This window comes from Haemaphysalis longicornis, unplaced genomic scaffold, assembly GCF_048455015.1.
Source record: "Haemaphysalis longicornis isolate Haplotype H1 unplaced genomic scaffold, Haemaphysalis longicornis Haplotype H1 scaffold_7, whole genome shotgun sequence".
Lineage (NCBI taxonomy): Eukaryota > Metazoa > Arthropoda > Arachnida > Ixodida > Ixodidae > Haemaphysalis > Haemaphysalis longicornis.
In genome coordinates this window covers 164,738,725-164,810,813 of record NW_027526422.1, presented here as the reverse complement: position 1 = coordinate 164,810,813, position 72,089 = coordinate 164,738,725, and the positions used below count along the sequence as shown (strand labels likewise).

The following is a 72,089-nucleotide window of genomic DNA, read 5'->3' as shown; positions in this document are numbered from 1 at the left end:
CGACTGAGTGCCTACTTCTCCCTGCGCAGCGCGACTAGTATTTAACATCATCCCACAGATGCCTCATATTTGGCACCATAGAGAGCCCTTTTGGCGCAATATTGCCTTTTGGAGCAGGATGGCGCAGGAAACGCAGATTGGCACAGCTTGGCGCAAATCATGAAGCACTTCCACCACTCCAACGCTGTAGTATGACTTTGATGAGGTGTCTCTGATGTAGCAAATCAAAAGAGGTCAATTCGCGGAATGATATGCGCCTAATCTACAAGGAAGAAGAAGGGTGAAAGTATCTGTTCGAACTGCCTTTGAAGGACCCAAAAGAGCATTTTGGGAGGACTTTTTCGATTCCACTTACATTACCTATTGGCACATCAAATTTGGGGTTTGTAAAAACGGATATATATAATTGCATTCAAAATTTTCCTTCTGCTTCAGGTCCTTTGAATTGCAGAAGGATGGTAATTAATGGGTAATTCAAATTTTATTCATAACTAAGTTTTCTTTTACGGTCTCTTTCCGGAAATAATTTAGCATTTTGAGGTCCCCACGTGTTTCAACAACCGATGTAGCCCTGGCAAATCCCCCCTTGCGGGTACGTGCCAAAAGTTTTGAGGGCATCGTCATAATCATCATAATTATCGCCTCAGACTAAGCAAGACGGCACCCTCGCGATGTAGGCCCGAAGACCGCCGCCGACGCTGCTTTTCAAGCCACCAACTGGCTATCAAAGAGACGACTGCCATCCGTCAAGGTGTAGGCCCGACGAATGTTTGCGAGGCTACCGCGAGAAGCCGGTGCACCCGACAAGTGAGCGGTGTTCCGGTGGCGTGGAGCGCGGGCAGCGAGGCCTCGCTGCGGTGCAGGCGTAAGCTCTTCCCTCCCGCCGCTAGCCATCGGCCACGATCACGTTCTTGAACAGCAAGGCACCTGTTCAACGACTCCAGCGACCTGCTTCGTTGCCATACACTACTTTCTCGTAGACTGCAGAGAAGTGCACCTTCGATTCGTCGCTTCAAGACCGTCTCGTCCATTGGGTCAGGAGTTTGCGCGTGACTCTTCCTATCCAACTTCATCCGCAGTCATCCGCACTTGAGTTCTTACGCGTATCCTCCGTTTGTGTGCTTAAGTGCCCCTTCCCGCGTTGTATGCTATCCGGTTAATATATTTGATGTGCGTGTGTAGTCCTGGTTCCTGACGCTCTACGCGGTCCGGCCCAACATTCCTTACATTGGCCTACAAACCGTGTCGTGATTTCAGCAAGCCATACTTAATCACTCTTATAACAGCACTACGCGTGTACTCATATTGGGTATAAGTAAACAACCGGGTGGTATTTGTATATCTTCAGTATTAGTTGCCGTGTTAATCTGTTTGAAACATGTTGTCGCGATTCAAGCAAGACAAGTGGTGTGCACATAGGTTTCCAAGGCGCTTGAGAGCGTAAAACCTAAGGCTCCCACGCAGTAGAAGCCGTGTGCGCTAGAAGTCACTTTGCTTCATATGGTGTTACCGAATTGGTTCGGTTATATGGCCCACTTCCTAGTCTTTCAATGTTCTTTGCTTCCCAATGGCATTCATTGTATACTGATCGGGAATTGCAATTTATTTTCATCACGGCAATGATTTCGCTGATTTTATTACACTGTCGGCTGTTGACAGAAATGTTTTTATTTGCTACTCTTTTTGCAGGAACATCCTTACAAGATGTCCTGAATTAACAATGTCCCGTCAAAAAGCAATGCGAGCGTCATTGAGCACCGGCCATTAAAATGGGATATTGAACCTTATTGAAAGGGGCCAGAAGACAAAATACACAATTCACGAATATTGTCCCGAAACGTTTGGAGATGATCGACGACGGAGACAAAGCGACATTACAAGCAATGCACATGAAAGGCAGTCGAGCAATGGGCCGGAGCCACGACAGTCACGCTTTAGGTGCTTGTTGGACAGAGAGATGAAGCAGGACAGGGTCTGATGCTGAAGAAGAAGTAGCATTTGGCAACTGAAAGATTTAACGTTTGGTAACTCACCCAACTCCCATGCAGCTACGGGAGACGTTTGTAACAAAAAATACGAAACAAATATTTAAGAACGTTCAGATTTCAGGCTGCAGTGACGTAACATGGTTCGGAGTGACTTAATAGAGGTCATCACTAAAACATAGTTATAAGTAGGTTTGGTGAAGGGTATCATTGGAGTGATGTGACCAAATAGAACATTTCGTATCAATGGAATGCCCCATGTGTGTTTCTTGGCGACGGATTTTTGACATTGGCCAAAAACCACAAACGAGGTGCCGAGACGTCCTAAGTAAATCACCGGAAATTCTTTGAGGGGCCGGCACTGGTTTATGTGCGTTCTTTATTATCTGTATTTGTTTAAAATAGGCAGCACATTTATCAGCAAACAACTGTATTTAATAAACCACACTTCTATTTCGTCTTTGTGGCCCTATAAGGGCTACTTTTTGTTTTCACCGAAATATTTATCTTTGCAAATGCCTGGTTCATACTCCACTACTTTTTGCTTTTATAACTCAGACTACTGCTGTGGGACTATTACTCTGGCCACACGCTCTCCCAGAGTTTAAGCTGCGCGAATAATTAAAATGGTGGTTCCTCAAAAGTACCGGTATATTCACCCTGAAAGGTCGCGTAATGAATTCGACGCCAATGTCAGAACGCCCCAAGTAGTGATGGTGAGCAAAACGCTTTTAAAGCCATTGCGAACGCATGGCAGGCACATGCGGTGACGATATTTAGGTTGCTAGATAATATGAACCCTAAGCAAAGTCGGCGCCAATGAAAGGAGTTTGGGCAGTTGGAATGGTAAAAAGGCTACTGCTAGGTGTAGCGGTGGAATCATTTAGATAGTGTTTACACGCACAAGGCGCAATTTTTTTAGAACTGTTGGATAATTAAAATGCAAAATTTTTCCCATCTTGTAGGAGGCTTTACGGTTTCCCCGGGAAAAGAATTTGTCGCTTTGCTGCTCAGGTCTTTAAGAGAACAGGTGATTAAAAATACCTGAACGAGGCGGACGCAATAACTCCTGTTAACACCCATTTTATCAATCAGGTGGCCCGATTGTTTACTCTAAAAGCAAAAAATGGGCGATTGCGGAATAGTCAAGAGACGTCGTGACAGAGTAAGTACATACCCCCAGGCGGTATGTGGCGTATTGAAATCCCCCGTGACAAGGAGTGCGTGGGGACTGGCCTCGTGTTTTGCTAAGGAGATTAATTGGTCGAATGAGTGGTGGACTGATCTGGGAGAGCTATAAAGGTTTAGTACGTAGTGTTTGATATCACCACGTTGCGGAGGGTATACCACCACTAAATCGTGAGGGATCGCGATGCTCTCAAATTGTATACGTTCTGCCGACACGTTGCGATGCACCAAAACGGCAGTGGTTAGATCGTGCGTTCCTTGATAGGCCTTGTAGCCCGCAAGCGAGACTTTTGTAGCTGCTTCCTGAAGAGTGATTATAATGGGGGGAGTTTCTTGGGCCTGTAAGAAGGTCTTTAAGGAGCATGGCTTATTACGATACCCCCTACAGTTCCACTGCCAGACCCGGAGAGTATCCGTTTTACATTTCTTCGGTGAGTGCATCGCAATCCGGGAGAGGTGTCCCAGAGGGAGTAAGAGCGTTTACTGCGGCGAATAGTTCGCGGACGGTTGACCGCATTTCTGTGCGCCATGACTCAATGTTGCCTTGAATAGTGCCTATATTGGCGAGGAGGTTCTGGTGGAGGCAGATGTTTTCAGCCTGTTGCGCCGCAAGGGCTTGAGTACATTTGCTCTCGACTTGAGCGATCTGGTCTTTCAATGCAGCGTCAATTTTACCAGAGACGGTTGAAATGCGCTTAACCATTCCCTTTGTTACTTCAAAGAGATATTTTGCTTACGGTAAATCAATGGAATATTCATGAACGGCGGTTGGTTGAGTTTTGTTGGTGAAGCACATGCGTGGAAAATTTTTTTTTATAAAACCAAAGGAAACTCAAACACTGTGTTAGACAATCTCACTTCTCTGTTACTGCCGCCCCCGGCGGAGTCGACGGGATCGGCGGTATAGACCGAGAAATGACATGTCATGAGTTGGAGTGAGCTTCTTTTAGATGCGACGCTCGGAGCATCTCTTGTCGGCGGCCGTGTCCTTCCTGCGTGCGTCCGTTGTTGTCCGCGGCGTGCGTCCGTTGTCCGCAGCCACTCTCCCGCTCTCCTCTCCGATAGCGAACACTCTCTCGCGAGGGGCATTGGATTGGATTCGATTGGATTCGATTGGATTGGATTGGCTTGGCTTTGCTTGGCTTTGATTGAATTGGATTGGATTAAAGTGGATTGTGTTGGATTGTGTTGCGTCATAGCCGCGGCAGACGCACTGGCGCCGGCGCGTGCCCAGGTGAGAGCGTGTGCGGCCCAGCGCGCTCTCACTCCTCCGGTGGGCGGCGCTGCGCGCAGTGGTGCGCATGTGCAGTACTCTCACCGCGGTTGCCTCTCCTTCGGGTGCGCTGGGCATATATAGTGCCTAGAATATAACCGGTGTACTGCTCTTCGGCGGCCTTTCGGTCGACGGTTGCTCTCCGCTTGTGCTTGAACCCCCTCAGCGTCGCATCACACCAGGGTTCCCGCGAGGGGAGGTGGGCGTAATTTTTAATTTTTATGACTCCTAGTGCTTGGCCAAGGCGCACACACGGCCACTACCCATGTCCCGGGTGGAGCGCACAGCGGCGCTATAGGTCGCGTGATGCTATCACGTGGATTCAGCGAGAACCCCGGGGGTAAACCCGCCCAAGTGCTCTGTGAGTGCTCCTTCGGTCTCTCCCGTCTCCGCGTGGGCTGGTAGCTCAATCGGTAAGACAACGGGCTCTCGCTCCGTATCTCAAGTATTTCTAGGTTCGATTTCTCGCCGTGCCAGTAACTTATTTCATTCATTCGCGGTAGTTTTCAGTTAATATCAATGGTCGCGAACGAACCCTTTGGGGGGGTAGAGGTAAAAAGCTTCGCTTTGAAAATTAAAGTACAATAGCGCTAGACAGCGTTTGAAGTAGGCATGCAAAAGCAAAAAGGAAAATATGAGAGCAGGAGGAAACTTCTCGAAGGAAATTGTGATGACGATGAGAAACAGAGGACGCAATTGTCATATTGTGGGGATACAGGGGCAAAGTGAACATGCTAACTACTAAAGGCGGTTAGTTGCACCACTGTAGGCCGACTAGAGGCCGTAGGTAATCAAGGTGTCGTTAATAGCGCATGTGTAATAGGACAAATGGCTGAGCCTCTGACCCTAGTAAAATACACGAGGAAATGACGCAATGGGAGAAACATTTTGACGAACGTAACAAGAGAACAAAATGCACCCATTGGGCACCTTCATGCTGTCGATGTTCTCGCTATTGATATAGAATGTGAAGCCGCTATCTGAGTGGCGACTGTAAGCATCGTCCCCCGCCCCTCCCCCCCCCACCGCCAAAAAAGAAAACCTGGAGAAGATGAACGAATGCCTGCTGAGGAGAAAATGGAAGAGAACACAAACTTCCGCACGGCTGTCAAAGAGGCGAGGAGGGCTCTGTGTAGCTTAAACCACCACCGCACGACCCCACCGCACTGTTACGGCACAATGATGCATCTGATGACGAAGACAATCTCGCACCAAAAGATAACATCATCGCCACCGGCACACAACAAAATACTCACCTTGCCGAAATTATCCTTGAAAAATTCAAGACGGCACGCCTCATAGTGCAGGTGTTTCTTACGTAAGTGAAACTCGCGTGGCAGAACTCTCGCCAGTAGGGTCATTGACTACGGACGAGACAGAGGAGCTCTTCTGGAAGATGCCACATACCTCCAGATATAAGGTGCTGTTGGCGCACTCCTTGGCCGAAGTCTGGTGTGATTCCTTTCAGACAAGATTCCCTTCATCCATGCTGTGTTTGCGGATGACAGTTGGCTCATCCCTAAAATTATTCAGGGTAACTTTCCATACTTTCAAACAATCGTTCGCCTGCTTCGCAACACTTAACACATAATTCCAATTGTAGAAGGGATGTGTAACAGAAATGCGGTCTGCCGTGCTTTCACATTACTCGGAGTCGGCGGCTGCCATTATTCTACGGTTCCGTGGGCCTCTCCTTACTACCTATATCACTAAGAAATCCGAAAGTTTTAGGCTGGAAAAATTTTCGATGGATCATTGTGTGGCATCTCTGAAAATAATTAAAGAATTCATTACTTAAAGTAATATTGTAGCGTGCCTGTTCGACTGAAAATTATTCTTTAGCTTAAGATGCCGTTATATTGAAGGAAAGAATTGACAGGTTCCACATCAACGAACCACCTCGTGTGCGTGACGCCAATAGGCAAGGTTCAACCACCTGATTGGCTAAAATACTCCTCTTGCCTGATTTTCAAGCTTGCCTAATGTCTTAAAAATGAATGCAACTTGTGTGGGCGTGGTGCTACTTCAAGCAATGCAACGGGTGACGCATGGGATTTGTGCGAGTAGTCGATGAGCAATTAGGAGGTATTGGTGGACTGTGTGAAGAAGTGTATTCACAAATAACAGGATATCTGGTGCAGGAATTTGCGGCAGCTGGATCAGCGTACTCTACCTTTACTTCATTATTCAAAGGCTGGGTGGGCTCTGCCTTCTTCTGGCCATCAGTGAGCACGCATGCAAAGCAGTTTTATCTCAGGGTCCGATGCTGTGCATAAGTAGCAGCTAGTACAGGTGTTTTTTGTAAGATGTGTTGGCTGGAATCCTTGCGTGTAACAGAGAGCAACGTCCTGTCATTTCAAGCATTCATGAACGTCCCCGACCAGAAATGAACGCCTCTGGACTTCGTTCAGCGTATGGTGTTTATAATGAATGTCACCTCAGCACCGCTATTGTGCAATTGATACGAGGAAGCAAACACGTTATAGGGACCGGGCGGCCGTTGTATGGCACCACCGTCGTTTCACCGAACAGCGCCGCCCGTGGCGAACCGCTCGTCGGTGGAATGCCAGTGGCGGTCAGCCCAGCGTAGTTGTGCATGGCTTTCTGTCATTTTTCTGCGTTGCGGCTTGCAAAGCGAACGTAATCCCAGGTGCATTTTTCAGATCGGTAAATCTTGATCGTGGTTGTGACATTTACGAGGCATGCCATGTGTGTTATTTACGCCCATACTCAGTATTTACAAATAGCAGACGACGCTCAATGCGCCAAGCTTGAAGTCAAGCTGGAAGTGAAAGTTCATTGCTTCATGCAATTTTTTCATGCCTGCATGCAGTTTTCCGAATCGAAGAGTATATTCCCGCGAAATGCTCCCACAAAGCCGGTGTGTGCAACCGATCTAGGAATGCTGCGGTGAAGGCCTTTGGCAGTTGATGACAAAACGGCGCCGACGTCGTGCACAAGCGAAAGACAAAGTTGGAGGGTGTCTTCGAAGATTTACCTCAAAACAGAAATTGTGACGGATGAAGCTTCCGTATCTTCATTACCTACGGCTGAAACGTGTTTAATTTCACAGAAATGCTCTTACTACAGTCATCGTGAATCCTTGATATAATAAATACCGCATGATAGTACGCATTATATTAAAATTTTATTGTTTGTCGTGGAGAAGCATTACTTTACAGAATTACAATGGTTTCTGGCTAGTTGGTAAATGGTTTTTCAAAAACTAATTCCTGCGTGACTGAAGGACGCAAGACAGGAGGGTGCCCGGAACCAGTACTCAGCTTCAGAACTGAATGCTGCGGTCGGTTTACAATCTGCCACCTACGCTTGAAAAATCATGCACACCTCCGTCTGACGACGATGATGGTTTATCGCAAAGCTCTTTCGTATGGGTTTCCTTGGTTGCCTTCTGGTTTTAAACATGGCTAGTTAAGCGTCGAATTTGACCAGCACGCAGTTTGGTCTTTTGGTCGCAGCGTCTTTGGCTTTGACCATTTCCCATTCGATTTCGCACGAAGAACGCTTTGTGTTCAACCATCATAATCATTAGATGATTTTGCTGTTTAATTTTGAACTTCCATGCCTCCTCTCCAAATCTAAACTTTTTCCAGTGTGTCGAAAATGTGTCTGTGGTGGAGGACTCGGGCTCATGCACCCATATTTGAGGCAACTACTCGCGCGTTTTTGGTGTCTTCACCAGACATTACACGATTTTTAGGTACTCTGTAAAGAATACTTACGCATTAAAAAACACCGGCTGACGTTAACACTGCCACATTTTTTAACTATTGGTGTCAGCCTTTATTCTACGCAGGGGGTAAAACGGGAAGCGGAGGAGGGATGGTTTTTAGCTTGGGCTGTTGAGTTGGTGAATAACTTTGGCTGTTGATAAAATGACCACCAGAAACGTGGGTTTTCCACTTCGGCGTTCAGGCTCCCATGCTGTCACAGTGTCGCTCACCAAAACCGAAGGTACAAAGCTCACGGTTACAGAAAGTGTAAAATATCGCAATATTTCTACGGCTACACGGTAATCCATCTCGTATGCAGGTGCCTTTCTATTTAAAGGACACGTATCGAGGTATCCCAGCGCTAAGGCTGGCGTGGAAACCGTAGTCATTGAAACCAGTGAAGATAATTTAAAGTGGTAGAAATGAATTCTAATATAGCTAATAGTTTGATTCCTACGCAGATCGCGCGGAGCCAGGCGCAGAGCGCTGCAAAAGCGCTCGTGTTAATGTAGCCCTTCCCCAACCTTACAAGTATCCAATAAGTTTGCGTAGCTGTGAGTGCATTTAAGAAGAAAATAATACTAATAATAGTAGTTTTATTCGTACTCAGAATGGGTGGAGCCAAGCGCAGATCGCTGCAAAAAGCGCTTATGCCATTGCAGCCGATACCCAACTTTAGACGCGTCCGACAAGTTTACGTAGTCATTACTGCATCTAAGTACCTAACACATCTGTTTAGACTTCGTTTAATCTCACATGTCTGCTCACAACGCCACCAAAACATACAAAGCACCGAAGCAAACACGACAAAAACAACGGGAGGCTGTGTAGTCCAATGCACCGGCTCATTCCACTGACGAGGGGAGCGCCGAGTGGTGGCGCCACCCGTCCAGCTGCCCGGTCCCTATAGGGGTGGCGGCTAGGATACGAAACTTACAAATCAGCCAGGTCGCCACAACGGCCCGTAATGCGTCGTATCTGCGCACGTGTCCAGCAGTGCGTACACCCGTGGCTTCTTTCGTCTTCCCTTTAACAGTAGTGTTGAGTAGAAACTGAAAGTGACATAACCAATGCAAGATCAAAATAAAATTACTTTACTTGCTGAGTTGTCGTAGTACATTCGAGAAAAAAACTGATATTGGAAAATATTTTATACTAAATTCATAACTTGTTTAAATCGTGACTGCATCGATCCTTAACCACATGAAGCGTTACCAGGGCTAGGGCGATGACGGCACTTGTACGGTTGCACTTCAGCGCTCAGTTTTCGAAGCGCAACATGGTTCACTGCCTGGTGCTGGCAAGGTTAACTGGGTGGCCGGCGTTTCTTCCATCTGGTTCATTGATTTCCGAACATGCTGTCACAATGTCTAATCATCAATTTTTGCTCTTACGAATGGCTTGCTGCGCTGTTTCGCGCTGCAGGAACCAGAGGGGAGACATGCGGCACACCGAAATATTCAAGCAATTTTGTTTTGTTTCACCTACAAAGCAAAGGCTAGAACTGTACTTAAAAATTGGAGCTGTTGCTACAGTGACAGCTGCCTGGCTGGAGAAAATTCACATCACAGAGACGATATCGGTAGTGGGGCGACTCTTCACCGGAACTGTGGCACACTGATGTTTCCGTGTAAGGACGATGCCGCAAGACACACTCCGTCACATGCCTATTGTATTCTGAAGTTATTAAAAAGTGCACTATTTAGTCCAGACAGTGTACTTTATGGAACAAGCGAACCATGTTTAGCCACCACGTTTCACTTCGGCTAATTTGACTGCATTGTGGTGACCATGATGCACAGACCCACTCCTTGTGAGCTTCAGACAATTTATTCGCCTTCAACTGCTCCCCAACGGCAGCGTTTCATCTGTCTTCGATGTCTGCTTCGCCTGTACTCGAAACGCTTTAAAACCACTGGTGACAATTTCGTCCCAACAAGACAGCAGGTGTTCGCAACCACACTTAATTTGAAACACTAGATACATCCAGTGATCGTCCGGTAAACGGTTTGCGCTATCACTCACCTTTATTGGAGCGCACAGTTTTAGAATGAACGCGCACTCGACGCAGCGGAACCAGAGCACTAGCCCAGCGGTGACAGTCATGGTTTCCCAAAATCTAAAAAAAAGCGCACAGCAGGCTTGGGTGGCACGGCAAATGCAGCTTCTTGTTCCACACGCAACCATCACAGACACGTTTCAGTAGTTTGGGGTGGAGAAAATTTCGGAACTTATGTCGGTGTCCCTTAGAGGCGCCTCAAAACAAGAAAATGCAGCGCACAAAGGTGAGACCAGTCGACGCGAGGCAAACCACATTTTGCGTCGGGAGTGGTGCGGCGGCATGCAAACATACCCTCGTAATCAGCGTGGTGGGGCAGGTAACACAGGCGAGCGACGGAGCGGCCAGCGTGTAAACTACATATTTCCGCAGCAAGCTACCCCTGTTCACATCAACGCAAACTTCACCAGTAGTGGTAATTTTGTTTTTGTTGCGCTGAATTGGCAGGCGCGGTGCTGCGAGTGCCGCAGTGTGTCCAAATCAAAATTTCGCAGACCCCGAACTCCTTAAATGATCGCCACAAAAAAGGAGACTTGGAGGGTTTTGGAATTTACCATCCCAAGAAATGCACAACCCACGCGCTCTAACATAAGCCCCTAACACGCAAAATCGACTGTATAGAAAATTGAAAAAAAGGAAGTTGGAAAATGATTGGTCGTACCATACGGGATAGGTTTTTCAGTCCTAAATTACAGATGCTCAGGATCCACATAACTACCTGGTAAACTAGTTTATCTCGCTGTAAAGTCTTTGCTTCTCATAAGGGAAGTAACAAACTTTAAAAAATGTTGTGTTTAATGACCATTGTTGCAGGTAGGTGTAAATTAGAATAATCAGACCATGCCGGTAACAAACGAAACATACCATGCACTCGTGTTAAGAAAGTACCAATCTCAGTAGCATAAACATCGTAGCAGTCTGTGGGAGCACGTCAAGGGCGTAGACAAAAGCATTGTAACTCAGCAATAAAGCACGGTGACAAGGGTATCGGCATTTAGCAATTGCAAATTTCCGCGAATAATTTCGCAGTGTGTTGCGTTAACCAAACAAAACGCCAACTGGGTAAATCATTGCATCTTTTACGGCACATAACAGTAACTTTAGGTTTTCTTATTATTTGCTATATAAGAAGCTTAGATTTTTAAAGTTTACAAATATAACACCCTAACTGCGCATAGTTTAAATTTCTGGCACTCGATTTCAACGAGTAAAAAGCAGCAGATGTCAGGGTAATTTTGTGCAATAGTATTTCTTTATGTTTCAGTGTAACTGATCGTAGTATTAATGGGCGTGTGTTTATTTAGCCCCGATTTCATGCTTCCCAGATCCACTTTTGTTTTCTTTTGATACCTGCCTTGTTCTCCAGCGTTGTTTGTGCAGGAGAGACGGAGGTGGTCTGTTTCTTTCATTTCTGCAAGTTATAGACGGTGTATAACAATTACGATGTAATAAAAGTGTAATTGCTAGTGCATTATAATTCCACTGGGTGAAGAAAATAAATGCTGTCAACGCGGGGCATGATTTTTCTTGTGGGGCAGGAGAGGAACAGTGAACGAAGGAGTGATGATACTGATGTCACAGATCAAGGTTGTGCTGTAGTCCTTGCAAGGCTGTACAAAAAAAAGAGGTAAGGGGAGGGTCATTGTGTCGATGTTCGTAATAAGCAACGGCAGATATTTTTTTCTGTTTCAACGTCAGTGCCGCCGCTGCAATATGTTGAATGTGGCACAGAGAAATCCCATCGTAAATGCGTTCATTTTTGGTTGTATGCTGTTGCATTTATTTTTCATGTTCCATTCGTAAAACAACATTCTGATACAGAATTGAAAAAATCCCTCGATGCCTGTTTTTTTACCATAGAATGCGAAGCGTTCATTCAAAGACTGCGTACATTTAAAAAAGCTGTGTTACTTCACAATTATTTACGAGAACATATTCTTAGGTAAATTTAATTTCGTAGTAGAAATCGATGCCTTTGTAGAAATTTTATTTTGAGGAATACAAAGGGCATTTTGTAGCCTTCCCTTTTGGTATACACAGACACCGAAATTAACCTTGTGAGGCACTCGAAGAACTAATGTAGTGCAGAGTGGTTTTTGCACATTAGGCACGTTTTCTGCAATTTCGCACCTTCTACAAGCTTATTTGCGTGTTTTCTTTCATTACCCAAACAATTAGGTGTTGTGATAAATACCCTAGTCGGCAATAAACACCAATAAAAACCCTTTTCGGCTATTGTTGCACCCTTTTAAACGGTGGTTTACACCCTGTATGTTGGAGCACCCTTATGTTGGGGTGCTAAATTGGCTAAATGCTGGAGCTAAATGCCGGATGCTAAATGCCGGAGCTAAATTTGGGTGCTTAAAAGGTGAAAACAGGATGTAAAATACTGAATGCACCCTTTCAGCTTAGTTTAGTGCAGCAAAAAATTCTGATTCGGCTGGTCTCTAGAGTCAAGAAAGCATTTTACTAAATCATCATCGATAAGAACATAATTAGGGTCCTCACAGACTTTTCGTGCTCAGCAGCCAGGCGTGCTTTGTTTGCTCTAGTAGATGGAAAGATATATGTGAAGAAACGAAAGTTGTCATTGTTGCTGACACGTTTCTCGTTCTGAGCGCGTTTCTGGGAAACAAAGGACCCGGGAGGAATTTTTTAATCCATTTTGACTTCCCCCATTTTTCCGCCTTCTCCTCCGCAGATGGATATTCCTGGCACCCAAACGTGCAACGTGTGCTTTTGCAGTTTGGCTGTAAACACAGCCCGTTGTTGTTGTCGTAGCCAGGGAATGCGTGCAGCTACAGGAGCAGGTGGCGAATGTTTTTCGTCGTTTGTTAATATTTTTGTAAACGTGGTTTGTGAAAACAGGCGTCTTCAACAAACTAAACTGTGCTGTATACGCGGAAAGGCATGTGATGTTGAGTCCCACTTCTACAGAAAGCATTTAAGCACGTAGCAAGTTTATTTGGGTAAACTGACCGTACGAGCAACTGAAATTAAAGTCAGCGGAAACGTAACTTGTATTTATGCTGATGGTTTCTGCTTGCTTCTTGCATTCCAACAATACAACGGCCCCCTTGTGCAACAGCATCACCACTTAATCTTGCAAGTTTGGAAGCAGGACCCAGGCTAATATCTACCTTTAAGTGGTCACCGCCAGTGAGATCAAACCATGCCCACCCCATCCAAGGGGAAGAGGACTTCAGACTTCCATCCTCCAGCGTACCTTAAAGACCGCTGTTGGCTCATACCAGTTGTTGCAGCTTCGGTAATGTTTTTGATCGCCATTATCAGTTCGAGCAAAGGATATCTGTTTGTACTTTACATGGACCACTACGTCGTCGACCATGCAACTGCGTCGTGGGTCGAAAGCACTTTCCTCGTCACCTCAGCCCTCGTAGGTACGTGCTGCTTCACTTGTTTTTTTATAACAGGGCGTAAAGCTACTTCCATCCACCAAACCATTCCTCACTCTCACTAATGCGAAAAATAGTGCAACTATTTATGGTTTAAATCACGTATTACGGTACACACTGGCGCTGATGGTGGCCCAGAAAAAAAACATTTGCGTGTTCTTATTATGTCCCCGCGGGGTTGGACGCCCAGCTTTCGCTTTGCTCTCTATTTTGCAGCCCTCCTCGCGTTGTGCCTCTGTAAGTTTCCCTACCCTTGTTCGCTCTCCCTAGCGGCTTCCTCCGTTTGGACGCGACATCTGTCATTAAACATTACAAGCTGCGCGCAGTCACACGACTAGGGTTCGCGTGCAAATTCTGGATACCGGTGCCCGGGCGCGATTAGCGGCGCGGGTAATCACACACCCCCATGTACCTTATGGTCGCTTATTAGGATAATAACGTTATTATTCTCATTTTTTGATGTCCCCTTGGCTGCTGGCCATCCACTATCAGCCGTGCTTTTGATGCGTCTGCGGAAATACGTCTTCGCTGCGACTCGGAAGCTGGGACTAGGGGCGCTATTCTCGAATACATAAATTTACATTGAATTCGCCATATTTTTTACGTAAGCAACACGTAATCAATCAGTGACGTAATGCACGTATAACTATGACGACATGCAATGTAATTTGACGCTTAGCTTACGAAGATCACAACTGCGCTATAAAATATTGCCCATAAATGATGAGGTAATTGTTATAAAGTATAACATTAGGACCGAGGCTTCGGTTTGCGAAACAAACACATTTCTTTGGGTTAAAAGTGCCGTCAACGTCATAAGACTATCAAGTAATGTTGATCAAAAAGCGAGGGAAAAACGTGTTTTGCCCTAAAGAACATCACACAATGTTGTTTACCGTACATATTTATTTCTTTTAATCGCTTCTAGTAACATTGTTGAGCTCTCTGCTTCAATGCAAGCTTTTTTACGTTATCACCTTTCCTGCCGTCACAGCCGCCATGCTATCATCTGCTGGTATGACACAAGTATATTTCGTGATCACAGAAAAAGACGGCCGTGACCCTCGGTTGTAGGCGTAGCGTTTGGATGTCCTTACGGACAGCCAAACGCTACGCCTGATGGCGGGGAAGCAGACCGATGCAGCCCATTACGCGTTCGTCAAGCTCGAACTCAATCAGCACAGTAATAAATAAAACAGCCAGTTTTCCTTGTTATTTTCTTCTTAAATCCTGTCATGTGACCCGCCGGCTTACTAGGAGAAGTGTGGACTAATGTCATCCTTGGGTTCTTTGTAATGGAGAGGTTCATACTGCCCTCTCATGTTACTGTTACGGCAAACGATTATATTGCAGCATCTCCCGTGGTAGTGTGAACTTCCCGCCAGGTACATAGTGGTGTACCTTCCCGTTTGTCCGTTAGGCGGTGCTCGAAAGCAAGGAAGAGGACGAGGAGTGCGCGCCGAACGAAGGGAAAGAGGAAGAAGACCGTGGAATGGTTGAGGCTAGCCAGAGCTCGTTTCTTGTGGGCACAAGTTCGCCTTGTCTAATAAACCCAGTTTGGCTTTTTTATTGTAACCATCGTTACAAAAGTGGTGGAGGTGCGGGGTACATGATACCCCAATCATCCAGGCCTGTCCACGTCGAAGTGTCGCCCGTACACCAGCGGACCAGCCGTCGCCTACTCGGACTGCCGGCGGAGTGCGGCCTTCTACCTGATCGGGCAACCAAGAAGATTGTAGGCAACACCGCCACTGTGAGCACGAACATGACTGACGCCCCTCTCCAGTACGTGGTGCAACAGCCGCGTACACCAAAAGTCTTCTACGGCGAGCCTTATGAAGACGTGGAAGACTGGCTGGACCACTTCGAACGGGTCGCCACGTTCAACGGCTGGGACAATAACCATAAGCGGCGACAGGTATATCTTGAGGAAGGTGCGCGAACGTGGTTTGAAAACCATGAATCCACACTTTCGTCGTGGGAGGAGTTTCGTCAGCGCTTACTAGCCAATTTCATGAGCAGCGACCACAAAGAAAAGGCCGAGGCTGCCCTTCAAGCACGAAATCAGTGCCAGAACGAGAGTGTTACCATGTACACCGAGGATATGGTCCGTGTTTGTAGGCGCGCAGATCCCGCCATGACGGACGAGAAGAAGGTACGGCACCTCATGCGTGGCGTCAAGCAGGACATCTTCGCCGGGCTGATGCGCAATCCCCCAAGAACGGTTGCCGAATTCGTCAGTGAGGCAACGACAATTGAAGGCGCGCTTCAGCGTAGAGCGAAGCGGTACTGCCAAACCGAAGCCATGGTCTCCAATGCAAGCTGCATGACAGGGTTGGAGAACTGCCTCGATTTGCGGGAACTGGTGAGGAAAATCGTGCGAGAGGAGCTCCAGGCATTCCGCCAGCAGCAGTCTTCGGCACCGACGGTGTCTATCGCCGAAATGATACGCGAAGAAGTCCGGCAAGCGGTGGGTATCCCTGAGCCAACAGAGGAGCCACAGCTGGAGGAACCAAAATTCTCATACGCAGCTGCTCTTCAGCAATACCACCACCGCTCGCCGCCGACCGTCGCCACCCCTGCGCCGACACCACCGCTCAACCCCAGGCCTCGCAGAAGCCTGCCGTATCAACCGGAAACACAACCTCGGAAAAGTGATCTGTGGCGCACTCCTGACCGCAGACCACTCTGTTTCCACTGTGGAGAAGAAGGACATGTCTACCGCGCATGCCCCTATCGCCGTATCGGCTTGCGAGGATTTGCGCCAAATACTCCGCGTCCAAGGAATGGTGAGCGCCCGCAAGAGATTGAATACTACCTCGCCGACCGCCTAAACGTTTTCGCACCACGACGCCCAGAGTCCCGTTCGCCATCGCCCATGCAACGCCGATCCTCGAGTCCACGCTTCGCCCCCAGGTCTTCTGACCGTCCATCGCGCAGCTTTGAAATCCGGGGAAACTATACTCAGCGGCCCCGGGAGGTGAGGCCGCTGGCGTCGACTTTTACGAAGAACCTCCACTGCGACGACGACGAGTAGGGCGAGAGGCATGCGACCAGGCGGAGACGGGGAGCTGTGCCACCCAACATGTAGCGTGCGATGTCTTGGTGGAAATCGATGGGCGCGAGATGACGGCGCTGGCGGACACTGGGGCGGACCATTCCGTCATAAGTAAGCCTTTCGCCACCACACTGAAGAAGGTGCTGACGCCTTGGACTGGCCTCCAGATTCGCACAGCCGGAGGTCATCTGATTAGTCCTGTGGGTATGTGCACTGCTCGAATTAAAATCAAAGGGTTCACATACATCGGCACCTTCGTCGTCCTACCCGAATGCTCAAAAGACTTAATCCTTGGGATGGACTTTTTACAAGCAAATGGTGCAGTTATTGACCTGCAGAAATCGACGATCAGATTTTCCACGAAGCGAGCCATCGAAAAAAACATTGAACACCGACGCGACACGGCTCTGCGCCTCATCGACGAAGACGGCGTCACACTTCCCGCTCGCACAAGTGTATTCGTCAACGTCATGAACGATACATTTTAGGACTACGAAGGGATAGCCGAAGGCAACATGCGGTTACTTCTGGACAAAGGTATCTGCATCGCGAGAGGATTTGTAAAGCTCGAAAATGGGTGCACGCCCGTCTTGCTTACAAATTTTTCCAACGAGCGCCGACATCTCGCGAAAGATACCGCCATTGCATTCATCGAAGAGGTCGCCAACGTAACGCATCTGACCACACTAGGCACGACAGCGGCAGATTCTCATACGCAGGGCGTCATTCCGCCTGTCGAAGTTAACAAGAACCTTTCCGCCACACAGAAGGAGGCTTTAGTGAGTCTCGTGCAGGAATTTTCTGACTGCTTCGCCACGACGTCCAAAGTCCGCCAGACTCATGTGACGAAGCACCGCATCCTAACAGACGAATCCGCCCGACCTGTTCGCCAGCACCCTTACAGAGTGTCTCCGAAGGAGCGTGAAGCAATAAAACAGCAAGTCAAAGAAATGCTAAGCGATGATGTCATCCAGCCTTGGAAGAGCGCATGGGCCTCTCCCGTCGTACTTGTGCGAAAAAAGACAACACGCTTCGCTTCTGCGTTGACTGCCGCCGATTAAACAGTATGACCAAACGCGATGTTTATCCGCTCCCAAGGATTGACGACACGTTGGACCGGTTGCGCGATGCCAAATTCTTCTCGTCCCTAGATCTGAAATCGGGGTATTGGCAGATCGAAGTCGACGAGCGCGACCGCGAAAAGACGGCATTCGTGACACCAGACGGTCTCTACGAATTCAAGGTTCTAGCCTTCGGCCTATGCTCTGCGCCGGCTACATTCCAGCGCATGATGGATACTGTCCTCGCTGGGCTGAAATGTCAGACCTGTCTTATGTACCTGGACGACGTGGTCGTTTTCTCCAGTTCATTTGACGAGCACTTGTCACGGCTCAGAAGTGTCCTGGAGGCTATTCGCTCTGCAGATTTGACCATCAACCCAGAAAAGTGTCATCTGGGGTTTGAAGAGCTCAAATTTCTTGGGCATATTGTAAGTGCTGCTTTGGTTAGTCCGGATCCCGAGAAAACGACTGCCGTCGCGTCATTTCCACGCCCAAACGACAAGAAGGCTTTGCGACGCTTTCTGGGCCTCTGTGCCTATTACAGACGATTTGTAGAGGGATTTTCAAATATCGCCGAGCCACTGACCCGACTTATGAAAGAAGATGTGCCGTTCTCCTGGGGCAACGACCAACAACAGGCCTTCGAAACATTGCGTAGACGCCTACAAAGTGCTCCAGTTCTAGCCCACTTCGATGACGCCGCCGACACGGAAATCCGCACGGATGCCAGCAATGTGGGAATTGGCGCTATTCTTGTACAGTGGCAAGCTGGGGTGAAAAAGGTTGTAGCTTACGCTAGTCGCACCCTTTCCAAAGCGGAAAGGAATTATTCAGCGACAGAGAAAGAATGCCTTGCTGTCATCTGGGCCATCAGCAATTTCCGTCCATACCTGTATGGTAGGCCATTCAGAGCGGTCAGCGACCACCATGCCCTCTGCTGGCTCGCGAACCTCAAGGACTCTTCTGGACGGCTTGCTCAATGGAGTTTAAGGCTACAAGAGTACGACGTTACGGTTGTGTACAAGTCGGGCAGCAAGCAGAGTGATGCTGATTGTTTGTCCCGGGCACCGATTTCCACCGTTTCCCCTGAAGCCGAGGAGGAGGACTTCCCCTTTGTCGGGATGATCCAAGCTGCAGATATGGCTACCCGCCAACTGGCCGACGTGGAGCTCAGACCACTCATTGAATACCTGCGGGATAAAAACGCTGGGCCTCCCCGTGCTTTTCTTAGAGGCATCAACTCGTTCTGCCTGCGCGACAACGTACTTTACAAGCGAAATTACGATCAGAGTAAAGAGAAATTTCTTCTTGTCGTACTGGCAGAATTACGCACGGACATTTTACAAGCATGCCATGACGAGCCTGCAGCTGGGCATCTAGGGGTCACTCGCACATTCGCAAGAATACATAAGAAGTATTACTGGCCAAACCTCTTAGCCTCGGTGCAACAGTACGTGAAGACCTGTCGGGACTGCCAGCGCCGGAAGACGCCACCCGTAAAACCTGCAGGGCTACTTCACCCACTAGACCCTCCTGACGCACCGTTTAAGCAAATCGGCATGGATCTACTGGGCCCCTTCCCCAAGTCAGCCTCAGGGAACGAGTGGATCATTGTGGCAACGGATTACTTAACCCGATATGCAGAGACGCACGCTCTTCCTCGGGGAACCGCTGCCGAGGTAGCGAAGTTCTTTCTTCACAAACTTGTCCTCAGACATGGAGCGCCCGCTGTAGTACTGACTGACCGGGGGACGGCTTTCACATCTGACTTAATGCGTGAAGTACTGCGCTTGACGCACAGTACTCACCGCAAGACTACTGCTTACCACCCCCAAACAAACGGCCTCACGGAAAGACTTAATAGAACCTTGGCTGACATGTTGTCTATGTACATCGACCTCAACCACAAGACATGGGATGAAATTCTCCCTTATGCCACTTTCGCTTATAATACAGCCATGCAGGAAACCACCCGGTTCACACCATTTGAGCTTGTTTTTGGCCGCCCAGTGACGACAACCCTCCACGCAATACTCCCTGTGGATAACGACGTGGTAGCCGGCTCTGATGTTGACGAATTCACGCAAACCGCTGAAGAAGCTCGTCAGCTTGCAAGATTTCGCATCCGCAGGCGACAAGAAATCGACGCCCGGCAATATAACCTGAGACGACGGAATGTGGACTATCGTCCCGGCGACCTTGTTTGGGTATGGACGCCTATCCGCCGCCGTGGACTGTCGGAGAAGCTGCTTCGCCGCTACTTCGGTCCCTACAAGGTTATCCGACGTATCTCCGATCTGAACTACGAGGTGTTACCTGAGAGCAACTCCAACGTTTCTTCTCGACGTCGACCGAGCTCTGAAGTTGTGCACGTGGTGCGCCTAAAGCCATATTACGAGCGGCCATTGGACACCCCCGTTTGACCTACTGTGCTTCTACTTTTTTTTCCCCGGTTACCGCTGCCCTCTTGCTGCCTTGTGTTTCGTCTGATTGTTATTTTGTTTTGCGTATTCCTTTCTTTTCGTTGCCCCTTCGCGTACGCGTTCTAGTGGCATCGGGTCGATGCCACCCCGGAGGGGGGAGCAATGCAGCATCTCCCGTGGTAGTGTGAACTTCCCGCCAGGTACATAGTGGTGTACCTTCCCGTTTGTCCGTTAGGCGGTGCTCGAAAGCAAGGAAGAGGACGAGGAGTGCGCGCCGAACGAAGGGAAAGAGGAAGAAGACCGCGGAACGGTTGAGGCTAGCCAGAGCTCGTTTCTTGTGGGCACAAGTTCGCCTTGTCTAATAAACCCAGTTTGGCTTTTTTATTGTAACCATCGTTACAATATGCTCTCTTATTGACAAATAAAAAAAAAACAAAATACGGGACGTTGTTCTGATACGTCGTTATCGCTGAATTGGAAATAGACAAAACTGCTATTTCTTTTGCTAGAAGACAGTTTTACATTGCGCGCCATGCGGAACTGCACCTGATGCAATTTCAATAAGATTTCACGACGCCAAAGGTCGGTAAGAATGTTTGTCCTATTTCACAGCAACAGCAGCCGCTATTTTCAAGCTCTTACATACCATCACGTCGTTTTACGCAGCTGAAGTTGCGGATGCGTCGCGTAGTCGTTCCCGCCAACTATTGAAATTACGTCACACCATCTCAACCAATCATATAGAGGTAGTGACATACAAGCCGCATCGTTGTTGAAAAGCAAAGACTGGCCTACATTGTCATGCCATGTGTATTTCGTCTAGTTTTTCACTGCCGGTCAAAAAAACTTCACTTTCAATAAAGAGAAAGAAGGCAAACTTTTGAAGTTGCGCAAATAAACGTCATGAAACGTCAAAAGGACGACACGACACACGACCGCTTTGTCAACCACATGCATGTGACCAAAATTGAAAGTGAATAGGAAAACAATTTCGGCAAATTCACAGCTCACTGTGAATTCGATACGTCGAGAATAGGGCCGAGACAGCTATATGCCAGAACTAGTCAAAATCAGGAATATGGCGCAGCGACAACCAGGGTCCTATTTTCGACTGCATATATTCACAGTGAATTGGCCATATTTTAACACGAAAGTGTTTTATGCCGGTATATGCTGAATATCCCTGGAGGGAACCGGCACACCTCTCGGGCAGCAGGGGAAGAGGAGGAGGAAGTGGACGCGGGGAGACACGCGAGGCGAGCGAGCGAGGAAAAGAAGAGAATAAAGCAGTGTTCGTTGAGATCCCATGCACTAAGACGCGGATGTCGTTCTCTCTTCACGTTATATGATTTCTGGCGCCGAGAACCCGGGAGAAGGCCGACATCTGTCTGCGCTGAACATGAAGAAGTTGCGCCGTCGTCGGGGTGTTTTTCGCGGTGACGCTACACGTGTTTTGGCTTCGGCCAACGAGCTCCTACAAGATACCGATTCGGACGCCTCGGACTTACAAGCAGCCATCGAAGACCTCGAGGAAAAGGATGCCGTCTTGAGCGAGCTGGGCGCGAAGATTGATGAACTTCTTGACGATCAGGAGTACGAAGACAAGATAGTAGGTGCGTTATAGTACCACAACAAAATTCGCCACGCGATCACCAAGCTTCGGTTCATGCTGAAGACCAAGAGTGTCACACCTACAGACGTCGGCCAGCCAGGAGTGTTCCCACCGAGCGCCCGATCACGTGGCACTTCTGCTGGCATTAACGGCGAATTCGACCAGGAATCCGCGGCTCACGGCAGCTTCCGCTCTTCTACTCAGAGGGTTGCCTTGCCGAAGCTTCAGATTCCCGTCTTCTCCGGCGTGCTTCGTGAGTGGCAAGGTTTTTGGGAGCACTTCCAGGCGACTATTCACACCCTTCCGGAACTGCCTAATATAGAAAAATTTCAGTATTTGAAGACGTACCTGAGCGGGGACGCCAAGAGGCCAGTTAAGTGGATACGCCTTACCGAAAGCAATTACGAGGTCGCGATCAAGGTGCTGACAGATTGTTTTGGCCGATCGGATGTTCTCGTGGATGACCAGATTGCTAGCCTTCTCATCATTGCCCCCATCGAAAGCTCGGCGCAGGTCTCGCGGCTTCGTGACCTATATGAACAGACCCTGTTTAGGACAAGTTGCCTCGAGAGCCTGGGCGTTCCTGCACCGGAGTACGCAGTAATCCTCCATCGCGTCCTCATGCGCTGACTGCCTGAGGATCTGGCAGTGCTATACAGGCAACGCATGAAGGAGGCTGCAGCCGATGACTCCACTCCCACAAGGCTACCAGGCGACGAGGTCAAACGAGTACTGCGGTTCCTGCATATTCAGGTGGAGAGCAGGAAGGAAAGCAAGGTGACGCAGAAAAGAGCCACTTCAACGCGGCATCGGTGGAGCGGCAAGCGTGCGCTAACGTCTTTCCTGAGCTTCCATCCGCCCTGGCTTTGGCTACCGGCTCATCGTCATCAGAGCCGCGAGCATGTCCACTCTGCGAGGCGCCAAATCACGAAACCGAGGATTGCCAAGCTAAGCTGTCGGGAGAAGAGAAGCGACGAAGAATTGGAAGGAAGCGTTGTTGCTTCCGATTCGGCAAGCCAGGGCACTGGGCATGCAGCTGCTGCCTTCCCACGTGGCTTTGGTGTCGCCATTGTGCGCGACGCCACTTGTCGGTTCTCTGCGACGTGTGGACGCGGCCTAACTCAGGGGTCCCCGCACCACCAGCACCTTTTGGGAGCATGAATCGGCAAACGGCGACTCCTCAAGAAGAGCCGGTCACAACTGATTCTGCTAGTGGTAATTTCACGCCGTCTGTCTTACTACAAACGGCTACGGTATGGGCATGTGGCACTGCTGACCGTGTCCTGGTCCGCCTTCTTTTTGACACCGGCAGCCAGTCAACGTTTGTGCGCAGCGACTTGGCGAACAAGCTAGAGCTTCCATCCACCGGCGTTGAGGACGTTACGGTATTCGCGTTCGGCGACTCTCAGCGTTCGCGTCGGTACAGCTGCCGGAAATTGAACGTCACGCTGACTGGTCGTTTCGAGTCGAAAGAAGTAGCCCTCGATGCTCTGGAGGTTCCGGAGGTATGCACTGTAAGAAGTTCACCTATGGAACCTGCTCTAGTTTCCATACTCCGTAGCCGAAACTTGGTCATCGCGGACGAGCCTCAAGATTGCAAGAATCAGAGGCCCACTATTAGCATCTTAGTGGGCTCTGACAATTACTGGAAGCTGGTCACAGGACGTATCGAACGTTTAACGGACAGCATGTGTGCCGTGGACACAGTTTTTGGTTGGGTCATCCAGGGAACATACTCTAAAAGAGCTCGGCGCAGGCGACCCGATTCCAACGTCAGCGCCAAGACCCCCGTGATGGGCGATCCCGGCAAGAAGAAGCCCGTGCTGGCCGAGCGCGTGCTGGGCACCTTGAAGTGGTTCAACGTCAAGAATGGCTACGGCTTCATCAACCGCAATGACACCCACGAGGACATCTTTGTGCACCATACTGCCATCACGCGCAACAACCCGCAGAAGATCATGCGCAGCGTCGGCGAGGGAGAAACGGTGGAGTTCGACGTCGTCGTCGGCGAGAAGGGCCGCAAAGCGGCCAACGTTACCGGGCCTGACGGCGAGCCCGTGCAAGGAAGCCCCTACGCGGCCGACCGGCGCCGCATTCAACCCCGCTTTTACACGTGGCGCGCGCTACGACGCCGTGTATCTGGGCCCCGTGACGACGGCGACGGGTACGTTACTGCGGACTCGCAGCGGCTGCAGCGGCCACTGCAGTCGCCCCCGCCTCCTGGACGCCGCTTCCGTCCCTGGCGCTACATCTCCATCGCATTTCCTCGTCGGGAAACGTTTTGTATGTCTGCCGTCGACAACTGATCATCTCATGCACAGCATCACGGCCAACGACCTCAGACGACGACTCAACCAACGAGGTCAATTCGTCAGCCAGCTATGGAAGCGATGGAGAAAAGAGTACTTGCTGCTTCTTCGCTCTCCTCATGATGCTCTACCAGCTTTTCCCTCCCGGCTGCAAGTTGGCGACGTTGTCATCGTGCAGTACAACGCTTTTATGTGAAAAGTCGGGCGCATCATCGAGGCATTGCCGGGAAGAGACGGAACAAGCAGGTATTTCCGACTGCGGCTTCCAGGCGGTTAGGAAATCCGGGGTGCCGTCAAGCGGCTTTACCTCTTGGAAGCCGATGCACCCAGCGGGGGGGGCGGGAATATGTTGAATCTCTCTGGCGGGAACCAGCACACCTCTCGGGCAGCAGAGGAAGAGGAAGAGGAGGTGGACGCGGGGAGACGCGCGAGGCGAGCGAGCGAGGAAAAGAAGAGAATAAATCAGTGTTCGTTGAGATCCCATGCACTAAGACGCGGATGTCGTTCTCTCTTCACGTTATAGTATGCACCAAGATCTGACTGACGTCGTACCTGTCACGGAAATATCATTCCCAGACAAATGCCGCTGCGCCAGGATTTGAGCCTGGTGCTCCGTCGACGCAACGGGAGGTGCCAGTCGCTCTACCGACTCCGCTACGAACGGAAGCGCACTTAGCAGTGTGAACTCGCCATATATCTTACCTATAACCCCCTGTATTTCGATGGTGCTGCCATCTACGAGAAGTGAAGCTAAGTAGTCAATAACAATTCTAATGGGCGCCGACAGATGGCGGCAGCTCAGCTCGTCCCAACGCAACCGTCTGCTGTACACCCCACGGAGCAGGGCTCAGTGGTCGCGAAATCGACGTGCCACCTGAGTTTTGCTCGCTAAGCACACCCACAAGACAGCCCCACAAATCATGCTCTTTTGCTGCAGTGGACAATGAGTTCACCAAACAATTCGATAGCAACCCGTTTGGTTTAGTTCGCATGGTTTTCAAGCGCGTGTGGTTTCATTCGGGTTTCCGCAGTGCTCCGGTGCGTGCAATGAAGTGTCCAATGTTGATAAGTCTGACGGTTCCATACCGCCGAAATGTAAATAGCGATGTACAAGTTTATATCGACGCAGACTAAACATTCAACTGATTCTGTGAAGGCACATCTAGCTTTCGTGATTTACCGGTTTTTATCAAAGAGCGATCAACTACATTTTTTTGCGTGAGCACAACGTAGCACTCAGTGACGTTGTGCACATATAGCAATGACAATTTTCAGTGTAATTCGACGCTTGACTCCCACAGATCAGAACAAACCTCACAAAATTGCTCAAAAGGTATAAATACACTTGGCATGTATTGTTCTTGTTGTTGTAGTTCTTTATTAGTCGAGGGAAGGCCACGCTGCGAAAATAGGGGTAGGGAAAGGAGGGGAAGGGCGGAGTAGCCCAGTTAAAAAGATGATGCGTCCATGAAGACGGCACAGGGGTTCCCTTCAGACCACCGTGGTCAGGCTAAGGTGAAGATGTACCATTAGGGGATTTTCACGACCGGAGTAGGCCCAAGTCCACACTAATCTTGAAAGATCACTCTACGCCGAACAACACAAGGGCTCTGATAAAATTTGGATCTTCGAATGGAGGATCATCTTCTGAGGCATCGGGAGGCATAGCATTCGTGAAAATAGGCCGGTACAGTGAAAACGTGGAGAAGCGCCAGATTAGGTGGTCAAGGGTGGCGAATACCGTCATCCTTGCAGTGGGGACTGTAAGGAGCTGCAGACCCCGTTGGGTAAGTCTATTTTCTAGTGATGTGGGGTGTGAGAGCTGCGTTGGCCATAGCTTTGGTGACAAATACTCCCACAGAGTGAGGAATCGGTGGAGCCAGAGCCAGGTAGCCAGGAGGGGTAACGGAAGAACGACGGAACTACCCGCCGCGGTGGCTCAGTGGCTAAGGCGTTGCGCTGCTGAGCACGAGGTCGCGGGTTCGATTCCCAGCCGCGGCGGCCGCTTTTCTGATGGAGGCGAAAAGCGAAAACGCCCGTCTGTTCGAGATTTCGGCGGACGTTAAAGATCCCCAGGTGGTCAAAATAATCCGGAGCCCTCCACTACGGCGCGCCTCATCGTCTGCGTTGCGTCGGCGCGTTAAACCCCACAATCAATCAATCAATCAATCAAGAACGACGGACCTTCCGTGCCTGGCGTGCGTGATCAAGTTGAAGGCGAGGGCAGGGGAAGGAGGGCGACGCGTTATCAACCAGGGGAGGTGTACTATCAACACGCTCCCGTGCTGCATCATGTGCAGCCTGGTTGCCTCCATCGGAATCCGACTCACAAGAAGAACTTAGCGGTGGTTTACTGGGCCATGCTTCGTACGATCCCCGGACGTCCGAGGCATACTCGCATTGACGCTCTTCAACGTGCTGCCCCGGTCCCTTCAATGCAGGAGCGCCTTGCGGAAGCTGTACAACATCGGTTTCGGTGGACATTAACGCAACAGGGGACTGCACTCTTTGCGTGGGACGAACGTGTACCTCCAGTACTTCCAGCGGCCTCACAACCCCCTCCCCCTTGGTTAAGCCCGCCTGTTACAGTTGCCCACGAACAAACCAGAATTCCGCGCTTCCGTCGTACTGCCCGCGAAAGGGCCCTTCAGCGCGTCCTCGCAGCGAAATTGCCGGACGAGGTCGATATTTTTACGGATGCTAGCCCATATGCTGCTAGCCCTTCCCATATGGTTCTAGCCTGGCGCTCCCAAGCTCAACCGGACCTGGACGGCTCCCTCACACGTCACGCTTTTAACTCGTCCCCCCTGGAAGCGGAACTCCAGAGCATCCGTATCGCACTGGATAATTTGGCCTTCACCATTGCAAACCCGACCCCTCCACGCATCGGCATTCTCACAGACTTTCACCAAGCCCTCCAAGAGCTGCGCAAGCCCTTCACCGATCGTCCAACAGTGCACCGAATCCAACATATGACCGCCGTGCTGGCACGTAATGGGATTACTACCCGTTTTGCATGTAATAAAAAAATTAGGACGGCAGCTGAGGCTGGCAACAGAAACAAATCAAAATTGGCGTCAACAACAGAAGTCAAAATTGGCGTCAACACCACAATTGGATCAAGTAATGCTGATCCAAAAGCGAGCCAAAGCGGGATGTTGATCGGAAAAACATCACACAATCTTTTTTACTATGTCTGTTTATTTCTTTGAATATCTTGTAGTGACGTCGTTGAGTTCTCTGCTACAATACAAATTTTGTTGCGTTATCAACTTCGCTGCCGTCACCGCTGCCACGCAAGCGTTCGCGGCGATGTTACAAGTTAATGGCGTGATCACAGAAGAAGACAGCCGTCACCATCGGTTGTATGATGCGTAAGAGCAGTGAAACGATACGCCTGATAATAGCGGAGCATGCCGATGCCGCCACTTAACCTCGACCTCAATCAGCGTCGTAATGAATAAAAAGTCAGTTTTTTTATATTTTTCTCTTCAGTTTGATCATGCCACCCGGCATCTTACTCTGAGGAGCATGGACAAATGCCATGCTTTGGGGTATATGCAATGGAAAGGCTTGTACAACCATGTTATCTTACTGTTACGCGAAACAAATATTTGCTGTATTATTGGCAAACATTGAAACAAAATACCGGATGCTTTTTTTGTGCGCTATTGTCACTGACTTGGAAACAGTCAAAAAAATTATTTTTTTTCTCTCGGAAGCAGTCTTAAACCGCGTGTCGCGCGAAACTGCGCCTGCTTCAAATTCACGGGGATTTCACGGTACTGACGGTCGGTGAAATTCTTTGCTCTATGTCACCACCAAAGTCGCCATTTGCAAGCTGTTGCGTACAATCACGTCACTTTTACGAAGGCTGAAGTTGCCAGTGTTTCGCGTTCCCGCGAAATGTTTATATGAGGTAACGCCTTCTCATCCAATCAGAGAGAGTGCATGGCCTACAGGCTGTATTATCGCTGAACAGAAATTACAGGCTATGGTGTCGTGTACGCTGCATTTCGTCGATTTTTTCTATGCCGGTCAAGAATTATAGAATATCGGGGTGGTGGCCTGAGACACCTGAGTCCCTTTAAGCGAGGTATGCTTTGGGTATACGCGATCATGCATGTGAGGTAGGGTCTTGATCCTGTGAAAGAGTGTGAGGGAAATGCGGGAAACGAATATCATCAGAACGTTGCGGCAGGCTTAGTGACAGTCTGGTGGAATGCTGGCACTGCCGCTGGTACCTAAAGCTGTCTTTTCAGTGTTTGTGGTGTTGATATTTGCGATCGTGCGGATGTAGAAGGTAGACTTGGAGGTGGAACGCCACCAAATTGGGCTGTCGTCGGTGGAACTGGGCTTCACGATAGCGTGTACAGTGTTCGAATGGTATGAGTCCTGCTTCTGTAGGAGACAAAAGCACCTTAACCATCATTTTAGGTTGTACTAAGGGATTGTTATCTGTGGGGAAGAGATATCTTCATATACAGTAGAATCTCGATAAACGGAAATCGCTTAAACGGAACTGCTGCTTAAACGGAACAGTTGCCTGGAATTTGGTTGGTTTTGTTTTCAGATTACGTAAGAAAACTCTCGGTAATCGGAACTAAAACTTCCACATCACCGTGTCAACAGAACCAGAAATGGAACTTCTTGGGAAATCTACTGGCATGAGAATGAGCTTTTTACCGTTCCGGCTGTTTTGTTTTTGTTTTTTGTTTCTTCCTTCGTGCTTTTGTAGCCTTGTTGGGCTCGTAAGCCTCATGTCGTAAGCGGTTAGCCGTGTTAGCGCACCAAATGCAACATCGCAGTTCTTGGTTTAGTCGTTCGGTCCCGATTCTAGACGCTGAGGCTGCAGGGCTCACCTCCTGTCGCCTCGTTCGTGCCATCATTGTGCTATTCGTCCTTCATCACCACGTTGCCGTCTTCTAAGTTCGGTGGCCCGTAAGCACTCGCAATGTTGAGGCCTCTATCCTCGTTGAAGATGCAGTTGCAAGGACTCAAACAAAAATAATGGACGCATTTTAAAGTGTACAGCGACTCCTTGTTGCAAAATCAACTTTGTGAATGCTGTGCCTACGCTTCTTGCAGTTTTCTTGCTTTCTGAAAACTATCAGCTACAGTCACTTTCTGGTGGTTAGAGTTCCATGAAATGCCCTTAGAAGTGTGTACGCACATACATTTGCACCTTAGAGCATCTCCGTCAGTAAACGGAACTCATGTTAAACGAAACTAATTTTTCCGGACCCTTGAAGTTCCGTTTATAGAGAGTCTACTGTAGAGTCCAATATGGCAAAAATGCGTTGTGGTGCGTCGAGTGAATTTGAAACGGAGCAGCCGAGAGGGTGGAGTTGGCACAGTTTGGGAACCTGAGGCGAAGATGACGTGGCTGTCTGACTTTCTGAGCTTGTGGGAGCTCCAAGACTGAATTGTCGTGGCCCAGTTTGATCAGTCCCGTAGTATTGGGATATCGGTGGCATCCAAGAGCAATTAAGATGCTTTAAGATTCCGTACTTGGGTTTTGTAGTATTCTTTGCGCTCCTAAGCACTTCGCCACGCCTGTTTTGAGATATGCTTTGTGTAATACGTCCACTGTGCAGCGTCACCTTGCACGGTAAGCGAGTAAGGGTTTCCTCCGGCTTTGGAGTCCTAAAGAGAGTGGGGAGTTTAGATTCGAGGCGCCATGTTAATGTAGGGTGGGGAGGATTTGAAACCTCTAAATGATTCAGGAAAGTTTTGTGCGAACGGTGTCGAGCAGCTGTTTCGGGGAATGCTGGTAATTGTTTCCAAGTCGTTGGATTTGGTGATGCGTTCTCGTTTTCCATTTTGAACGCAACAGCTGGCGAAGGTACTCCGAGAACGCTTGGTGCTTATAAGCTCTATTGTTGGTAGAAAAAGATCACCAGCTTTGGGCTATCAAGAAATAGGCATACTCTGCTACATGTTGAATAGGCTCTGTAATTCTTCTCTTGAGGTATCGGGTATCTTTTCGAGTTTTCTGATGGCTGACGAAACCTGGTAGAACTACACACAGAGACGCCAGGTGGAAGTCTCCTGAGGTCTTTTGCAAGTGTGCAAGAACGGTCTTGGTATGTTTCTGCACCAATTGATGAACTCGGACGTTGACAGTTTGATGTATGCGTCAGTAGAAGGAAGTGAATGACCGCCTTTGCAGAAAAATGTCCAGTCTACGAGCGTTGATTGTCCGATGTGCTGTTAAAAGGGTATAGGCTGCGGTAATGTGTGGACAGAGGTCCAGTTACTGCTTCTAATAGTGTTGATAAGCGTGCCCAATAAAGAACACAACGCAGTAGAGTCGGATGGATGAACTGGAAAAACGGTGTACAATACAATCTTGCGTCAGGTTAATTACTGTCGTTGTTTCCATTCCTTCTTAAAAATACCCATGAATTGTGAGGGACAAGAGCGTCGCCGAGCGAAAGCAGAGGGTTTGAGTAAGCTGTCTGTGCATTCAGTAGAATTTCGATGTGCAGTAAACGTCTAGGATAAATAACTTGGTTTACCAAGTCATACAAATATGATTTCAACAAGAGTATTGTCGACCAGAGAGGAAATACATGTTGGATGGAAAGTTTTTGAGCTCACTCAGGGAAGTATAGGGATCGGGCTATACCAAACAGAGCGTAAATTCGTCATTTCGGTTTGGGGTTGTACATTTCTTAGCACGATGATATTCGGTAGGGAAGGCGATTAGTTGGTTGCTGTGAGCGACTTGTGCTTTCTTACTATTGAAAGACGGGCAGTTTTATTTTTAGGTGGTTTCCGTTGGCCTCCGTTTCCTCAGCGTGCAGGGAGCCGGTACCGGACACGTGTGCATTGTAAACAGCGGAGATGTTTTTGTTGGCCTGTGGGTGATCACGTGTATAGTTTTCTTATTCGAGCACAAAATAGCGAGGGGCGAAACTAGGAAAATAGAAATAGGGAGTAGACGGTGCCTCTGTTCGTTTTGTTGTGTGTCAGTAGTGCGGCAACTACATGTTGTTCAGCCATGGAGATGATTTGAGTTGTGACTTTCCCGTGTATCATTTAGGTACACGAGCAGCTTATTCACCCGACGGACGCCCCACCTGCATGTAAAAAGATACAGCCCGGAGTCTAGTCCTATCTTGGTGAAGAGCACTGCCAATACTAGGTTGCGTAGCGGTGGCGTATCTTGGTGTGTGGAAGAGGGGCGGCGAATAATGAGTTCCTGCGTGAAGGCAAACTGCAGCGCCGAATTCGAAGTTCGCCGAAGGAGCGGACAAAGAAGGTCAATTACTGCCGCAGAGCCTCGCTTTCACCGCGGTCACCTTATCTTGGCTCCGAGGAGTTCTACCCGGAAGTTATTTTTGGTCGTGTTTGGTTGGTTGCCTTCCGCACTACCGCCAACTCGTACCTTTACCCTACTGTAGGAGCGCGTCTTCGGCACCGCCTCTTTAATTTCGCGCCTAAGGTACAGGTTTAAAGCTTCGACACTCTGGCAGCTACTTCTTCACTCGAGGACTGTGAGGCGTTTTGCTGACAGGAATGCACACATAAAAAACGTACACTTTCACAAGAAGACGAGAAGTGTCGTATTTTTACCTGTGTCAGTATCTGTGAGCATTGCAAGCGCAAGTTCCCTCCAAAAGCGTTTTGCACCAACTAGCGTGGCGTGAAGCTTGGCTGTGAGTGGCAGCTGTACGAGAGACTGTGGTCTCTCTCCATGCATACAGAGAAGCTGCAGAGGCTTCTCCGATAGTGATAAATGGAGATGTTTTACTAAGCCGAACTTTGCCAAAAATGAGCGACCTGCTCTGAACATTTTACCGAGGCAGTTCATCGAGAAATGCGAGGTGCCGTCCGTAAAATCTAGGATTCACATTTATGAGCCACCCAAGCTATAGGTAGATTTTGAGCTTGATGATTACATTGGAAGGCTTGGGGACAACTGTGTACAGGTTAACATCCCGGATATTTAGGCGGGAAGTGTCCGCGCCGTGCTCGCTCAAAAAATTTCTGTACACAAGGAGCACAGGAGGTTTAGATTAGGCGTTTGAGGCGCGCAAAGTCATACTTCTCATCGTACCCTTCGCCCTGCAGAAAGTACTTCAAAACAAACGGGTGTCTGAACGACTGGGCTCCTGACCGCCAATGCAGTTTGTTGGAGACCAACACATACACATCTTTGCTAACGGTATGCAGAATTTCAGTTTTCCAATGAAGTGCGCGCGACTGTCGTTAGTATTCCGAGTGATTCCAAGTATGATATCGTGGTCCGATTGAGGCAAGAAAGAAGCGTTCTGTTCACGACTGTTTCTTGCTGCTAAACAGTTGTGCATGCTCGGCGAGAGCATGATAGGCTCCGTTCTTGGTTTTCAATTCGTACCGCCTGTGTATGTCATTTTTCTTATGTATATTGACTTGCCGTTTGCTGCAACGCCTTCACATACTATTGTTAAACGTTTTTGTTGAGGCGATTAACTTTTAATGATGAAGCTTGTGTAGCAGCGTCTTCGATTTCTCGCTGCTCAGGGTCACATCCTAGCTGCACAAAACACGAGAAAGAGCGTCACTTTTGCCGAGCACGTCGACAAATCTACCCATTTCGTCTTGCTGGCTGTGCCCGCAGTTTGCTGATCTATTATTTCTACTCCGCAGTCAAAAGCATGAAATGAGGAACATGGTAGTCGTGACGTATTATGGTAAAATCGTTCCTTTTGTCACCCTGTCTTGTGCGAATATTTGGCCTGTATCGGACCAGAGAAGACCGTAGAGACCCGTTGTGCGAGGGGGATTCAATCGAAGTAAAGGGCAGAAAACTACTCCTGTAATATTTTTAAAATGAATAATAAATGTGTCAGCCGATCACGCACGTTTGTGTAGAATATTCAAAGGGACACAGGCGTCCACCAGCACGTTGGTTTACAATGAATGTCTGGACCTTCCCATAGATATTTTAGCGTTGTTTCGATGCGGAAAGACATCCTAATTGCTGAAAAATAGCTGATCAAACTGTGATTACACGTGCCGCCAATTGCGACTGCAGCCGCTGTTTGTGTCGCGATAAACTGGAAGCAAGCGAGGCAGCGGTTATGTTAGCGGCACAGAAGAAACCGAAAAGAACCTTGCCAAGTAACAAGCGGTTTGGTAAGTTTTTGGTCTAATCATTCATGCTTTCTTGAACTCACACGTCTTTGGCGGCTCCGGAACTCTAGGTAAATTGTGCCTTCATGGGTACCGCGATTCGTATTGACGCTTTGTTGAAGAAAAAGATATCGTTCTTTTCAGGCACCGCGAAAGTTGGTATCGATCCGACCGTTCATGCGCAGTGCGCACGCTTTATCGGAAAGGGGGGCTACGTCCCCAAGCATGGACGAGTATTGCCATCCTGCGGTAGCTCCATCGGTAGCCTGAGGAAACAAAAGCTTAGGAGAGGCCCTGACGTCACTTCTACAGCAGCCGAAAATGGCGTCTTGGTCAGCCGCCATTTTTTGCTTGTATTTTGCGCGAGAGCACTACCTCCTCCGCCGTCTCTCGCTCCACTGTCGTGTGCTTCGTCTTTGCCCATCGATCATTGGCTACCGGCTGGGCCGCGCAGTGACGCCGTGCATCGGTGGGCCAGCCTTCGGCGCCATTGCTAGGACGTGGTTGCCGTCAGCCTACCATGGCCGTGAAAAAATTACGTAACTTCTTCCACACTACTCCCAATGAGCCGGTGGCCAGCAGGGCCTCTCCTAGCCACGACACACGTTGCGCCCGGTTGGTTATTTGAGTACTTTCTGTGCGATTTGCGCGTTATAGCCAGTGGCGGCGGCACCTGCATTACGTTTTCGCATTTTTCTTCCTTAATTTTTAAGAAGCTACGTGTAAGAGGGGCATATTTGTGTTCTTGGTGGGCTATTCTATCAATATAGAGCAACTTGTAAGTTAGCTTCAGTGTCCCTTTACAAGCGGGAGCTGTCCATTTACCTCTTTTTTTTCAAGTAAAGCGCATGGCCGAATTTATAAGGAACAAATTTACAAAAGAGGGCCAGTAGTAGGATAGCTCCGGGGGCCAGTGGAGTTGACAAGAATATAAATGCAGGTATTCATAATTTAAGTAGGTTTTGGCGAAAAACACATGAAGGGAGGCCTGCGTATTTTAAATAAGCGAGTTTGACCTGCCGCGGTGGCTCAGTAGCTAAGGCGTTGCACTGTTGAGAACAAGGTCGCGGGTTCGATTCCCGGCCGCGGTGGCTGCTTTTCTGATGGAGGCGAAAAGCAAAAACGCCCACGTGCACGAGAATTCGGCGCACGTTAAAGATCCCCAGGTGGCCAAAGTTAATATAGATCCCTCCACTACGGCGTGCCTCATCGCCTGCATTGCATCGGCACGTTAAATCCTCCAATCAATCAATAAATCAATCAACGAATCAATCAATAAATCAATCAATGAATCGATCAGGCAATCAATCAAATAATTAATTAATCAATCAATCAATCAATCAATCAATCAAAAAAGCAAGATTGGCGTCCTTCTTCCGCCAGTATGATAGTGCGTGGTGTTTTATTATTTCGCAGAAGTTGCATTCAATTTCATAACCCGTCAAGAACTGCAAAAAAATACCGGCCAAACTATTCCGTCAAAGCGTCAGGGTTGTTTGGAAAAAAGTGTGAGCTTCCATCTTCCAAAAATATAAAGAAATGGGAGAATCGCATATGACACAAAAAAGCTCAAATCCGTATTGCTGCTTCAAACAAACTAACGCCGACTTACAAATCACGTGGAAAGTTTATAACGCGTGGGAATTTGGCAAACGTTTTCTCGCTATTGTCAAGTAGAGATAAGGAGAAACACGTGCAAATGGTACTGCATAGCAAATTAGAAGTGTGGTGCCCGTTTATTTTCCCCCGGCCACGCTGGCTCAGGGGTTAAGCCCAGAGAGTTTCTTGTAATCTATACTAGAGAGGAATCTGACGCCACCGTCCATGCTGCTCACATCACGGCCGTCTGTGCAGTTACGGACCGCCGCAACATCATGCGTTCGCCTTAGTTACATATTTGGCTTTGATTGAAACGTTCTAGTGAGCACCAATTTAAACAAAGTGGAACAAAAACGCGAAGAATAGTGTGCAATTATGTCAGGGGGAAAATAAAACAGGTAGTTTTATAACTAAAGAAAACAGAACTAAAGCGTATTTTTACCGGAAGGGTTGTGCTTGCTATTCTACAGGCCAAGTTGATTGTTACGAACAATTTTATGATTGGAAGGGGGGAACTCATTAGAGACTAATGTCATTATTTTACTATTATTTCAACTATTAGCTTGTTTGGAGGGTTTGGAAAGTTTTTTGAGCGTGCTTATGAAAACTTCGCCTTCGTGGTGAAGCGGCGTCGAACACGGCTACCACAAAACACGGCTACCACAGACCAGGGAGGATTTCGGATCCTCGTAGCTCGTATACGTGTTAATGCATAGTGAAAAAGGAAATACCAAAATCCCTTTAAGAATCTAATCTACTGTTGTCATGCCAACCCCAGCCAAAATTGGGTGTCTTCCCATAAACACCCACGACTACATGGATTACCAGGCGCAGGTTCCCCTCTAGTATACTTATTAAAAAACTTGCTGAGCACGAGGTCGCGGGTTCGATTCCCGGCCGCGGCGGCCGCTTTTCTGATGGAGGCGAAAAGCAAAAACGCCCGTGTGTACGAGATTTCGGCGCACGATAAAGATCCCCAGGTGGTCAAAATTAATCCGGAGCTCTCCACTACGGCGCGCCTCATCGCCTGCGTCGCGTCGGCGCGTTAAACCCTACAATCAATCACTTATTAAGAAACTCTATGGTTAAGCCGTTGTGCTGTGGCTCCCAAGGACGCAGCCATGATTCGCGGCCGCGGCAGGCGTTTTTAAGATGGAGGGAGAATCCAAAGCCGCCACAGCGTCGAGTTTTCTGCCCCTGTTAAAAAACCTTAGTTGTCAAAATTAATCCAGGACCCTCCACTACGGCGACTCTCGAGCCCATGTGCAGCTTAGGCATATTCAGCCACACAATCAATAATTAAAATCATGTTTATTTCATGCTCGTGGCTAAAATGTCACTGGCGGCGTGTGCCCAGCACTTGTCTGTTATGGCACAGGCCCAGCCCTGTCGCTCTTAAGATAAGTCCGTATTAAATTGTATTGGAAATTGTTTCAGCAGCAGTAAGCATGATAATCAGCTAATCCTAGACAACTAGGAAACATAAGAATATCCAGGTGAACCTTAGCTCACTCGACGTATATCGTGGCGCAGCCGAGCTAAGCCACTGCTAATTTTTTTGCAGGCTTCGGACAGGCTCTTATCCAGACCAAGGTTTCTGTATTCTGGCTCACCATGCTCTCGGTGGCTACGGTTTCCGCAGGCATTGTCGGCGGCGCCTACTGCCCAAACATGGTGTGCATGAGCGTCGCAATCGGAGGAGTCTACGGTGAGAATTACACAGTATAGCGTCGGTATCACGCCATTATATGAGAAAGATGCACGTGTGTTTATATTTTGTCGGGGATTGACAGCTTTCACATCGCAAATTCAGAACACAGTTATGCACACCACTTCTGTGAGGGAGCTGTGCGCTGAAGCTACAATTAGGATAGCCAACGACACGAAAGACGCGCAGGCATTAAAAATCTGTAAAAAAAAAACTGGTGCTGTGGGCTCGTATAAAACCGCAGCTGTCCGTCGTCACTCATGAAGGTACTTTCACGGGTACTTTCACAAATAAGAAAAACCTCGATGTTGTGCTCCAGTTTCCAAAGAAAGTCTTCTTTTTTGGTATTTTGGGATGTGATATGAAACGTCAGGCGCAATGCCCGCGTCACCATTTTAGCGCGAGTGCGGTTGATAAGCCATTAGCAAACCATAGAATTAGGTAGCAGCTGGTAGTGTAAAACTAACTGCATTTAAGGGGAAAAATGGCAAGGAATTTGTATGTCCCGATATAAGCAACACATCCCTGAAAGTGTTCTGTATAGGGCTTGTGCAGGCGGCCACAAATGAGACTAGCCCGTTAAGCAAAGCGGAAGAACTATAGGCGCGAAGCCTTTCGGCCCATCGCCCGCTGTCGAGATGCTGAGTGGTGATGCTTGTCATTCGCCAGTCAATACATAAACAGTTTTCTAGATTTCACCTGCTGCTATTAGTTTCTCTCGACAGTACCAGCCGAAGGTGCCTCGCCTAACCTCGCAAACCAGCAGCTCGATTCCTGGCAGCTTGCGGTATAAGCTGTACTCGTAGCTCCTGTCACCTGGTTAGCCACGAGGCTACGACTAACCCGTGGGTGTGGCGCTATGAGCACGTGACGTGAACAAACGTGTGGTGTATCGGCTCCGACGATTTTCGGCTGGGGCCACGGCCAAAATCAACCTACTAAGGCAAAACTGGAATCGAACGATCCGGAACATTGAGCGGAACAACTGGATAATAAAGTCGTCCAGGTGGGACCATTTTCTACGAATTTCAGCAGATTTTTGACCGACTACGTGGCAGCCACCGCGGCGACGCCGACGGCCGGCCGGGCGAAGTCGGCCTTCCGAGGAAAAACCGGCAACTTCCACGCTGCAATCACGTGGTTACGAGCCTGCATTGATGGCTTGGACCTCGGCCCCAACCACCGGTCACCCAACGTCTACGGTTTTTCCGAAAATTCGGAGTCAAGCTTTACTGCAAGCGGCTGAACGCCGGTCCCAGGACAAAGGCAAGATGACGGCGTCCGACGTCGCCCCGGCCATCGGCTGGTCGGTCGGAAACGTGAACGCTACCCCCGACGCGCACCACGGGAAGCAAGGGAAAGCTGTTCACGAAGTGGAAGCCGTGCCCAATGCCCAAACCCCTCCCGAAGACTACGTTATAGTCATCAAGCCCAGGCAACGTGTTTCTCTTCACGAGGCGTTGACGGAAACCGGCCACGGCACCACCATCTCTTCGTAACTCGGGCAGGAACGGCCCCACGCCATCTCCGTTCTGCCATCACGAGACCAAAACATCATAATCGTGCACACGCCGGACATCGAGGTGGCCGACCGGCTCATCGTGGACTTTGCTGTAAATACCGATAAGGGATCGGTCCCGCTCCATGGTTACCTGAGGCGAGACGGCGGCAAAACGTGCTGCGGAGTGATCTTGGTCCGTAACACGGATACTACGAAAACTTTTCAACATCGAGTGTGCTGGCGTGCCGGCACCATCGTAGAAATCCGAAAATTCGGAACACCAAACAAGGCACGCGTCACCTTCGCGGGTAAGAGGAAGCCCCGTTCTGTGCGTTGACAACATGGTTGTGTCTGTGCAAACCTATTACAAAACTATCCCGGGCTGCATCCAGTGTGGGGTCGTCGGGCATCGAGCGGATGCATGTCCACACCTGCAGTCGAACACGTGTGGACTCTGTAAACTCCAAGCTCCGCTAGTGGATGGGGTGCGGGCCCCTCACAACTGTGTTGCCCGGTGTTCTGTGTGCGGTGGCGCCCATGTCACCAACTCTCGCGTCTGTGTGGCAAAATTCCGCAAACCCAAGATAGCCGCCAAAACTGGCGCGGAAAAGAAAATAACGCCCAAGAAAAAAGCCACCATCTTGGGCCACGCCACGACAAGCCTCGCCGAGAAACCTGTAACATCGAAAAGCCACCTACTGGAGGTGATGGAAAACGACTGTCGACGGCGTCACCACCACACGGCGGCCTGGAGAAACGAACTGCGGAGACGTGCGGTGAGACCAGGCCCTGGGTCAACGCCGTCAAAAACGGACGCCGGGTGAGCGGTTCGGGCGGGGCTGGCTGCTTCCCCCTTCTTCCTTCTCACTCCCCTCCCAAGGGCGCGGAGCTCCGAGCAAGATCAAATTGCAGCACTCAAGGCCCTAAACGAGATGCTGCTAAAGAAAATAACGAATTGAAATGCAAAATAAACCAGTCTCCTTCTCCCACCTCCCCTCCCGCGGCTGTGGTAATGGAAAGTGAGCTCGTGGCGCCGAAAGCGGCAACAAGCGCGGAGGCTGCATTCGAGGCCTGTTTCGACGCCCAATTCTGGGCCATCCACGCTCGATTCGACGCCATGGCAAACCAAATCTTACTGATGGTCCACGCCATCTCTAAATTGCAAGAGAAAATCCCCACGATGATTGCCCAACTAATTGCGCATTCCTTGCGCCCTTCGCGCAGGACTGGCGGTCCCTATAAGGACGTATCCGGCCGCCCTGTCAAAGCTTCTAGACGCCTCACAGAGGCAGATGATGATGACAGCTGCTTGCTCTCCAGTATAGAGGACACCCCTCTCCCCGCGAGTGCTGGCTCCGGAGCAGCGTTGCTACGATCCCGCATCAACCTAACTGACCATGGCGAGCAGCCCTAAGATCAGGTCTCCCGAAGAACCAATTCGACCACCCCTGTTCAAATTGTCCAGTGGAACTGTCGAGGCTTCCCCTCCCGCGCAAAGGGGGCGAATGTCCGACTTTTCCTTTCAACTCTCAACTCGCTTCCGCGGGAGTTGCCCTCCAGGAGCCAGGGAGCGGCGCCACCCTTACAAACTACATCAATTTCCAACAGGACCCCTCTTCCTGCGTATTCCTGCATAAAAATTATAAAGTTAATTTAGTCGACTTGGAACCTCAAACTGAATATTCGTATGTGGTGCTGACACTTCTTTCGTTCAAGAAACAAGATGTACCAATCCACATACTCAACGTCTACTGTTCCCCCCGAATAAAAAATGTAACGTTCGCATCACTCTTGAGCCGCGCTCTAAAGGCTGCGGGGAAAGAGCCCCTGGTGATTGTGGGCGATTTCAACGCCCACAATACTCTCTGGGGGTACGTGCGTGAGGAGAAGCGGGGACGCAAGCTAGCGGAACTTGCGCCTGACTCTCCACACCGACCCTGCATATCCAACGCGGGCGGGTAACTGCGTGACCCAGGATAAGTGTCCGGATCTTCCCTTTACCAAACATAATACACGCGCAGAATGGGCCAACTGCGAGGAAACCCTCGGTAGTGACCCCTGCCTTATCAATGCCACCGTAAGGACTAAACCATTGGCACGGCCCTACGCACAAGCTTGGCTCCCCGACTGGAATAAGTGCCGGCAAAGTTACATCCATTTGGCCTCTATTCACGAACAAGGATACTACGTATGGGCACAAGGATTGGTTACACACCTTCGTTTGGTGGAGAATAAAATTGAACTCTCATAGGCTACGCCGGAGGTGGACAACCACCTTCTGCATATCTGGGAGGCGCGGCACAGCCTTTCCCCTCGATGGCGCCACCAAAAACATAATAGAAAGCTTAAAATTCGTATCGATGAGCTCACCCAGCGAGCGGCAGAGTACGCAGCCCAACTCAACGACTCAAACTGGGTGGACCGCTGTAAAACGGCGGTTCTATAAATGTTTAGCCGGATTACGTGGCAACTTTTCCGCGCCCTCATTGACCCTACTCAAACCCGCTCCGAGACACAAAATTATTTTCAATGAGCTATTCATAGCTTCGACGGAGATACCTCAAAATTAGCGTGCAAACTACTTGACCAGTATCTTTGCACTCAACAGGGCCCTCGAGGGCCCGCGTACTCATATGCAGGTTCCGAGAACGCGGAGTTGGATCAGCTGTTTCAGCTGCATGACCTGAAGGTGGCCCTAGCTAAAATGAACGGAGAAACGGCACCGGGCCAGGACAAGGCAACTGCGGAACTGCTTGCCAATCTTACGAAGCCCGCCTATGAGATCCTCCTCGCTTTCATCAACTCGATCTGGCTTGGTGAGGCACCCCTCTCAGTCGAATGGAAGATCGGCCTGGTAAGTTTCATTCCCAAAGCCGGCAAAGCCATAAACAGAGACAACCTCCGCCCCATCACCCTCACGTCTTGTGCGGGAAAGCTGATGGAGACCATGGTGCGGAACAGGCTGTCTCGGTTTCTGGAAAATAAAAATGCATTCGCAGACCTCATGTTCGGTTTCTGCCGCCACCGGTCCGCGCAGGATGTTCTGCTTCAACTAGACCGAAACATTCTCAACCCTGTCGAGTACCCCCTCAACGATAAGGCAATACTCGCCCTAGACTTGAAGGGGGCTTTCGACAACGTCACACAAGATTATCATCCTGCAACATCCTCCCAGACCGACTGTGGACAAAACACCTTTCGGTATATCAAGCCATTTCTCTTGGATTGTCAATCTTTCAACCGAGTACAAGATGAAGAACACGGCCCCTATCAGCTGGAAACGAGGGGAACCCCACAGGGCGTGGTCCTCTCGCCGTTACTTTTCAATCTGGCTATCATGAAACTTCCGGCTCAGCTGGCGAAGGTCGAAGGCGTCCAGCATGCGCTGTACGCCGACGAGATTACCACATGTGCCAAACAAGGATCGGTTGGAGACATGAGGGCAACCTGCAGCAAGCGGCGGCAATTGTAGATGCCTACGCCCGCCGCTGCGGCCTTCAATTCTCCACGTCCAAATCCGCATTTCTGCACATTCGCCCGTCGCCTAAGTGCAACACCACAATGGAACTCTCCCTGGCCAGCGGCCCAATACCCGAACACGATGAGATTAGAGTACTTGGCCTCTTGATCCACAAACATTGACGAGTAGACACAACAATAGCCAAACTGCGTGAGGGTGGGGCCCAGGTTGCCCGGATCATCCGCCGGGTTTCCAACTAACGCGAGGTATAACGGTGCAAAGACGCGTTGCCGCTGGAGCATGCATTCGTTATCAGTCGAGTCCTCTGCTCGACTCCTTACCTCCACCTGCGCAAGTTTCACGAGAACGTTTCAAGTGATTCTCAGAAAGATATACAAGCGTGCCCTCGACGTCCTGATAAACACGTCAAGACAGCGCCGATGGGCCTGGGGATGGTAAACATTTCGCGGAGCTCTGGGAGGCACACTTGAATAATCAATATACAATACTTTCAAAGACGCCGTCGGGACACCGCCTATTAGCCCGACTACACATCCACCACACAACACTAACGGAACAGCGCGTACGCATCCCCGAAGTCTGGTGATACGCCCTGCACGTGCGCCCTCTTCCGGCCAACATGATACGTGACGAGCACAGTGGCAGGCGCTTGGCGCGGTCGGAGGCACTGGCCCACCGCTATCTGAACAAACAGAATCTTTTACGTGGACGCTTCCGGCCCACACCTGGGGGTGGTACATGGCCGCCGTTGTCCACCGAAACGTCGTGGTGAATGGCCTAACATTCAGAACTCAACACATAACACATGCGTAGGAAGTCGCCATCGCGCTAGCAGCCGCAGACCAGGAGTCGCGAGTCATCATTACCGAATCACGAGGGGCCTGCAGAAACATTGAACAGGGGCCCATTCCTCACTTTGCGTATCGCATCCTTCAAAGTAGTGACTATCTCGGGGCCTCCGCGTCTCTAACGATCGTATGGGCTCCTGCTCACATGGGCCTCGAAGGCATCAAAACGGCCGACGCCGCTGAACGCGCGCTCACTTTCCAGGCAAGGTCTTCAGATCCTTCCGTAATGAATCCCGAGCCCAAACCGGACATCACTTTTCGAGAAATTACTAAATTATACCTATTTGGCCCCGAAATTTATCCTAAGCCATGTAAGGGCCTTACAAAGGCACAGGAACGCACCCTCCTCCGTCTTTACACCAAAACACTGCTGTGCCCGGCAGTTTTAAAACACTTTGATCCTGCCTATACAGGACAATGCCCGTACCATGTGGAGAAGTCTTCCGACATCTTCCACGTGGTGTGGGCATGTCAATCAACTCCGAACCTCGCCCCAAAACCCAACCCCATCTGGGAGGACTGGGAGGCAGCCCGGCTCGGCTGCTCCGACTTGCCGATCCAGAAGGCCCTGGTCGACCAAGCCCGAGCCGCGGCGATAGCCAATGGGCTTCTGTAATGGGAAGTCCATCTAGTGATTGTGACAGGTGGCGCCCTCTGGGCCACCTCAAACATCTTCCCTGTATATATCAGCAATAAAGTTTTTCAGACAGACTGTGGCTTCCGACCTACACGGTTCTCCAAGGTGAACCGTTGGTGCCCTGGCTACTAATCGTGCTACCAGGTTTGGGGACCACAGCAACAATCGTGTAAGGCCATGCCCCTGCATGAAATTTATAGTTTCGGAAGTTAACATTTTTACCTTCTATATAAGTGTAAACAGCCATTTCACAAGGCGATGGTACGCCCAATGTGATGATTGAAAGATATTTTCAAAAACCGGAAACGATAAGGAGTTAAGACCATTAAAAATTATCAAAACGAACTAACAAATGCAAACGTGTGTGATACACAACCGCAACAAGGCGGACAGAAAACAAATCAGAAAAAAGAAACCTAAATAGGCATTTGAAAAATTATAAATAGAAATCTTTGTAACACCATTCTTGCCCACAAAACCGCATAATTGGCGGAGTTTGCACGTCCACTGGTTTTAAAAATTAAAATAAATGTACCTGGTTTGTCGAAAGAAAAAGAGCTTAGATACAAGAGAAGCGACGCAGTGATGCTTGGTATTTGCTTTCTTTTCAGTCACGTACCAACCCGGGACCACTCAGTCTTGCGTATAGGTTAATCGTGTGGATTATCTCCAGAGCCATTCTACGGAAGCGCCAACCAAATGATAATAACAGAGCTTCTGATGCAAATATTATCTTCAAGAAGCGCAATCGTAGCACGGCTTCTACACATCCTGTACGCTGCGATCCGCTGCCAAAAATTGTCCCGCTCGCTCGGACGCAAAAGACGCCGCCTAGTTCAAGCAAAACAAGGCTCTGGCGCCTAACTCGAGAATGTTGACATGCAGAGAATCACTACAGAAAGACAGGCCTGCGGATTTAGCTATCTCGACAGGATGCGCTGGTCCGGAACATGTCGATAGTTTTCACGCACTGGCCGCTTATTTGGTTTTATTTTTTGGCCGCCTGTACTTACAGCAAACCATAACAATTCTTCCTATGCAAGATATAACACATCGTATTATCCTGGAAGTCATTTAAATGTTGTAAGAATAGTCTTAACTCTCGTGCCTTAAGTACGAACACGCGCAGAAATACACAAACAGCTCTGGGTACAAGTGTCGCCGCTTGTGGACAAACCATATCTTTTTCTCTAACTTTATGTGGAGCACCGTATATGTGTGTCGAATTATACTGTTGAAAACGTATAAGGTGTATTGAAAATATTTAGCTGAGGCTACCGTAGCGCATACATGTCTCGTACTACCTTACTAACCGTAATACAAAAATTGAAATAATGCAACCGTTGGGAATTTATGCTTGGCGAGTGAACAAGTGTAAAGTGTTAATGAAGGTTTATACAGTTAGAGTGACCTTTTCTGTGGTTATCTTCCTTACTCCAGGTGCGGGGTATGGTGCCACCCTGATCAGCTTCGGACTGTACACCATGCTGTACTTCGAGAAGTACAAGGCGACAGCGACGGGGCTAAATTTTGCGGCCTTGGCGGTTGCCGGACTCGTCACACCAGCCTTTATGCCTCTCCTAGTTTATCGTTACGGCCTGCAGGGGGCACTGCTTTTAAGCGGAGCTATCACGATGCAAGCAGTTCCGCTCGTAATGCTAATAAAGCAACCACATCCCTTCCGGTTTTGGTGCCACCTCCAAGGTACAGTGCCGGAGTCAGGCAGTACAAGAAACCCGAAAGAGCTACAGCCGATGAGTTCCACTGAAAAACCGCAGTACCAGCATTTGCCGGTACCACATGCCGTGTCACCAGTACGCCAGCCTCGGCCATCCGCTGGTATAGTTGGTATTTCTTGGAACAGCGTAGCGGAACTGGTAGTTATCCCTGAATTTTATGTCCTCATTATTGTATACCTGGTCAACGGTTGGGTCACCACGAGCCAGGGGACTACGGTCGTCGACTATGGACGCGACAAAGGAGCTTCGCTGGAAAGTGCGAACTACCTCCAGACATATGTTGCCGTTGGTGAAATTCTGGGCAGGACTTTGGTTCCATTCCTTTCAGATAAGGTTCCCTTTGGCCATTCTTTATTTGCGGCTGCGGGACTGGGTTTGTCATCCTTAGCACTCTTTGGAATGACCTTTATTGAATCGTTCGTGTGCTTCGCTACTTTTAACGCGGTGTTCGGCGTGTGTCAAGGATACGTGATGTCCGCGCGGCCCATCCTCATCACGGATTACCTTGGCCTCCACCGAATACCTGTGTTTGCAGGGTTCGTGGGCCTTTTCCGGCTCCCCATTTCACTTGGAAACCCGACCATTGTTGGTGAGCAAATTTTTGCTTGTCACTGTCCAAAACCACTACAAATTGCGAAGCTAAGCCATTCCTAAGACTACACGCTACGCTGAATGTGGCACGAACAAATATATTGTCCGGCCAATGTACACTGTAAAGATGTTAGGATAGCTAGTGTACTGTATGCTTTCTAACAATGAAATTACTCTACGTGCAATGTTTTCTCCATCAATAGAGTTTTCAGACTCGCCAAAGGGATACAACTTTGCAAAAGCCTAGCCCGATACAAGTCTGTGCGTCTACGCAGTTTTCTGCATTTCTCCGGCTACACCGTGCAATGCAGACGTACAATTTCTGCTCCCACAACGCGAGCGTGCCAGTAGCCGGAATGAAACCACGTGTGCAGAAGAGGAAAGCGGTAGAGATACAGCAGAGGGTGCACATGTGTTGCGGCAACAACGTCACCTGATAGCTGTGCTCTTCAGAGCCAAACTCAAGCCCCATGACTGAACTGTGCACGTTCACCGGGCTCGTGCAGTCTCGCGTCTTTATTGACTGTTATCCACAGAGACACACACTCCACGCAACTCCAAGACAAGACGGCACAACAAAAGGCAAACTAGTGGAACCCTTTGGCTGATTGCTACGCACGCGTACAATATAGTATGGGGAAATGGTTAGTTAGGTGCCGTATTTTTTCTTGGCAGTCCAAGTCGGGTCAGGCAAAGAATGGGACGCACGCAAACGTAAGGCAACGTACATGTATAACTAACACCGGAGTGACTAACTCGGCCCCCTAGATGGTTGCGCCCATGAGGGTCGCAGGTCACAACATTCATCAGAATGCTTGGTTGATTATCTCGCATTACGAGCAGTACGACGCATTGAAGGCACGACAGGCTTAACAGATAGCGAGCTGCCGATTCTCGCCGATCCTGCGTGCCGTATTTGCCATTGCTTCTTTGGCTTTTCTTCATTTCCTTCTGACGCCACTGCACCGGTTAGCGCTGCATTGGGTGCCAATTTTTCTGCTTTATACGTGTTTTCACGGTTAGCCGTCGTTGTTATTTTGTAATTTTTTAGCCAATTGGACTTAGTCAGTCCAACATGAGGAAAATGCACACTATCTGTCGGCTCAATGCTGTGCAGAAATGAGTGTTTGTTAACGCAAAATTGTTACTTGGCTACGTGAGCGAAAGAACGTACCCGGCTGCCTTCCACCAAACGCAATTCCCCCCTGATATACCCCCAGCAATTTCCACAGCTGCAAAATAACTCTCTCCTAACCGATTTCATCGGGCTCCCCGCATTTCAATGTGCGCGTACGTCAAAAGAATAAAACTCCAATCTTCAGCGCGTTCTATTCTTTATCATGTGTAAGAAAGAATAAAAAGAAAGTACTTGACCCGCAGTGCGTAATGCAGTGTATCAGAAAAGAAAGGAGGAAGATGCAGTCACTTCGTGGTCAATATCCCTTGGTTTATGAGGCGTTTGATAGCACGAGTATACAACACAAAAAAAGGTGTGCATCAGAAATTTTTCGCGCAGATTTGGTTAGCATACAGCTTCTGTGGTGGAAGTGTCGCAGCAGCATGGATAGTGGTTTTGGAAAAAAGTAGCTCCAGTGACTCTGATGTCGAGGTTGTAGGCTATTGTCGACATCGTCAGGAGGTTCGGTGACAAACCTAGCTGCAATAAATGCTTTCGCGAAAGAATATGCTAAAAGATCCTCCGCAACTTTATTCTATTTACTGTCCGTGAACATATTCGCGATCGTATTTGTTGCGTACAGCTGAGCTAGACTGGCAGGCGCTTGGCAAAGCAATTTCTTTTCACCAGGCTCCAATGGCTTCCGCATCGCGGCACTGGCTCAAAAATATAACTTGAACTTAATGGCGGTTATCACTGCACGTATTGACAAGGAGCGGTGGCCATGCCAACTTTGCCATTTATTAGGCTTGTAATCTACCCCGAGGGAGCTCCCACGCACTGCGGTGTAAATACAGGGAAAACACCGCAGCCACTGAAAACGTTTGCGTGGATCAGTGCTCCATTCGCCGGAAAAACAATCTGTTTTCGCGCAAAAATGACTGGGTCTCCACACACAGAATTGCGCAGTTGGAAATGCTGTCTAAAAGTTCAAGACTTCCTTATGATCTCTGGTGCGTTCATAGATCGCATTTACGTAAAAATAAGGCTTGTCTGTCTAATGCGAAAGTCGATAGGGCTTTTGAATGTTTTATTGCACGGAAATGACTTAAATTCGGGAATTCTAGTGACGCAGACTGATATGGTACGAGTGTGGTTTCCTTGTACACATTGGAGTTTGAATAGCTAACAATCGAATCTTGACTGAACCCTAAATTCTCGGTGCTGCCTGGTATTAATGATACTCTTCGGCACGATCTGTATTGATTGGTACAACCGTTACATTTAGTACGAGCAGTCGCAGGTCGCACTGCGATTTTTTGGAGTAGATTCAACACCACCTGACGGTGCTCACCGTTCTTAAAGAGCCGCTTTTCGGCACGCTGACTCCAATTATCGTCGTCTGCAGTGGGAAGGTAGCTATCTATAAAGCCGGTTCTGTTTCAAGGTAATGTTATTTTCTAACATTGACGATGGCATCAGAGTGTATCCGGCCGACATGTAGAGAATCAGGCTCATGTGGTGAATACCCATAATCTGGCTCGTTTACACAGCCGAATAAAACAGCTGCGGCAGCCGCTTTGTTATTACGGTAGCCTCAAAGCTCTCAAAGAGGAACAAGGGTTCTTCTCAGAACTCCTAAAGCTTTGCTCACTGATGGCACTTCACGCGAACAAATCACTGGAAAAAAGTCTAATTAACAAAATTGGATTTCATATGATGATGATAGGTTCCCACAAAGACACAGCAGGTGCCTCAAAAGAAAAAGAAGGCTTCCGTGTTAGAAATTAAACCTGGGTCACTCGCATCATAAAACCAATGTCTATCTGGTTGCGCCATACTGGCACGGTCGAAAGAGTTTAGATTTCGGACTTTGAATTTCACTCCGGTTGCAAGGGAGAATGTTCCGCGTTTTAACCATGGTTCTCTAAAAATACAGGATTCTATTTCTTGTGGGTGATTGGTGCTTGTACCAGTACATCAGAGCCTTTACAGTTCATGCGAGATGGCGATGTTTCACGAAATGGGGCCGATCACCCTAAAAGCATATTGCTGTAGGCTTCATTCAAAATGGGGATACGGTTCTTGAGGTGAAAGTTGTAGAATTACGAGGTCAGCAGAAACCCCACGACTTGTCTCGAGTAGCGCACGGTGAACCCGTTCACCAGGCGTGGAAGAAGCTGGTCCGGTCAGCCGCCGAAGATACGCGGCGGCCTAATCCCTCAGAGCTCAAGGCAACTGAGGAACATACTGGCCTTTTACTTCTCGTTCTGCCTTTGTTCGCCCACTTGCAGAATCTCGCAGAGAAAAGGCTGATTGGTGCCCGCTAACTCCTGTTGGCCATGATCACACTTTTTCTATTGGGTCGTGGGGGCAAAAGGTGGCAAAAGACACGAAGGTATACAGAAACCGGGCACCACTCACAACTCTTGTTTGTGTATTTTTTTCCGTGTCTTCTTGCATCTTGTAAAGTTGAGCTTAGACCACCTGTCCCAGATATTTGTTTCGCTGCGTGCTCGTACTCGTGCGTACACTGCCAATCCAATGCTTGTTAACCAGAAACAAGGCTGGTACACTGCGTGAAGTATATTTGAGAGCGAATATCAATATCTTTCACTGTAATGCGCCGTGCATATGTTCTTTATGCCCGCATGGGTATTGAAACCACCCATTTGTACTCACATGTCTATAGCCACAGTGTCCGTTTGGTGGCGTGCCTACGCCGAGTGCATAGTTCTGGCGCCCACGGGACGTTGAAGCCATTGCCGGGCACGCCAGCGCTGGTAGTGACACGGCCAACGTTTGGAAAGTGCTGTCGCGCCCGGCTCGATCAGCAGGGTATGCTCGCGCCTGGAAGCGGCCGCCGTAACATTGGTGACAACACCCTGAACGGGTACTGACAGCCCCAGCGTTATCTCCCACTGTACCACGCAGTTGTCGCTGAGCACCATGATCTAATGGGCCGCTAGGATAGCGCAGTGATTGTTAGGTAAAGGCCACCTGTATTCGTTACGTGGGCTGCTCAAAGCCCCTGTCATTGCACGATAGGATGTAACTGGTGCTCTCCGACTTGGTTCATTTAAGCAGAATCCTCACGGGCTTTGAAGCACATATACCCTGCGGGTAATTCTGCCTACCGAGGGGGTTCAGGCAACTGCCTCGTGAAAACATTACGCCACAGAACATTGCGTGAGGAATAAGAGGCTTTACTGAAGCAGTGGGAACGAAATATAAAGGACGCAGAAGTACAATCACCAGCGCACATCACCAAAGCACTGCAATGTCCGGAGGCTTACGGCAAGACGGGACGGACGGCTGATCGCTTGCTGCCGCGCGGGCTCCTTGAAGGTGGCTGGCGGTGGCTTGTCTCTCCTGGCTTGCAGCGCTCCCGGCCCGCGACTCCCCTAGCTAACAAGCACCGCTGCCCTTATCTAGCGTGCACAAAACGTGCCACGCCCCTTTCCATCACACAGTCTTTCCGCCGTGCGTTCACAGATTGCAGGAGAGGTGGCGCGCGGAAATTCGAATGCAGCAACGCGACCGCTCAGAGAGGAGAATTCCTACAACCCACATCTAAGCGCGCCTCAGATGCCGCGACAAGGTTTGCGAACTTATCAATATCTCTGGTGGTACTGTCACCACATAATGCAGTCGCCGTGGAGTGACTTATCGCGACGTAGTCAGTATTCAGGACTCCGGATACTCAGGTGCAACAAAGCAAGGCACGACGAATGTCGTGGCGCAGTAGACGCTTGTGAAGATCTCGGTTACCTTCTCGCGATAACCACACTTGTCGACTAGCACGGCAACAAATTCTTCGACACGCTAGACAAAAGAGGTGCAGTATTCTTTGAAAAGGTAAAGCTGCCCTGCCTCGTCGGTGATTCACCCCAACATTGCTAGATGTGCGCGGATAATAATTAATAAGGAAGCTAGGTGGCACAAGAACAGAGGCACAAGCCTAGCTCGCTTTTGGGGCTCGAGTGTGGCTTTTCATCAGCGAATCAATCGTGTCACGGAATCACTGGCTCTACCACTGCATTCCGTTCGCAAATGGGGAACCGAAGAGGAGCATTTACCACAATGATGCTTTCTACTTTCTCGGTTTCTTTTCATAGTAGATAACGCTCTCGCTCTGGTAGCTGGGGCAGTGCTGCCACTGTCTGTGGCAAGTAGGTGCACAGAAGTTTCAGCGGGATGACAACGATGCTGATGAAGGAGCCAAAGCGTGTCAGCTAGGTTTCTTGTAGTGGCGTTGTGAGAAGCGCATGGCTCTACTCAAATAAATGAATCAGAAAACTAGAGGGAAAATAACAGGAAATCGAAAAGCGTGTGGAAGGTAGGTAGGCAGAGCTGTAATTTTGCCAAAAACTCCCGAGCCGGAGCCATGCACCGCAGTTACCCACATAGCGGAAGCTATGAATGACAACCGCTACACCTATGCGCTGAAAGATGGGTAGAACTAGCGGGCTGTCAGTAATGATAAGCCCTTGAAAATTGCCTAATGAGTACGGGAAGTCTGAAATTGCTAAGTGCACAGTAGCAACAGATTGAAAATGGCTTCTACGTTTGCTGAGTTACTGGTAGAACAATAGATAACGCGATGACGAGGCAAGGGGCCGACTGGCCGTGTCTTGTTGAAGTCGAACCTTGTCCTAATTTACGAGGGGCTTCACGATGTGACCGCGGGTTCCGACGCAATGGCGAGACCAGAAAATATCGAAGAGGGAAAAACTTTGACGGAAAACAGTCACACACGAGCTCATTGCAGTCTGGAGCGGGCTGCTGGGGGAGCGCGGAGGAGGGGGCAGACCAAGCAGGCAAAGACGCTAAACGTAAACAGTACTCGAGGCTCACAGCTAGTTCTTGAAGAATGACCAAGGGTAGGCTAATAGCGATATGTTTAAGTAAGCTAGGTTACGGAAAGAATGCGATACACGCAAGCGTTTGAACGCGATTCGATTCACACAACATAAACAAGCCCAATTAGGTGTAAACAGAGCATAAATCAGGTTTAGTTAGATGGTGAAAGAGCCTGGAAAATATCATTCAGTGGAGATGCCAAAGAAAAGTATTTGGAACAATAACAAAATTGCTACCTAATTTAGGAAGAAGAAATCCTGAAAAGCGGATACAAATACACCAACAGCTGTAACAGCCACAACTAAATGAGTACTCTTTAGCTGAAGCTCATCTGCGGGATCTGGAGGGTCGAACCGTGCTATAGCATAGCCCGACCGAACAAAAAAGGGTACTCCTGGGGACACTATAATACTGACTCCCAGAAATGTCGCTATAACCAGTGAATCCTGTACAACCGATCATACTATGCGTCCCTGTTACGACAACAGAACAGAAGCGAAATTCAAAATCGACAACAAAAACTAAAATTGACAAACCTCTTCCCCGAGTAGCCGCAGGAAACTACGCATGCTTGAAACGCCGACTTATAGATTGTGTTGCAAACATAGACATAGCAGATGCAAGTCACACGCTGACAAACTCTCCAAAAACCACTACACCAACCTCAAATTCAACTTTTCCTTAAAATGCCGCCTCTTGATAAGCAATCTACTCAAAGTATATCAGAGTGATACAATGTATTTGAAGGAGAGAAAAAACAATTTTATCTTGCATACTGGAGCTGTTGTTCTGTAATCTCTGGAACACGCATATCCAAGTAGTTCGACGCATGGGTTCGGGTCTAAAGCCAATTTCTGAAAGCCGCGGGACATTGATGACGACCACGCGCCAATAGCCGGATATCCAGGTGTTTCTATTAAATTTGTCACTATTTAGGATGCGTCACATTTTCTTGGGAGACATGGAAATACATCCAACCCTTCCCTTATCAACTTCGTTTACAAAGTGCACAATTCGCTTAAGAACCTCTTGTCTCCTCAAGCAAACGTGACTCCTGGTCCCGTTGCACGCAAAAGGAAGCTTCAGCCGGCCTCGGTGTCCGCGGCGCCGAGACGTGAAATTAAGCAGATTAAACCCAGCCCGAGCACCTTGTGGTTCCACGAGCGCCCGCGAATCGTGGTGTTTTAGCCTGCAAAGTGATACACTACTAGTGTGACGGGAGTTCTTTGAGCCGCATGTCTCGGTATATAAAATGCATCAACGTCGAGTGTATCAGAACTTTCTTCGCCATATAAGCGCGGTCAATATTGCGAGCACACAAACAACGCTTAAACGGAGATCAAAATTACCGAAAAAAGCCAAATGGCATTGACGTTCAAGGCAATTATGCAAAAAACAGCGCACCAGCAATGCCTAATGCTATGCCTAATTGCATGAATTCGCGCCCTCTGACAACTAACTAAACGTATCGATGGCTGTTGTGTTAAACGGACATGGAGATAAGGCCATGTGGACGGCATAACGAACGGGAGGGCCATAAGATGTGTTGCCTACATCAAAGAAACGATGTGAGTACAGCAATGAAACATGTTAACACAGCTATCGGCGTGCGGCAGTCAAATGTGAGCCCTGGGGTACCTTAGCTGTATAACCCCGACGTGGACTGCGGGCAGATATATAGGTGCGGCTGCTTTTTACTGCTGTTCGTTTTCTAACAAAGGTGGCAGTGGCTGCGAGAGAAACATCCTTTTGCGGGCTTTTAAATCCGGGGCAAACTGGCCAAATTTGGCCGAGCCTCAAGTTCGATAGTCAGAGAAATCTGACGCTCACGTATTCGTAGAAACCCATGCATACCAATCGATTGCGTTTATTATACATTCGTGAAATCCGAAAGCAAGGAGAACACGAGATTTCTAGGTCTTAAAAAGAGCACTGCGTCCTTGTTTCTTACTTTGAATGTACGCTAAGACGGCGAGCTGCCCGTTCCCTCAAAAGGAAAATTGCAATGAAATATTTAATAACAAAATCTGCACCGTACCATCAATCTGGGCTATATTTCCTGCCTTTCGCTTCCACCCCACTCGACCCGCCCATAGCGCGACTCTAGGTGGACCTCTTCTGGCTCAGTTCGCTTAACCTGTACTTTATAAGTTTTAACCTTAGACACACTGAAGATTTTCGTGGTACTGTTTTTCTTGCCTCCGCACAGAAGTGATGTTCTGATTTCACTCCAGTTAGTCCAGTCAAGTTCAACAACAGTACAATATAAAAACACAAGCCAAATTAGCAAAATATATCCCTTTTCTGTCTGAGCAAAGTTTTTGTGCGAAGTTAAGTGCACACCCGGAAGGCAGAGGAAGACGATTGTTACATTGTATGCGACGCCGTTGAAATAAAGAATAGAAAGTCAAGTATTTAATTCCCTGCTGTATAGGCGAGAGTAATTCAATTTTCGCTACGTCTCAGTTAGCGAAGTAATTCTACTTTCTAGATTCTCCACGGTAACTGCATAATCAGGGTAATTTCGATCCCCAGCATATGCACAGAATTAAACTTTTCCACAGTTGGTGTAATATAGTTTGAGTAAATAGTGTTCGCACTTTTTTAGCACAATCTTTTGAAGGAAAGACAAATGTGTCAAATGACGGACACAGATGGAGATGAAAAAATCTCTAAATGCAGCAACATGCTATACATCTGAATTGCATGACTACTCCTGAATACATTTAACTAGAGACAAGCTGAATTCCGAAATGTTGATGTAGTACGAAGTTCAGAAAGTAAAGGGAGTTTAGTTGGAAACTTCGCGTGCCATACCGACTCTCACCGTCCTCCACGAGTTGTGAGGGTGTTTTGGGTTCGCCTAGCATTTATGTAATGTTTTTCATATCTTCGCAGGTTTCTTCCGGGACACTCTTGGGTCATACGACAACTTTTACCTTGTCTTCGGAGCTGTGAACATTGTAGCTTCGGTGCTTTTGTTTTGCATTACCTACCGGGCATGGGTGTCCGCTGGTGGGTGCGATAGGGCCACTGGCCCTCCCCAAAGTACACCAGCTCAATCTCCTCCTCGTCCTGCTCTCTCCACCTCCCCCACCATACAACTGGCTAGCCCCCCTAACGAAGAACTCCTGCCGACGCTCCCTCTACAGGGACTTAACACGAAAGAGAATTTCGCAGATTAACCAGAACATTTTATTGAATGGGGGAAAGGGGCTATGATGGTTGCCTGCAAGATTTTTATTGACTGCAGAATAAAAGGGAAAGATGGACTGCTCTAGTACGGCTGTGGGTGTTTTCTCTGTCCTCTTAACAGGTACATGCAAGAGTTCTGTAAAGCGCACCTGTGACTATTGCTTCCGCTTCGAGAGCTATCCTGCTTAAATCGAAAACATTACAGCAGATTTTAAGGATGTCGTACAATGTAGCTTAGCCTTCAAATTATAATAAGCCTAGTGCTTTCAACAGATGTGGTTCAAACGTGTTCAAATCACTGTAAGAATGTGCCGTTAGGAAGGATTAGGATTGAACTTTCCGCCGGTGATTATAAATTAAAATTGCCTTAGTTCGTTTCGAGCCTTCAGAGGGCTGCCTTGTCTAGGAGTACCTGGGCTGCGGCGTCTACGTTGGCGCTGTCTGGCAGCTACACCAGCTCTGCTTGGTTCTCTCTGTCCACTATGCTGGCTATCTGCTCGGCCAAGGGAGACGTGTAAAAATGAGGGTGAGGGTATAGGCGCACGCTTGACTCAATGTAAGGTTTGCAGCGTGAAGGGGAACAGCTACAAGTGGCGGAATATCAAACGCAGTGTATGGCAGGAAGGACGTTGCGGTGGCGCAAAGTGCCCGCTTGGAAAATGTATAGCGGGACGTCTATGGTCTACGTCAACTTCAACGTATCTTCGTGAGGTGGATGGATGCGGAAAAAAGGTGATCATGGGAGAGGACATCGCGTTATGCGGGAGGAACGTCATGATAGAATTTCTAGATAAATACGTGATAAATAAAATTAATAAAAGGAAATAAATAAAAACACCTTTTTTACATCGTGTTGACGTACCAACTCGCCCAACTTTCCATCCTGCTGCAGTATTCCTAAATAAATGGGGAGGTGGTTGGTAGGGGGGCTGAGTTCACTGTGAGACGTGGGTGCAGGTAACGGCAAGAGTCGGTATATTTTCTTCCAAGGACACGACATCTGTGGTTCGGACAATTATATGTTGGGGTGTTCGAAAGCGGACTTGAGAATGCGAAAGTGGAAAGAGCAACACGGCTAATGCTTACATGCCTTTTGGGAGCCCGTTTCCGATGCAGTGGTTGCGGGAAGAGCAATGGTGGTGTTTTGGTCTACGGCGGGATTTTCTACTAGCGATATTAGCGGAAACGAGTTCAGTTTCCTGGTATTCGGTTACCGCTGCGCCATATGCGGGTGGGTTAAATAATCTGCGGTATTTAGTATGAAACGTTCTTGGTTTTGTAGTTTCAAGTTTTCAGGATACGACGAATTTAGTCCACGCGTAGCACCGGATTGTGCATGTGTAACATAGATTTGGAACGATGGCAACGGCTATACTGGGTATGCGGCAAAAAGGACCGTTGGCAGGCGGTCTGTCCTTTTCAGCCTTTTCATTTCAGGAGGTGACTGCGACTTGTGTTGAGTTTTAGTCTTTAAATTTGGTTAATATAACATGGCTCTCTTAATACGTCGTGGCCGGTTCGTATCACAATCTGCTGCAGTGTGGCCATAAAAATCTTGTCGAGGGACCCCTAACGTACGTTTGGAAGTGTATCAAGTTAAAATGTCGGGTGGGTCGTGCTCACCAGTCACTGGGGAATAACATGCGGACTGGGCTGCATGATGCTGCTAACCATGAATTCTCAAACAGAGTGTAGTCAAACGGCTTCATTCATTTTTCGGCGGTGATGACGACACGATGCATGCAGTGCGTAAAGTTGGGTACTCTGCTGTTTTATACTCTGCTGATGCCTGCTCCATTTGACGGGAGAATATTGTTTGGGAAATAGCGTTCTTCACGAAGCATCATTCTTACACATATAACATAAAACAGCGCACCCGGACGCGCTAACGTAACACTCAACGCAGTCCTGACTACACCACTAAATAAACCGTCTTTAATGCTCACCTCCGCTAACAAATTATTCAAGCCAAGCTCACTGGCTGATCCAGCACATTTACTAATATCAAGACGTTCACTACTGAAGTAAGATACGCTATAACAAGTATTGAATTTGTGAACAAGTATGGTAGGGCAAGGTTTATGGAAATGTGTGCACATAACAGAACTACAGAGGGAAACGAGTGGAATACAGAATGTACGCAGAAACATCTCCTCTGGTATGTTCCAAAAGTACACTGCGTGCGTGATGCGTGTTTACAGGCGCAGAATCGATACTTCAACTTTCACAAAGTGAGCTCTGGGTTTGATGGATTGAGGGAGGCATAATTATCGGGGAGGGCAAGGATGTGCGTGGAATAACTAGAGAAAAGAACAAAAGACAGAAATAAACTTCAGCTGCTCATGAAAGGTCGGCGTGGTCAAGAATAATGCATTGCGCGTGCTCCTAAGTGGTCTCGGTTAACAGGCCGGCAATTCTCTTTACGATGTTAATCCTGCTGCTTATAGCTTGTATTCACTGGCGAGGCACGTATGCGCGCAACCACGTGAGTGCGCCGCCAATGGTTACGTCGGGCACCGCGGGATGGTGGCACCTTTCCGTTAGGTCATCATGATTTGTGTTGGACGTTCAGAACTCTACTCTACCCCACCGAACGAAAAGTAATTCCTCGGGTGCAATGTGAGTGCGATTCATAACACCTCTGTTGAGACCGTCGTTGAGAACAGGGTTGAAACGGAGCAGACGACACACGCCAGTGTTTCTCCTATTCGGCGTGCGGGCGCAGTGGCCCAAGCCGGGCCATGACCGTGGCGTTTCCAGTGTTGGCAGGTGACGAAATGTACAGCTAAACTTTTCAATGAATACCACCTATTTGCGCTGACGGAGAGGCGATTGTTGGGGCAACTACTTTAATTATCGATCGGGACTACTGTCATAACTACGCGTGTGCCAAGAAAGTTCGGGTGTTGGAGTAGTTGGTTGGTGGTATAGCTGTGATAATGATTTGTTTTTTGGGGGGAGGGAGAAGATGGGGGGTTGGCGGTGATTTATTTATTTATTCATTTATTTATTTACAATACTTTCAGGGCCAAGTGGCACTACAGAAAGGAGTGGGGGGGGGGATACAGAACTATGACATCCAGCAATGGTAGTACATTCCCGAGAGTACATAGTAATATTACACACTAACAAATGAGGTTTTGTAGGGCAGTCTTGAATTGGGAATGTTCTGAGATGGCAGCAGTGGAGGCGGGAAGATGGTTCCAGTCAACGCTGGTTCTTGGAATGAAAGAATCATTATAAAGGTTAGTGCAACAAGAAGGAACACCAACTTTGTTTACATGGTCTATGCGGGATGAAATATATGTAGGCGGAAGCATAAGCTGTTCTTTCAGGGGAATGATATGGAAAAATATTTTTTGGAAAAGGCAAAGACGATGATATTTGCGACGTACCGACAAGTCAGGCAGGCCAAGCATAGATTTCATTGAGGTGACACTAGCATTACGGCTATAGTTTGATAAAATGAAACGAGTCGCACGATTCTGAATGGCTTCAATGGATTGGGTGAGCGTGATTTTGCCGGGATCCCAGATTGCGCAGGCGTACTCTAATGTTGGACGAACGAGTGACTTATAAAGTGTTAATTTAACATCTGACGGCACGAAGTAGAAGTTCCGGCGCAAGTACCCGAGCATGCGGTTGGCATTGTTAGTTATGTATTCTACATGCATATTCCAAGAAAGATCTTTCGTGATATGAAGCCCGAGATACCTGTAAGAGTCAACGGAAGAAAGGGGAATATTGTTCAAATGATAAGCATGCGGGTTGTTATGCAGCCTAGATATTTGCATGGTTTTGCATTTAGTGATATTGAGTTTCATAAGCCATTTGTCGCACCAATTAGAAATGCTGTTAAGATCATCCTGGAGTTCATGCAAATCATTGGGGCAGTTAATTTTGTGGTATGAGACACAGTCATCGGCAAACAGTTTAATGGATGAGTGAGTGACGCAGCTGGGAAGGTCGTTAACATAAACGAGAAAGAGAAGTGGCCCCAGGACTGACCCTTGCGGCACACCGGAAGAGACAGGAGATGATGCGGATGAAAAACCATTAGCAATGACGTATTGCGTGCGGTTAGAAAGGAAACTTTTGATCCAAAAAAGTACATTGTCATCTATGTTAAGCTTGCTGAGTTTGAGAATAAGTAAATCATGCGAAACAGAATCGAACGCCTTGGCGAAGTCGAGGAAAACACAGTCAGTATCACAACCCTTGTCTACATTAATGAACAGATCGTTAGTGAAAGAAAGCAACTGCGTTTCACACGATAGATATTTTCTGAAGCCATGTTGGCAATTACTAAAAAATGAATTAAACTCCAAGTACCTGACAAGATGGGAACACAAAATATGCTCAAACATTTTACAGGGAATACTCGTTAAAGATATAGGACGGTAGTTGCCAGGAAAATGTGAATCACCAGACTTGTGAACAGGTACCACCTTCCCTTTTATCCAATCAGCAGGAAGGGCACTTTGCTGTAAAGATTGCGCAAAAATTTTAGACAAAATGATGGCCGAGCACAGTTCTGTACATTTGAGCATTTTTGAATTAATCGAGTCGGGGCCAGAAGAAGAAGAAATTTTTAGATCCGTAATTAGTTTGCGAACACCAGGCCAGTCTGTAGTTATTGAATCCATACACTCAAAAGTTTCGCTCTGCACAACAGGAATACAAGTGGGAGAATCATGGTTGAAAGCTGCAGAAAACGCGTTATTAAGGACAGTGCAGCATTCATCAACTGGAACCGGGAGATCATCAGTGGAAGTGAGCTGGATCAAACTTGTTTTAGTACCACTTACTATGTTCCAAAATTTTCGAGGGTTAGTTTGTAAGAGCATAGGTAGTGTGTTGCTAAAGAATTTTTGCTTTGCACTGCGCACTGCCTTTGGGTATTCTGCGTTAGTTTGCTGATAGTCCATCCATCGGGCTGCATTATTCGCATGTTTTGCTTTACGAAACAAACGCTTCTTTTTGTTGCGTAAACGGCGTAAACGGTTGGAAAACCATGGAGAACGTGGGTTTGAGCGAATTTTTTTCTTAGGTACGTGTTTATCGATCAATGATAACACTTTATTTCTGTAAAGGGACCAATTCTCATTGACCGAGCGTTCTTCAAAGTTTTCCAAAAATTCCTCCGTGAATTGTTCCAATTCGGTCGTGATTAGTTCAATGTTCGCTCTAGAGTAATCCTGAAATATTTTAACTGTTTTCTTTGACAGTACCTGTGCCTTAAGCGTGAAGTGTAGTACTAAATGGTCGCTTATTTTACTAAGGTAAGTAAGAGGAGAGATCAAGTCGGGAGTAGAAGTCCGAATTAAATCCAAAGTGTTAGAACTACTGGCAGAAATACGAGTGGGTTTGTGGACGATCTGTGCGAGATTAAAGTCGTGGCATAGGTTTATAAAATTCGAACACTCAGAAAAGGTATGTTTAAGCGTGATCGAGTCACTGTTCCACACAATATCTGGGAAGTTGAAGTCGCCCAATAAAAACAACGGAGCGTTGGGATATCGAACAATTAGCTGGTTAAGGGCATCGTGGAGATCACTGCAAAAGGAAGGTGAGGTTGTAGGTGGTCTGTAACAAGCGCAAAAAATAAAGTCCCGGTTAGAAATAGACAAGGACGGCAGAAGAAACTAGGGTGTCACTGACAGCAATCAGTACACCACCACCAGACCGAACATCACGGTCAAAACGATAAAATGTGTACGTTTTTTCACATTCCAGTATTTCATTGTTCTTTATTTTTGCCGAAAGCAAAGTTTCCGTTAAGACTAAGATATCGGCGTTACAGGAATCAACAGCAGAGGAGAGTTCAGTTCGTTTGCCGATTACACTTCTTATGTTAGTGAAAAGTATCGACACGTTTTGCGACTGCCTGATGATGGGTTGCTACAATGCACCATGACTATCCGAGCTGTTGAGGACTCGCTAGCTTGCGCATGCGTGTCTCGGGGGAATCAACTTCACAGACAGTGTCGGTAGCCGACCAGTAAACATAGGTTTTTTTATCTTTGGACATAACAAGTTTGTTGAACCGCAACGTGAAAGCTTGACCACTCAGTGTGAAAGCTTGACCACTCGCTTTTCCAAATTCGATTAGTTTCTTCCGAGTAAGCCTTGTGGATCTACAAAAGTCTTCACTGAGCGATACACTGGTTCCTTTTAACATCGCTTTCTTTGACAATATTTTGTCTTTTGTCCTAAAGCATGCAAATTTGACAATAATGGGGCGGTTTTTCTTTGGAACAAAAGTCCCTAGCCTATGAGCTCTAGCGATCGTGCTTTCCAAAATTTGCAACTTGAGTTGCTTCGATAGAAGGTCGCGGACTAGTAATTCTGATTGCTACCACGTTTCAGACGCATCATCGCTGATTCCGTAAAATATCAGGTTATCGCGTCTTGAGCGGTCTTCTAGTTCATCTATTTGAGATTGCAGTACAGCGCTTTCGCTTCGTACTGCATCAGCGACTAAACGAGGGAGCTCAGCTGGGGGTGGCATGCCTTCCAGGGATTCAATGACAGATTCAACTGCTTCCAACCGTGTGGACAAGTCTGATACCGTTCGCGTAAGCATTTCCTGGTTTTGCTTAAGCTCAGCGAAAGCGTTCATGACTTCACTGTGGCGACCATCGAGCTTAGCAGACATTGCCGCAATTGCAGTAAGTACACTTACATCTGCACCGCTCGAATCGAGGTCGGGATCAAGGCGGGGAGGCCCGGGGTTTAACTCGACATCGCCGCATAGCAGCAGTTGTTTGCAAACATGAGCACAGTCAGCAATCGTTCCACAGAGTACACTTGGGCACGGGAAGAGCAGCAAACAAAGGTTGCTCGAGCGCTTTGAATAAAGGGACGGCGGTTCACCAACCTGCACGAGAAGGAAGAGCGTGTTGAGCGGCGTCCGCATGGTTGCCGCTCTCCCGTGCCCACTAAACGTTGACAGGCGAAGCGTGTCGTTTATATCCTGGTATGGTGCTGACGCTGATGACAGGGTTGCCTCACCCAGGGCAGCAGCTGAGGTGGCGCTGTAGCTGTGCTGGCGGAAACCGCACGGGTTGATAGTCGGTGCTGATAGCCGATGAGCAGATGCTGGAACTGGATGCGCAGGCGCCAGGGGAGGCGATGGCATCCACGGGCCAAGCATGCTGAACTGCACGAGAAGGAAGAGCGTGTTGAGCGGCGTCCGCATGGTTGCCGCTCTCCCGTGCCCACTCTACTATTGATCACTATTACGCGAGGGCACCGCAAAGGGATGGCAAGACGTGGCAGAGAGTTGGTTGACCGTATGTATTCTTGACGGGACTAATGTTTCCGATGGGCGTTCCTGACCCGCATAGCAGTTCGGGTGGAAAAATCTGTGGGGAAGGTGAGATGATGAAGATTCACTAGTGGTTATCTGTAATGCGGGACTTGTTTGGTCGCCAGGTCAAAATCAGACAGTGGTAGAAGAATCTTCTCTTCAGTGTTCTTTGGTATGTTTCATTGAGATGGCGTAGGTGTAGAGCAGCGTGGTGGCTCAGTGGCTAAGGAATTGCGCTGCTGAGCATGAGGTCGTGGGTTTGATTCCTGGCCATGGCAGCCGCTTTTCTGATGGAGGCGAAAAGCAAAAACACCCATGTGTACGAGATTTTGGCGCACGTTAAAGATCCCCAGGTAGTCAACATTATTCCGGAGCCCTCCACTACGGCGCGCCTCTTTGCCTGCGTTGCGTCGAGGCGTTAAACCCTACAATCAATGTGTTGTAAAGCAGAAAACAACATTTCTTGTCTGTATATTCAAGAAATCCGCATATTTGCAATCAGGCTTGGGACCAAGGGTCGCTAGTGGGTCCTTTACTTTGCTGGTTCATGGTTGACAGTTTCGGGATTTCGGCAAGCATTCCTTCGATGGCGCAATGGGTGCATTCCCGCATTGGGTGCACTGCTGCACTGTCCACTAAAGTGAGTGGCATATCAAATGTGCTGTACGCTCGCACTAAAAACCACATGCTAGTGCTTCTAAAGTGAAGAAGGCCGATGGGCCGATGGGGAACATAGCGAGGGTAATATCCGCCTTCACTGACGAGAACTAAGACTGGATATCTGCGTTGACCAGGCACCGATCCATACGATGAACACGGACGTTGGGAGTGTGTTGTCCTCACAAAATAATTTGGGTATGGATGAAGTTCATTGATGTTAGCCTAGAAACATGCGCTCTCCTCGCATCTGACAAAAGTGCGAGTCGAATGTAAGGTGTGCTACTGACGTTTAGACATTGAAGAGGCTTTGCATGGATGACACATCGCTGGTGAAATCGAGCGGGACAGGATCTACGGAGCTAGGTTACCGAATGGCGATGATGTGGTCGTACTAGGTAGGAAGGCGAATGCCTGTTTGAGGACGGTACGCAACTTTGAAATCGCTCTTTAAGAGCTGCGTCCTCGGTGGCCCAGGTTGCTGGGTTCCACGTGGGTTGATGCCGGCAAGTGCAGCGCGGGTGATTTGAAAGTCAAGCTGTGTGGCTAAAGTTCCCTGCATTTTTTCTGTTTTCGAAAGCGAATTCCGACGAAGCCTAATTTGTCGCAAATGTTCAGCAGAAAACAGGTGCAACTCTTGTTTTATCAAAATTTTCCACAAAAACTGTGCCACAATTGGCCGATAGTACGGCTCTCATTGAGCTCACTAGTCATATTGTTGTCATACTGTAGCTCCCAATGAAATTGTACACATTGCACAATTCGTGTTTACTGTTAACACATAAAGCTCATTGAAGGACGCTCGATTCCCTGGTTGCCTTGAAGAAAAAAAAAACGCAAATTCTTCACTTCTTTATTAATCACAAATCTAGACTGAACCCTTCCGCATGAAGAAAAAAATAAACACGTGTATTTTCTACGTTTGCCTGTGCAGCTAAATACGCGTGCATGGGTATTTCACCCCGCTTCGCAGGTTGTCTTCCTTCAGGAAATGAAATGCTTCCCAATGTATCGTACACATAATGGTGCCTAAACTATTTATTCCCTGGAGCGCAAAGTTGGTAAGTGCCACCGCCGCATGACAGCTCAAGTTTTTTGGGTGTAGTGGTGAGGAAATGGCACGTAGGGCATGAAGACCAACATGAAGGGAGGAAGGGCTGGATCGTTAGGTGGGTGGATCTGAACAAACGCTTTGAATGGGGCTCCCTCAACGAGGTCATCCTGATCGCCTGTTCGTTGAGCGTCGGCAACATGATTTCAACAACCATGAGTGTCGTCTCGGGTAGATATGTGTTCTTGAAATTAAAGATGACGGGACAGTTAGCCGGAACCACCGGCACCTGTTCATGTAGTAACTAGCGATAAGAAAATATATTAGCAGTCACGGAAAACTTACCTTTCCCAATAGACTTCCCGACACACAAGCAAACGGAACTTGCTGATTCGGTGTTTAAAACCCTTCGAGCCATTGAGTGCACGAGGGTGAGCTTCGACTAAGCTTCGCGGGAACCTTGTCCTGGGGACAAAACTACAAATTTCCAGGAGCTGCAGGAGATTTCTTGTATCTTGAAATCAAGGTGTGATAGACAGACGATCAGCTAGTTGCGATTTTGGCATTCATTATTTTTGGTGACTGCTGGGGCAACTGCTTCAGCGGCATCCTTGAAGGCACTGTGTATTTGGGGCGGCCGTTCATTAGGGCGATCATCGTCACTCTGTACGCTGTCTCGTGAAGGAAGTAGGACCCGTCCGTGTAAGGCGTCATGGGGCTAGCTGCCTACCTCTTGGTCCATGCGTCGACCCGTGCTTTGTGGTGTGCTTTGTTGTAAGAGGAATGAATGTTTCGCGGCGTCGGGGCTATATGAATGTCTTGACAGCTGTGTGGAGGGACGTGTTGTGGCCCGTGTCTTCCTTGGGTGCAACAGAATATCCTAAATGCCTCAGGGCGTCTCATCCGGCGGGCGGTTTAGGTTTGGCAGTGGGCTTTCTGCATTTCTTCATGGTATTCAATCTTACATGTTGACAGTCACAGCTCAAAGGCACTGCCGGTGCTACGTCAAAAAAGGGCACATGAAAAGCGACACCACGTTGGGTGTGGCTGTACTGCTGATGTCAAATCATTTTTCACTCAGGGAAGCTGTAGAGCACAGAAAATGTATTTCAGAATCACTGCAAAATCAATACGATTTATGTCGCCTAATTTATGAAACAGCAGCGCTATGAAAGATCCGGAGGTTCGTCACGTTAAATGCACCTCCTGCAAGCATACATACTGATAAAAGCGCCAGCGTCAAGCGTACTGAAAGCGACATATTCTTCTCCCAGCAACCACTCGGGAATCAATTTTCGTTGGTAAAACTTTTATTGCTCGAGAATAGATGTTTCAGCCCATGCCTGACTCGTAGAAGGCGCTGTGAGTTTTTGGCCATCCTATATAAAAAAAGTCTCGGAAAGGGAAGTCGGCTTACGTAACTTTGATGGCGTAAACTTTGCGATAATTTGAAACACTTTTCAATGCTAGATGTTGTTTTCGCGCCTGTGTGCCCTATCGTTTCTACGTATTTTTGTGTGTGGATTACTTTGACAGAGACTGGCAACACCCGAAGCCAAAGCGTCTGCGGAATCAGAGCTACCTTTGGCAGACGTGAACTTTTTCGACAGTGCTCGGTTCCTGACCTTCAGACCCGGGTTTACACCTATTGGGCGCTGGGAGTTTGGGGCCCCGGGCATCAAAAATGCCTACGAGCGTAGCTCGTAGGCACTCCACAAGTAAGGGCGTGTGCAGTAGAAAATGCGCGCATTTAGGCCACGTCTTCGGCGTAAAAAACGATCTGTCCTTATACAAACTTCAGATTCACCCCGCACTCTGCCGGTTCAGCACTTGTTCGTGCCGGTGGCACCCAACGCGACGGTGTTTTGTATGTGGTGCAATTGAGTATGTGGTAGAAGGTTCTACAAAAGCGGCTATCTTCGAGCCACTTCGCTACAACCGAAATATTGATTGAAAACGTTTACCCCCGTTAAAAGAAGGTGAAATATATGCTTGGGGTAGTACGAATGTATAATGTCCAGGACGCTAAAATATTTTGTATGGATGCCCGAGCTCAACGTTCGGGATAAATGAAATGTGGTGGTACCTTTGGCTAAATTCGGCGATGTGCATATGGAGGGACATCGCTCGTCATCCACCTTCACCGAGAGCAATGGCTTCTAACTCTTTCTTGCTATTTGGGATTTGGATTTGCCATGGTCAGGGTGAACTTTGATGCTGTCTCCTTGTAGAGGTTTAAAAGGCGCGTGTTAGAATAATTTCATATGGGGCATTTGGTGCACACTGATCGTTTTGCGTTGACGCAAAAGCTGTTTAATAGGCAACTGACCCGTTTTGGTGACGTTAGCAGCCCCGGCACTATATCACCAGTCCATTATTAAGAGCGTAAGAAGTGGTTTTTCACCGCGTGCCGTAGAGATTATACGTGAGTTCGTTGAGGAAACTACATCATTTCAGTTGGCAGTGCTGTACTTGCACATCTTCCACAAAGCTATAAAAGATAGGAACCACACTACTAACACGAGTGGAGACAGATGATGGGGCAGCACGGATGTATTTGTATTATTTCAGTAGTTTCACCTTGATTTGGCTTGGCTGTGGCTCGAAAGGGCTTTTTTGCAAGTTGGTTTCAGCTACATCATCATACCCATCAAACAATGGCTCCCAGTACAGTAGCAGCTGCAGCAGTGGTGAAACGGTTCTGTGGAATTGCTAGCAATTTTACAAGAAAAAAGTGATAAAGAAATCGCGCTAATCCACCCCGTGAATGTGGTTGGAAAGCAAAGCTGTAAACGGCACCCATAACGATTACTCATGCGACGTCACTTAAAATCACTCGCATCGCTCTACAAATAGCAAAACCAGAGAGAAGTGAAATGCACTTAACCACACCATTTATTACTTCAAAGAGATATTCTTGGCAAGGTTAAATCAATGCATGATGCATGGACGGTGTTTGGTTGAGTTGTATTGGTGTAGCAAGAGTGGAAACTTTTTTTTATAAAATTAAAGTAATCTCCAACTCGGTGTTAGACGATCTGACTTCTCCGTCTCTGCGCCGCGGACGGAGGCGACGAGACTTGCGGCTGAGAAGGAGGAGAAAGAAATACTTCTGTTCAGATTTCTGAACGGCCCAGAGTGCAGCCTTGGAGAGTGATTCCTTCTTCTGTGGGGCCCATTTGCAGTCCGCGCGGCCTGTGTTCTGTCCACCCAATGAAGCTGGGTAGGTAGAGAGGGCCTGGACAGCAGCATGTCCCATTGCTGTTTTTGGTTAGTTGACGGAAAGAGAGAGGGTGCTCAGGGCTAAAGTCGCACACCCCGATTACGGGTCGGAGTATTCCTACTTCTGAGAAAAATTTACATTCAGCGTCGTAGCGATTCGGATGCATTACGTGAAGGCGCGTAGGCTGTGGGAAGGAGCCCGGATTGTATGAGCCGTAGGGTAGTTGGTTGTTCTCTGGAAAGGTCAGGGTAAGGCGAAGGTACGGTCTGTCTCAGAAGGCGGTAATGATGGATTATCTCCCTGCACGTGACAAGCGGGTGACTGTCCTCGTGCAGCTCCATAGCACGGGAGGTAAAAGCGCAGGCTTGTTGGGTGGGCGTATTTGTTGCCCTCCATTGAAGCGTGAGGCGGTGTCCAGATGAGCTGAATGGAACCGTTTGGGGAGTGGTTTTTTAGCACGCACAGTGCAGGTCAGGACGCCCAACCCGACTGGTAATTCCAGTGGGCTTACTGGGAATCGGTGACTACCCTCCGAACTCCTGGTTGAGTGAGAGCCAAGGTGATGGCTGCCTCTTCTGCTGCCGTCATTTATTGGGTCCTAAGCGAGGTACACGCAAGGAGATTGGTTCTGGAGGTAGCCACGATGATGGCGTGTTGGTGCCCTCGATGTTAGAAGTCTGTGTAGATAACTGCATGAGCCTCACCGAGAGTGGTGTTTAGCGCTTAAGCCCGTGCTTTTCGGTGACCCTCGTCATGTGAGGGGTTCATATTTCGAAGCCAATGGTGCATCTTTAGTTTTAGTCGCCAAGAGTCTGGGAGTACGTCAAACGGAGTGACATTCTCGGCTGCCCAGCCAATCTGGTGAAGCATGCGGTTACCCACCACAGTTCTGAGTCAGACCTTCTGGTTAGAAAGATGGCCTTCTATCAGCTCTTCCACCGTGTTGTGGAGCCCGTGCTAAGCAGCCTCAGTGTGGACGCACTCATGAGAAGACCAATGGCCTGCTCAACCGCCTTTATAATCATTACATAAAGCATCTCTATGTCTTCCTCGCCGAGAAGGAGATAGGGGTTTGTCGTAAGTAACTCTCGAGAGGACAAAAGCTTCAATTAATCGAAAGGTACCGGATTCTTTTAGGCCTCCTTTCTTGGTGGCATCTCGCCTGATCATGTGTATGATTAGATTAATGCTGTTTTTGAGGCGCTGCAAGGAGACGTCACGCTTGGTGTTGGCCTGGGAATGTAGGCCCAGGATCTTGATGCTGGGGTTTGGAGTGATGGCCTGGTCATCAAGGAGTATTTGAATGTATTCCTTGATTTGGCGTGAGGGTGGACGACAAGGAGCTGTGATTTTTTACGTGAACACTGGAGGCCACAGGCTTTAGCACATTGGCGTACTAAAAGTGAGATTCCAGGGATTGGTGTGAGCTTCCTTTAATTTTTGTAACTCTTAATGAGCAAGGTGCGCACAGGGCCGCTAGACGGGCATGAGTCGTCGTGTGACGCTTTCACGTGGCGTTCAGCGAGAAGGCCGGGGGTAAACCTGTAGATGTGCTTGGTGAGTACACCATTTGTTTTCCCGTGTTCGCGTGGGATCGTGGCTGAATCGGTAGGACAACGGGCTCTCGCTTTGTTAGTCTATTAGTTCCAGGTTCGATTCCCGGCGGTGCCAGTAAATTCTTTTATTTGTTCGCTGGAGTTTTCTGGTGACACCAACGGTCGCGAAAGAACCGTTGGGGGGTAGAGGTAGAAAGCTTTGCTTTAAAATACAGCCATGGATGTGTGCGTGTGTTTGTGATGCTAGGGATATAGAACGCTGAGTATTTTTGCAACGTGTTATGCAAACTTCTGATTTCTCCGCCACAAAACTTTGCATTGAACAAAACGGGCGAGAGAAAATCATCTGTTGACGCGGGAATATTTATGAATTACCTTCAATAGGCAACTGACGGGAACTGGAGATCCTTAGTTGTAGCGGTAATTTTATTGAATTTGGGTTTAACGGCAGGTGATAACATATTTCAGTACAAAATACCTGCACCGTGCTGGCTCAATGGTAATGTTTTTGACCGCGGAATCCTGTAGAAAATGCCCGTGTCGACAACACACTGGTAATAGCAAGCGTACTGAGCTCTAAATGGGAAGATTTCCTACTTTTCTTTCTCCGCACGTCGTACAGTTGTCGTTTTTGGAGAGTGAAACAGTTCTTAAATAAGTAGTATAAGGTAGGGTTCTTTGCTGTTACCGTGATGTAGAGAGGAGAGTTGCGTTCATTTTTCAATTGCAGTTTGTAATGCTTATACCTGTTGTCTGTATATCGCCAGCAGCCCACTGTCAAACTTTTCTTCATGACACTGATCATTATTCATGCGTTTAGTTTAGGCCGGTGCTTTTTGAGTCTGTATCAGAAGGCGCACTGTGAACCCCTTGCAACCGAGCAAGCACTTAATAGGTCTAAGAATTTTTCACGCTGAAGCAAACTTTCCTAGAATTGCAAATATACACAAATATTCGCTTGCCTGAGTACGTCTTGACAAAAGCAGGTAAAACTCAAGCGCAACAGCTACTCACGTGAGAAATTACAAATGTTTTTTTTTTATTTATATTGGTCTGCATGTATACGTCCCCTCGGCGATAATTCTGATGGAAGTGCGGTATCTATTGTTTTCCTTTTCCAGCGGGTGAGGCATTTATGCCACATTGTTGCATTTTCAAATTCAGTGGATCAGCCTTGCCAAGGTAAATTATAAAAATAGTAGTCTCAATGGTGCATTGGGCCCACAGCACTATTCCATATGTATTACACAAGACCAGATTTTAAGTATCCGGCTAAAAGCGAATATGGTAACTTGGAGGTTCGCACACAAAAAAGGCATTGCGCACGTGTTTGAACTCTCCATTTACCGTTGCGCATTTTGTTTTCTACCACACGCTTTCTAAGTTTTTATGAACGGTACTTTTGGCCGGCAGAAAGTGTCCCTGTTTGATATTATGCCCATCTTCTGTGGATAACTCAGGAACCACGGCGGAACACAGCATAAAAAGCTAAATGTTTCAAAGCACTCAATGCTGCGGACATGAGAATAACCCTTTTAAAACTCGGCGAAGAAAGGTTTTAGGGACCAGCACCGTGTAAAGGAGACAACGACATCTCAAAATAAAGAAAACTGGTATTTGTGAAGCCCTTGCATTGGACGCTTCCGCAATCGTTTTACCATTTGGTGACTTGCTATCGTCTGGCAGGATGCTTTGGTGTTTTAAAAATTTCTTCTGAATTTATACTGCGACGACTGATTGTTGACTGAGAAATTTGGCCCTTCTGTTGTGCGCAACCTGTGTTGCACACAATAGGAAAATGAAGCATTTGGTTTCTGGAAGGGATTTTTATCGCGGCTAGAAACCAAGTGTCTGTGGTGGCTACCGAAATTCTAGTCCATTGACTGCTAGTATCTATCATTTCGGAGTTTGACACTCAGACCCTCACGTGTAGCGTAATGCATATAGTGTCCATTTTCGAACTGCAGCTAAAGCCACCCGGTTGTTTAGAATTTTTCGATACCTGATATCTTCCCTTGTTATTTGCACAGCGTAAAATCTAGGCGCCTTCTTGTACCAGTCGATAAAAATGACAAGAGAGAAACTTGTCGTCAGTCGTCTTGTATTTTTGCGAGTCGCACTGTCGTCGTCCTTATCATCTTGTCGTGTCGCGCAGTTGTTTTGTTGTATCGGTCGTCCTGTCTTGTGGCACAGTTGTTTTGTCCTATTTGCCGTTCTGCCCTTGCGCAGTTTTTTGTCGTACCTGTCGTCCTGTCTTGTCGCATAGTTGTTTTGCTAGATCTGTCGTGCTGTTCTGTTGCACAGTTGTTTTGCCATATCTGTTGTCCTGCCCTGTCACACAACTGTTCTGTTGTCTGCTGTCCTCTCTTGCCACACAGTTGTTCTGCTGTTTCGATCATACTATCTCATTGCAGAATTGCGTTTGTCGTTTCGCCTTGTCGTTTTTACATTATGAACACAATTTAGCTTGCTTTGCTATTCTAAATAGTGAACTCTCGCTTCATCATTACATCAGCATGCAGAACGAAAAAAAAGCACTGGCACAGGGTGACGCTTTCAAAGAATATATTATGTGATATAGTTATTTTATTTACAGCTAAGGTTACATCATAAAATTTTTTGCAGATCTGAATCAAATAAAATTGAAACAAATTATGCAACGACACAAAAACAGTGGATTGGGGAAGGTGCGACTATTTCCACTGTATGAGATTAAATTCGGGCATGCATCAGTGATCGAATAGGCAGTTTAGACTGTTGCAGTGTGGCATATATACAGCCCTTAAACGCATCAGCTGGACGAGTGACCTTCTGTTTCAAAAATTTTTACCATGGTCATGCGATAGGAAGATTGAGCTTCATACACAGCATATTATCTAAGTAATTGTAACGTGCACTTTCTTCACCGCAATTATTTTTATGACATGCGTGATTGCTAGTATGCAGCAAAAAAGAAGAAAGATGTTCATGCACTAAAAACTACACCAGCAGCAGTATGCAGGCCATCAAACACTTTTGCCTGGCATTTGTAACTTAGAGCAACTTGATGGGCATTGTTGCATTTGTACCAGGTCTAATTATTGTAATACCGATGCCACAATTAAACATCTACATATGAAGCAGTATTGCATGGTTCATTATTTCTAATAGTATGATAATTAACTGATTACATGCACAAATATATATGTACCTAGCATTCTTGCACAACCACTAATCCAAATCAATAAGACTAGAAAATTAAGATACAACAAACTTCTGGGGCAATTTCGGCCCCTACCAGGAATTTAGGAGGTTTTCATGCTCTGTTTACGTGTCTAGGAACACAACAATTTTCTCACAAAGCCTGTAAACACCAACTTCCTCCTCATGCAACCACATCACAGCTAAGCAAAGGAGACTACTTTTATAGCAGCTTCTTGTAATGAATGAAGCATGAAATAACAGAAACCTGGAACAACATAGAAAAACAGTGCGAAGATGACAGAAAAACGGCGAAGACGACTGTCATCTTTGCACTGTTTTTCCGCCATAAACCAGTACCAACTAACCCAACTGACAGTCCTTGTGCAGAAAGCTGGAATGCACAGTACCTTTGCACAGCGCTTTTCTTCAGCTCAGCGGCGGAGGTCGGCAGACTTCTTTGGCAGGTAGCACGTCAAAAACTTGTGGCGCTTCAGCAGGCCCGCCTCTGCAACACCCTTCAGCGTTAAGAAACACCAGAAAGCATCTGCAAATGTGGTAGTATAAGAAGTGCCGGTTATTGTGCCTGC

General features: G+C 48.1%; 1 protein-coding gene and 1 pseudogene across 2 annotated transcripts; both read left to right on the top strand.

Moving 5' to 3' along the window:
- The first annotated feature begins 13,134 nt into the window (after positions 1-13,134).
- On the top strand, positions 13,135-54,591 carry LOC144145430 (monocarboxylate transporter 12-B-like). Of its 2 annotated transcripts, none has more exons than XM_077677046.1 (4): positions 13,135-13,640; positions 36,483-36,548; positions 44,456-45,343; positions 54,224-54,591. In XM_077677046.1, exons 1-4 carry the CDS (start codon positions 13,412-13,414, stop codon positions 54,508-54,510), a joined length of 1,470 nt encoding a protein of 489 aa, XP_077533172.1. In that variant the 5' UTR covers positions 13,135-13,411; the 3' UTR covers positions 54,511-54,591. The 2 variants fall into 2 exon arrangements, with proteins under 2 accessions (XP_077533172.1, XP_077533171.1); XM_077677045.1 differs by having other exon boundaries at positions 36,405-36,548.
- On the top strand, positions 23,498-24,115 carry LOC144144815 (Y-box-binding protein 3 pseudogene; annotated as a pseudogene).
- Positions 54,592-72,089: the final 17,498 nt, after the last annotated feature.

Excerpts from the sequence above, each read along its gene's own strand:
- LOC144145430 (XM_077677045.1), top strand. The coding sequence starts at position 13,412 with ATGCCCACCCCATCCAAGGGGAAGAGGACTTCAGACTTCCATCCTCCA. Across the intron at positions 36,549-44,455 it reads CGCAATCGGAGGAGTCTACG|GTGCGGGGTATGGTGCCACC; the intron begins GTGAGAATTACA and ends TCCTTACTCCAG. Across the intron at positions 45,344-54,223 it reads TGGAAACCCGACCATTGTTG|GTTTCTTCCGGGACACTCTT; the intron begins GTGAGCAAATTT and ends ATATCTTCGCAG.